Source organism: Diadema antillarum, unplaced genomic scaffold, assembly GCF_040938485.1.
Source record: "Diadema antillarum isolate AM-2024a unplaced genomic scaffold, OU_Dant_1.0 seq00000160_RagTag, whole genome shotgun sequence".
Taxonomy (NCBI): Eukaryota; Metazoa; Echinodermata; class Echinoidea; order Diadematoida; family Diadematidae; genus Diadema; species Diadema antillarum.
In genome coordinates, this window is record NW_027271231.1 from 3,052,243 (window position 1) to 3,117,815 (window position 65,573).

General features: G+C 38.6%; 4 protein-coding genes and 1 long non-coding RNA gene across 5 annotated transcripts; 2 read left to right on the forward strand and 3 right to left on the reverse strand.

Moving 5' to 3' along the window:
* Positions 1 to 6,378: 6,378 nt before the first annotated feature.
* On the reverse strand, positions 6,379 to 18,634 carry LOC139727921 (DNA excision repair protein ERCC-8-like). Its single transcript, XM_071638893.1, has 9 exons — positions 18,284 to 18,634; positions 15,854 to 15,955; positions 15,171 to 15,376; positions 13,968 to 14,103; positions 13,224 to 13,324; positions 11,472 to 11,596; positions 10,759 to 10,956; positions 8,660 to 8,752; positions 6,379 to 6,549 (listed from the first exon to the last, which is right to left on the reverse strand). Exons 1-9 carry the CDS (start codon positions 18,454 to 18,456, stop codon positions 6,460 to 6,462), a joined length of 1,224 nt encoding a protein of 407 aa, XP_071494994.1. The 5' UTR covers positions 18,457 to 18,634; the 3' UTR covers positions 6,379 to 6,459.
* Positions 18,635 to 19,001: 367 nt separating this feature from the next.
* Positions 19,002 to 22,034, forward strand: LOC139727922 (NADH dehydrogenase [ubiquinone] 1 alpha subcomplex assembly factor 2-like). Its single transcript, XM_071638895.1, has 5 exons — positions 19,002 to 19,113; positions 19,838 to 19,924; positions 20,408 to 20,523; positions 21,443 to 21,503; positions 21,916 to 22,034. The coding sequence occupies exons 1-5, from the start codon at positions 19,002 to 19,004 to the stop codon at positions 22,017 to 22,019; spliced, it is 480 nt and encodes a 159-aa protein (XP_071494996.1). The 3' UTR covers positions 22,020 to 22,034.
* Positions 22,035 to 28,652: 6,618 nt separating this feature from the next.
* On the reverse strand, positions 28,653 to 32,186 carry LOC139727923 (small integral membrane protein 15-like). The gene is made up of 2 exons (XM_071638896.1): positions 32,065 to 32,186; positions 28,653 to 29,830 (listed from the first exon to the last, which is right to left on the reverse strand). The coding sequence occupies exon 2, from the start codon at positions 29,824 to 29,826 to the stop codon at positions 29,518 to 29,520; it is 309 nt and encodes a 102-aa protein (XP_071494997.1). The 5' UTR covers positions 29,827 to 29,830; positions 32,065 to 32,186; the 3' UTR covers positions 28,653 to 29,517.
* Positions 32,187 to 38,115: 5,929 nt separating this feature from the next.
* Positions 38,116 to 45,427, forward strand: LOC139727924 (holocytochrome c-type synthase-like). The gene is made up of 5 exons (XM_071638897.1): positions 38,116 to 38,179; positions 39,905 to 40,260; positions 42,227 to 42,501; positions 43,568 to 43,651; positions 44,131 to 45,427. The coding sequence occupies exons 2-5, from the start codon at positions 39,964 to 39,966 to the stop codon at positions 44,339 to 44,341; spliced, it is 867 nt and encodes a 288-aa protein (XP_071494998.1). The 5' UTR covers positions 38,116 to 38,179; positions 39,905 to 39,963; the 3' UTR covers positions 44,342 to 45,427.
* A 9,563-nt stretch (positions 45,428 to 54,990) lies between these two features.
* LOC139727925 (uncharacterized) lies at positions 54,991 to 58,585 on the reverse strand. The gene is made up of 3 exons (XR_011710775.1): positions 58,490 to 58,585; positions 57,628 to 57,734; positions 54,991 to 55,106 (listed from the first exon to the last, which is right to left on the reverse strand). It is a non-coding gene; the product is annotated as an uncharacterized lncRNA (long non-coding RNA).
* Positions 58,586 to 65,573: the final 6,988 nt, after the last annotated feature.

Consider the following 65,573-nt stretch of genomic DNA (forward strand, 5'->3'; position numbering starts at 1 on the left):
TGGCAAGGACATAAGATATCACTCGGTCAAAGAGTTGTAACAATATCTTGTTTTCACAAATAACACATTTGCATTGGGATCTCTAGAAATCTAGTATGGATATGTGATCAAAATATAGGAAGCAGATGGTTGTCACTGTAATTTACTGATCTTTTGGTAGTCACAGCTTGTGATTGGTTTCTACATCTACACATAAATCATTTATTCCTGATTTTTTTTTTCACTACACTGTACAAAGTACTTATCTATCTAGTGTTCTACTGCTTTCATCATGATCAAGTTGATGTAAACTACTAGTATACTGTTTAATCCATTTGGGATAACAGGATTCTAGAGAACACTCCAAGAGACAACAGACTTCTACAAGCTCAGCTCTCTGGCAACATTTCTGGCTTGCATCACAATTGTCACAATAGATCCTACATCAAATGAGTTCAACGTACAACAAACTTCATCATGCTTGCTTTCAAGTAAAATTATGCAGCCTGCCAAGTAATTATGCAAATTCAAGGTGAAATTTGGCAATTTGCAGAATCTATCAAACTGGGCCCATCTCTGAGTCAGCATGCTTGCAGGAAGAATCCATCCCCACAAGGTTGACCTTTGTTTCTGTTGTGGCTCTGAAACAATTTTCAACATCTTCAATGCATCTGATCCCTCTCCCCCCCCCCCCCCCCCCCACTTTCCATCTTGCCCGTTGAAAGTTCAAAATCTAGTCTTCCAAGTGTATTCAATGAACCGATTTCCTTTGTACATATTTGTATTGCCACATTTTAGCTTTATCATTGATTCAATTTGATAATCTTTCTACATGCACCATATCTTTTCTTTAAATTAACATAGATTTATTTCAGTAAAAGTAAAGTAGCAAGCTTCAAAACCAGGATGACTCAACTCTACAAGGCACCTGAGGTACATCAAAATGTAATCATGATTACATGTGATCTTGTATTACATTAACCACTTCTAGGACCACCATCCTAAGATTACTGTGATTCAAAACAAATATTTTGCCCCAAGACTAAAATAGTGAGAGCATTAAACAACCACAAAAGGGCAACAACTATTTTTAATGAATAAAGCAAACAGAGCTTGGTTGCTACCTGTGATGCTAAATCATTATAAGATTTATTATTTTCTTTCAGTTGTTTTGAAGCAAAATTCATCAGACACCTTTTCACTGTAACAGTACTGAATAGAAGCTACACAGAACTTTGTACCATTTTCTGGTCTATCTCCTTCATCTAGATACCTGCTGCTGTGTGATTACCACAAAATATGCATAAAAAGAAGTAGGAACATACATTGTACTTATGAAAGACTCAAAGATGCTATATATGAAATGCATGTGCATTAAAAGGTTTTGACAACTTTAATACTTTATAGCTGTTTTGTGAGGCAAAGTTAGTGGAAACCCTTTATTATGTTAAATTTTCAAGCTAATATAGGACAGCTACAACATTCTTTGGGGTTTTTTCTTGTGTACATGTGTTCTGTGCATCTACCAGATGGCCAATCGTAAAACACACATTGTATGACAATTGGGTTAAAGCTCAGTCGACAAATAGACCCTATGCATTGGTGTCGAACACAGCCTTGGGAACCAAAGCACTCGCTCATTCTGAGGGCAAGCGAGCATTGCTCGAGGATATTCATTCACACGTGATGTGAGGGATGTGCGGATCAAGTGAAGGATGGCCACAGCCAAGTCTACTCGGTTTTCCAATGTGTTGTAACAGTTGAAAAACAACGACCGAGGTCTGAAGGATGTTACCGAGTCATTCAAGAACCTACAGATGATGTCTGCTGATTTGGAGTCAAAGTACGGGAAGTGTACTGCGAGACAATTGTTGATGACGAGGAGTTCTTCAAAGAGGATGCTTGGCTTGCAGAGTGTCTGAAGTCATATTCTGACATCCAGATAACAGCTAATAGTAAAGACTGTGCTATGGCAAAGTTATCTAATGCAGTAATCTCAAGAGCAGGTATCTCAAAGGCCATCTGAGGAGGTGACATCATGCAAGGTACAGATGGACAGGCAGAGACTCCCCGCTTCAGTGGTGATGTTGGGGATTACATCACCTTCTGATCAGATTTCCATCACTTGATAGAAACCCACTACTGTAAGAGGGATGCAATCACCATACTAACATGCTTGCATGGAAAGTCTCTTGACCTCATCAGAGGTATCAGCAGTGATTATGATGGAGCATGGGCATATCTTGACTCCATCTAATGAGACCGATGGTTCATCATGGATGCCATCCTTCGTAATCTCAGCAGGTTTCGCCCACTGAAGAATGGTGAAGATTCCCGGTTTTGCAACCTTGTGTATCTCATTCGCTGCAGTTACAACACGGTGAAGGAACTTGGCACAATCCAGAACAGTGTCTGCCAGATGGACTCAGCAAGCAGGAAGCTGATGAATAAAGGACTATTTGTGATTCATGAGAGAAGGACAGAAGGTGGCTTGTGCCATATCCATGGTGTGAAGACCAAGTTTCAAATTTCAAACACCACAGATCTTTACATAGTCAGTGGAGAAGCATACTGGAAGAGATAAATGTGGCAGATGATCTGACCAGGGGGTTACACACTGACCAGTTTTGAGTGGAAGATGGCGGCACGGACCAGAATTCCTGTACAAATGAGAAGTCGAGTGGCCAGATATTAAGGGGATAATGTACAGGACGAGCTGCCTGAAGTGGAAAAGGAAAGACGACAAAATGAGCTGTACTGATACCTGCTGATCTGACAGGACGCTATCGAATGCCGAAGTTTTCTAGCTGGTAGAGACCCGTCAGAGTGACATCCTATGTACTTACAGTAAGTCTGTGAGGAATCTGAGGTTAAGAAGCAGAAGCAGTGCTTCCAAGAGTAACTTGGAAACCAGTAACACGTCTGTTGCCAATTACAAATGTGTGTTCGTCGACGAGGACCTTATACCTCTACGTAGCCGCATGCATCGGGAGCTGAAGCGCGACACCAGTATCAAGAGCTTCTGGTCAATTGACGGGAAGCTCATGGGTAAGCAGTTAGTTCATGGGAAAGAGATGACAAAGGTGATTGACTCTCCAGACGATCTCTGGAAGGTAGGGTGGGATGAACGCAAAATCACCGATCACAGGTTTTGTTTCGAATAGGACCAGCACAGCCCCTGTCATGTTCTGGAGCAGCACTCAGTCCTTAAATTCCATCAATTATTTAGTAGTAGGAGTACTAAAAAAGTTGAAGAATTTGTTCACATTTTGTATGATAATTATAATAACTGAATTGACGGTCAGCGCATGCGCACACATCACATGCGCACAAATTTCAAATCCATGAACGGATAAGATGTCTGTGTGCGCATGCGCTGGCCGTCAATTCAGTGTAGCTCTCCAAGGTCCTCTCGACCGAGTCACATTCAGTCATCAATTCGAACAGAAAGGGACTATTGGCAGAACCAAACGTTGCCCGTAGCCTGTTTTCAATACTTCAACTTAACTGGTAAGTCTTCAAATTGAAGAAATTTTTGGATTTTAAGTTGATATTTACCCGCGATACTATAGTCTGTCATGATCCTGAATGCTACAATGCGCAGCCCCATTTAGTTATACGTATGGGGCTGCTGGTCGCAGTTTACTATGCGTATGGGGCTGCTGGTCGCAGTTATTATGCATGCAGTAATGGTTTCGTACAATACGTGTACTGTATATTGATTCTTGCGGTACCGCGGTACCGCGACGGCTCTGGTACGAAACCATTATTGCGTGATTACTAAGACATGAGTATTAACTCACAGTGTTAGTTATATGAAAGGTACTTTAACCTGAAACACAAACTAAGACAAGGAAATTCAGGGAAACTTTTGAGGTACCAAAACTTTATATTATCTATAAAGTCCAGACGGTAAAGTACGCAAAGTTAAGCTGACAATGCTGATGACAGAGTACCACCTGCCAGTGACCAAGAAAGCTGTGATTTACCCAGTGGAATGCTATGAGAGATAAGTAGGAGTTTAAAAGAAAAAAGTGTAATGCTTATGCATCTCTTCCAAGTTCGGTGGGGGAAGGATGTTTTACAGAGCAAAGTTAGCGGACACTATTTTTAATGTTCGATTTGAGGCTCTCACAGGAGAGTGATATTCCTTGTTGTTGTTTTATTTTTCAGTTCTTTGCGTCTACCAGGTGGCTAATTGTACACATTGTGTGAAAATTAGGCTAACGGTCAGTTGAGAAGATGTAGGCCCTACATTGGAGAAGTCGGCCACGTTTCTCAATGGAACATGGCTTGGAACGCTAACCAACTTGTTTCATGTGGTTATGTTCATGCAGTTAAGTTTTCCTTGTCCCGCCACAGAAATTGAATATAGTTGCACAAGTCTCATGGCTTACCTTATCTCCATTTAAAGCGGGCCAGAGACTTTGGAGCACCTTTTGTCAACTATTCAGTGGTCGTGTCATTATTTAGTCTTATGTCATTTCTAAAGGCATATCAAAGAGCATCCACAGAGGTATGAAAAGATAGAAGAATAATAAACGACATTGTTCAGTACGATTCAAACCTCACAAATTATTACTGACTGCTTCAAAGATATTGTACCAGTAATTTTCCACAAGATAATCACACATATGGCTCACTCAGTTCCTTGGCACTGTGTTTCTTCTGGGAGACTTACTCCAATTCAGAGACTTAATTCAGTGGAGCGTAATGTATATATGCTGCAATCACGACATCACTGAACGCATGTCTACTTGAAACCCTAAGCATGGAGTCGGATGAACGTTCGCGACACGCTCTTGATACATGTATCTTTACTGGATCAAAAATGTCTTTACTTCTCTTATTTCATAAGGAACAAATGAAAAAAAAAGAAGGGAAATACTACAAACACTTTTACCGCCACCTTGGCCGGAGATGTACGTGCAAAAACTACGCTTCAATTCTGGTGACACGCCGGGGGACCCTAAACATGCCGGCTTTGAACCATGATGAATTCACCGTCAAACTGCACTAAATGCTGAGTGCGTGCCTGATGAAACAATGCAATATACATTCTGTGCTGTGAATAATAACATGTTATCCCTAAGATTGGTAAGCCAGTCCAAATTCAATGAAAAAAAAAAAAAAACTTTAAAAACTTGACACTCACGACATCAATATTACCACTGTTTGTAGTGAGGTGTCAGATATATTGCACTACTTTGTCGAACTTAGAATCATCAGTGTGGCTGACTACAGCTCCGGGATCATGACCATTGAGAATGATGTCATATCAAAGATGAAACGGGATACTGTAAATGTGTAAAAGAATTTAAAGGATTTGACTTTGGGCCTTTAGTTCCATGGCAGGAAAATACACATTTTGATCTACAGCGTACCACAAAAGAAGGACGAACATCCTGTGCATGTGGAGAGAAAGGTAATCAAGGATCTAGGCTTTTCTGAAGAGGAAGCGCCACACATGCCCACTGTGAATACACATCGTCTACCAAGATGTGGTCAACCAAGTGGAGAGGGAGACAGACAGGGCTAAGATCCCATCGTAGTGCGTTTTGGAATGATGCTGGTGAGAGATGCTATTTGACATGCGCATCAACAAGCGCAAATGAAAGCTCCGGACAAGAGAGTAGCTAGATGTCACATTATAACAACTTCCTCAGTCCTAATATACTTGACATTAAGTTGGAACAAAGGGCAATTACCCATGATGAGAAAGTTGGACAATATGATCAACTTTTGACCTGGAATCACATGGCATCTCGTGTAAAGCACCATTTGTCCAGCTCAGCTGAACTGGCCATCACTGCCCTAGTCAACACAAAGGATGGACATTGTCTGCAAGTCTAAGCTAGATAATTTACTTCAATGAGTGAACACTCTCTCCAGTCTTTGAAGATGACCAGGCAAACAAAAACATTGAGACATTGCGACCAGCTTACAATAGCATGATCAGGGTTCTGACAACTCACATTGGTATTTTGCTACTATTTGTTGGGTATCTAAAACCCAAGAGCGTGATTACTTCTCCCAGTCTACAAATCTAGCTCTTTGGCAGTCTGAGGAAGTCTTAACACTACAGACAAAAGAAGTATATCCAGTACAGTACAGAAATATTTAATTCCTGACATTTCCACAGAAAAAAACAAAACAAAACAAAACAAAACACCAACCCCAGCCCCCCCAAAAAACAACAACAATGCACACCCAATACCACTATTGCACTTATAAGCTTGATGCTGGCATCGGGATGTACTCCGTTCACTTCAGATCACAAAAGCCTGTTGTGGGTTTCACATTGTCTGATGCAGATTTCCACCTGATCTTCACGGGGGCTCACATTGATCTCTCCACAAGATCCTGTGAGCGAGTTGCTGACCCTCTGTGAAACGCGACACACCGACCTCATGCGACTTGCGGATTGACCTCCTATGACCTCTGAGGGGTAGATGACCCTCTAATGGGGTCATTGACCTCTCAGTCTCCTTCGTCTTCACTGCTGCTCCACGTGTCCGCCGTGGCGCTGATCTCGTGACCGTAGAATTTCCTCGGCTTGGCCGCTGTGGTCTAGGAATGCAAGCACAAATCGAAGAGCAACACCATCAATGTTGTATTGGGGTATTCCCCACTTAAACCCCTCCCTAAAATGATTCCGAAATCTGACAAAGACGACAGAGCAATACCTACTAGCCCTGCTTTTGATTCTTGAAGTGTGATTTCTTAGCTTTGCAAGTCTCGAGTTTCTTCTCCCAACACGGAATTCAGACAGAAACTGAGAATATAATATTACATGTTGACTTTTTGCAATTTTGCAGTTCGTTGTCTTTACCCCCCCCCCCCCCCCCCCCCCCCAATTACTTAACCCTAACTTACCTGGGCTATTTAGCGAGCTTGAATTCCTGGGGGGGCCATTATGGCTCCCCCTTCAGATCTCGGCCGTTGATTGCGCGATCACCGCAAAATTTTGCATGAACATAAAGCCGGATGTAATCTACAAGACTGTTAAGTTAAATTTTCAAAAAATTTGCATTTTCTATTTCAAATTAATTAATTATTCAAATATATGCAAAAAACCTCATTTTCGCCTGTAATTGGTTTATAAAAGCATATGGAAAGCTGATTTTTGGTGTAAATATTCCTAGTGACATTCCGAATATTTGTGCATAAAAAACTAGATACATCGCTACGGCGACTGATATGCCTCCGCCATAATGCATGGTTCTCCTAGTAGGTCTATAGTACAATGTCTTGACAATGTGTGATGACAGTTTCACACAATTGGCAAAATATTAAAATGACCTTTGACCTCACAGTTCCACAGAGAATCACTGTTAGGTAGAACATGCATAAATAGGTAAGTTTCATGATGATACCTTGAGTTACTTTCGAGATATGGAGGAAAAAGTGCAATTTAGCACTTTCACTTGACCTTTTACCTTTTGACCTTTGACCTTTTGGCAAGAAACTTCCCCAAAAATATATATTGGGTAATACATGCCATACATCAAGTTTTGAAAAAACAAACCTTGAGGCATATTGCATTTTAAGGAAAGTAGTGATATTTTGAGGAGTTGACCTTGACCTTTGACCCCCTGACCTTTGACCCATGACCCCAACTTCCCTAGATAATCACTGCCCATCGGTACAAGCATATATACTAAGTTCCATGAAGATACCTTTAACCATTTGCGAGATATGGAGAAAAACATGAAATTTCAATTTTTTTTTTCACAAAATAACCTGTGACCTTTGACCTTTGACCCTGTGACCTTAAAATCCACACAAAGTATTATCCCCCAAGGATATACCCTCATACCAAGTTTGATGTAAAACCATCACACGGTTCTTGAGATAGCGACAAAAACAAAACGGGACGGACGGACGTACGTACGGACGGACGGAGGGACGGACGACCCGAAAACATAATGCCTCCGGCCACTTCGTAGCGGAGGCATAAAAATTCAGTATCAATATCAATTTCTTATGTTTTTTATTGTTTTATCAATTTTTTATGTATTTCTGTTTTTTTGAACTTTTGTTTTTGTTGTTTTTTTCAGCAGAATTTGTCATGCACATTTTTTGAAGCATAATTACACTAAAATAAATTGACTTCAACTATAAAAATTAAAAATATGAATCTTTATATGAATCAATTGAAAAAACACAATTTGTATTGACTTTGTACACAAAATCACATTTTTGAGCAATTTTGGGGTTGACAAAAATTCCTTGAAGGGGCGTGGCTTCGGAACGGTATGCTCGGGCGTGACAAATTTGGTCTCAAAAGTTGCGCGAGACTTGAAAGTAAAAACTCAGCGAGCATCGCGGTCAAAAAACTTTGCACGCCGCAATGGTCGCGGAATTCGTCGGGGGGGGGGGGGGGGCGCCATTATGCCCCCCCCCCCCCCCCCCAGGTAAGTTACGGTTATGGTTTACTTGAGGTATTGGTGTTACATTTCTTGAATACAGCTGTTTTCCAATAGCAGAGTTGGGTGACATTACACACATGTACTATTGTAAGTAATTTTTTTTACAAAACTCCAAATACCATGTAATCTATTTGCCAGCTCAAAAGGTACACACGATATTGATCAATCCTTTCATTGAGACATAAAAAGTGGTATGAAAGCATCTTGTGGTGCCACACAGACTTCTCAATTTGAGTTTGAATTCTTACCAGCTTCTTGGGTGGGGGCTCCTCAAAGTTTACGTGGCCAAGATCAGGTTCCCAGATGAGAATATTACTGTCATTTCCGCCACTGTACACCTCCTATTACAGATAAAAAGATTAACAGATCGAGTTGTCAACATCAACAACCATAAAGGCATTTACAACTTACTAGAATGACTGCACTTGTTGTGAATGTACTATTGTAACTTGTGTGAATCCTTATCTCACATTACTCTTGAGATTTAACATCTGGAAGAAATGAAAAACACTTAAAGGGATGGTACAGTATTGGTGGAGATGAGAATTGGTTTTTAACTTTTTGCAAGTTACCAAGAAAACACATAGTACGGAGCATACCATTTCAAGAAGAATTCAAAGTTTATTTGATGAAAATCGGGTTTGGAATGACTGAAACATCCAAAATTAGAAAAGCACTCTGAGAGCGCAGACCTCCGCCAAGCGCAAGCAGCTACTTTCCACCGATGATCTTGCAAAAAGATTTTTCTCCTCTCCACCACTGGGGAAGTTCAAAGCTCATTGGGCTCTTCCATAGAGATCAGTGATATCCACTGATAGGTATACATGCTGACAAAATCGCCCGATTTCCCAATATAGAAGCCTTTGTTACGTCATAAACCCTCAGCTGCATGGCGCGCCTCGCCCTAGCAGAAACTAGAGCACGCACTTTAGTGCACGCATGCAAACCTCAAATACGCGCAGCCTGAACTCCCAAGTTCATTGACCCTATCTGTCAAAATATCAAAAATCCTTCATAAATTTCCCCAAAATTCTCGGATCACTACCAAAAGTTAATCGTTTGTTACTTGTGTCATTCTCAATCTTTCCTGCAAGTTTCATCCCAATCCGTTATCTACTTTTTGAGTTATTTTGCACACAGACGAACGAACGAACGAACGAACGAACAAACCAACGGTAATGAAAACATAACCTCCTCCCTTGGCGGAGGTAACAGAGTAAAATAAAGTGATCATAATAAAAGGTGGGTCCCACACTTTATCAGAATCACTCTGTTTTGGATATCTCAGCCATTTAAAAAAAAAAATTATCAAATAGACGTTGAATTTCTCATGGAATTAAATGCTGTTTCATATTTCATAAGAGGTTTCTCATTATCTCACCGAAAAATGTTAGAAACCTGAAATTAGGTCTCAACCAAAACTATACTACCACTTTAATACATCTCACCTTTAGTATAAACAAGTATTGCAATAAAATCCAACTCCAATGAGCTCTTGATATTGACAGGTTTGTTGAATTACTGAAAAATAGATAGTATTCATAAATAGCTATTTGACTAGGCAATGTAAGCACTTACATCAAACCAATTTTTGGGATAACACACAAAAAAAGAGTGTAATGTCACATGTTTTATTTGATTTATTTTCATGTGATTGCTATGGAAGCATTTGTAAATGCTTGTAAACAAACAACCATAGGACAATTGACGTTATGTCCCTCCAAAGGACTAGGCAAAATAAGTCTAGGTCGACTGTCTAAATACCATATTCATCGAGCAACTGGAGTTCTGACCCCCTCTGAGATACATGTTTGGGAATAAATGGAACATATCAAATCAGAGTAGAGCACAAACTTTGGAAATTCATGAATTTAGATTAGTTTCCATTGTTACAGAACACACATTATACCTACTGACATACAAGAAGATGTGAAGATCATCTGTTTTAAAAATTGGTGCACAAACTTCTGCTAAAATAAATTGTTCATTGGTTATTTCTTTTTCAGCAATGAAACATGTCAAATCTACTGGATCCTTCTTGTGCCTGGCTGGCCATCTGCTGCTAAGTGCACAAACTCTAGCTACAATTGTTCAAGTGTGTGATAGCATGTATACAGTGACTATCTTCAGTGATCATTATAATAACTATTTGACATTGAAAGCGTGACCAGTAAAAATTACGCACAGCTCTCGACCAATAAAACTGCAGAATGTTCTTGACCCTTTCTATAATTTTCCCTCGAGCCATTGATCTATCCATGGTCTAATACATTGGCTGTTTGATCCATCCATTGAACTTCATACTATGACCATCTGTCGATACATGCATATCTCGTCTTTCTCTCACCTGGAACAGCGGGTGAAAAGTGGTGCAGTTGACGTTGTTATAGTGACCCTTCATGGTGTTATCCACCTCTCCGCTCAACAGGTCAAACATCAAGATGTCGCTCGAATTGGGCACAAAGGCCACATCCGGCTGGACACCGTGCGACACGCTGATCTTGACACATTTCCGGCTGTCGTTGGTCACCTTACCGTAATTGATCTGATAAGCAGGAGGCAGAGAAATTTATCAAGCTCAAAAACAACACCACTCTGACATGACTAATAGAGTAAACAAATTCTAATTCAAGAAGCTGCCAGAGCATACTTACATATGTGTAGGTGAAACAGTCTCAATTATGTTTGTTGTTGAACAAAACCATTAAAGAATTCTTTAACTGTAAAAAGAAATTACATTTATTGCAAAATTTGATGAACATACATGAACTTCCATGAACTTCCATCATTGCTGAAACACCACAGAATCAGTTACCACAAGTTTTTTTTTTACTAAGTTTCTTGAATGAATAAAGAGAAAAAAAAATGTCCCATTTTAATATAAATCATACTTCAAGTACAAAGAATGTGTATTTCATGGGGGAAAGTGAGAGTGAGCCTTTCTGGGCAATCTACAGATTTTCACTAATCTCTATTTTGTCTAATTCTATAAAAGATGTTGTTGAAATAAATGAAGAATCAGACAGACAGACAAACAGACAGAGAGTTTTGGAAGCTCACCAAAGTATTTTTGCCTGTGGTAGCATCCCATAATCTGACCCTGTTGTCCGTTCCACAGCTGACCAAGTACAGCCCATTCTCGGTAAAGCAGAGTCCGTTGACGTGTCCACTGTGTGCTGTGTTCACTGTTCATGTGGGAAGGTACAAGAGATGCCATGCATTAGTGGCAGTCCTCACTAATCAGTGCGCAAGCAGAAATTGTTCTCGGAGTCAGGGTTCCCAGCATTTGGCAAGAACAAAATTCCCTAATTTTTCCCCGATGAAATCTCAAAATTCCATGACAATTATTTCAAATCATTTCCAGTTTCACGTTTTCTATGTTGCTGCAGTGAACTACAGATATGTCTTTGCAGTATAAAACACTGGTCATCCAATGGGTGTTGTTTTGATATGCACCAAAATATAACAGAGTCTGACTGACTACTTTCCATTCTTGGGCCAATCAATATTTCCTGACTTTTCCCTGATTTGAGACACTTTTATCAAATTCCCTGACTTTTCTCTGACTGGAAAAAAGTAAAACAATTTTCCCTGATTTCCCTGTTGGGCTGGGAACCCTGGGAATGGGACCTATAGTAATTCACCATTTTTGACAGCAGGTAAATAGAATACATGGTACAGTATTCAATACTAACAAATTTGTACTGATGTGGATACAAATCTATGCAGAACTTTGATAATCTTTATCATCTTTCCAGATGAGTGGAGTTTGTGTAACCCGTTGAGGATGGGTTGACTTTGCTACAACACGCATTTCCCATGGACATATGGCCGAGTATACTCGGGATTGTCCTCAACGTGATAAGAAGCATATTCAAAGACTCCATAGTGTAGGGATATCATCGAGTAGGACATCTTTGAGAATCCCTGTCACAAATTGAACAGCTTTATCACTGATCTCTATGCAAGTAATACACACAGCCAAAGAATCTTGACTGAAGTCGACTGTTATCCATGAGTGTATGCTTCAATGCACATATTCACTGACAGCGCTTTTCATGGCCTTTGAATGCACCTCAGTGGGCAGCAAATGACGCTTGATTCAATCTGGCCAGTCATGTCTCCCTGTGCTATCAGATCTGTAATGTACTGTAAAAGTGGAAATTTTCGCGCATTTCGCGCAACCTACGTTCCAGTAGTTGATCTCTTGATTCCATGGAATTAAAAACACTCGAAAATCTTCTTTAGACCAGGCCAAGCGTGTAAAATTAGTCGCGCGAAAATATCCACTTTCACAGTACGTTCTCTATCACTGCTGGATTTGAGACTAAAGCACACTTCACGCAGGTTGTTAGAAGCTTCCTATCGACTTACAAAGTAAAAAGAAACAACAAAACTGTCAGAGATGACAGGTCAAATCCTCCTTGAGATTTTCGTACTAGAGAATGCCAGCTACAATAGCACAATATATGTCACAGCATGAGATGGTACTCTTATCAGGTCGCCATCACACCAATGTCTCCTCGAATGAAGACAGTGATATATCCAGTACAGTGGACTCCCGTAATAGCAAAGTCCTTGGGACCGGCAATTTTCTTTGGTAATATCGAATTTCGTTATTTTAACCGAATTGGTAAACAATAAAAATACATAGAGTTGATAATGTTGCGGCCCTAAATTTCACATCGTTGTAACTGGAATTTCGTTATAACCGTGTTCGTTATAGTGGGAGTGCACTGTATGAGCAAAAACAAAACATCCATGAATAAAACCCACTATTGTGTAACTCTTGCCAGAGAAAGTTATAATTACCAGCTGAGGAACCTTTGATAGCCTCTCCATTGTGTTGGTCCAAAGCCATCAGATTCCCCTTGGCTTGCCGGATGTCCCACAACAAGATTTTGTTGTCTTGGCTTGGAATAAAACAACAAAACAAAATTAGGAAAAATGAGAGACACTAACGCCTTTCAAACATCATAATATTTCAATTTAACTGAAACTACTATTCTTAGTCTTGAAGTGTTTGGTTCTCAGTGCCTTGTCCTTCAAAATTCCACATTCCTTCATTGCCTGGAGTAACAAAATTGTGCCGAAAAAATAAAAATATTGAAAATGTTTACTGATCAGTCCCTAACATGATATAGGCGTGTGGCATAGTATCATAATTCTGTAACTTTAAAGTTGATTTTCCATACCTTAATACCTTAAGACTCTTTGAGCATATTTTGATGGTAATGGGAAATGCATGGCAGCCTACCTTGTGATGAGTGGGTGCGGATTCAGAGGATTAAAGTTGCTCATGTTATCGCCGTTATTACTACATGTATTAACATCAGGACTCTGATTTTCTTCCATTTATTACATTTCAAGGTTTACATGTGTTAACACTCTATCTGTAAGCACCCGAAGTTTGAAGGTTATCTTAAAAATAAATACCTGGTAGGCATTGGCAGGTTAAATAACATGAAATGTACGATGTACCATGTATACTTTTGCTCTTGATACATTTTTTATTGAAAGCTACACCCCTTCTGCAAGTTATGGTTGTCAACGTACCTGCCAGTAGCAAGGAGGAACTCATGTTTTGAGGACCATCGAACACAGAGCACCGAGGCATCATGGCCCTTCAGGATGTGGGTGGCAGACCCCGACTTGAGGTCACACAGGGTGGCTTGGGGGTTACTGGTACCCACTGCACACAGGAAGAGTGGACCACATATTATCCATTCTCGTTATGACTGGAAGGTCTACATGATACCTTTAGGCTACTGATGTCACACCAAAGATTATTATCATCAACATGGTCCACTTTCCATATTCTTGTTGAATTATCTTCTAGTTGCAAGAAGAAGTTATTTCAACAGTAACGTAATAATACGATAGTGGCTGCCATGAAAGCTGCCAATCAGAATTAAAAATTTACATTTGCTTTCAAGGACATTGCAGGCATTAAAAGCCATACTTTAAAAATGTTAATATAGATGTTATGAATTCGACTTATGTCATTCCTACAAAACTTCTTCTGGTTGAATTGCATCATATCATCAAAACAGGGCATGAAACTGGCGACATACTGTCACATTAGCATGACATAAGTTGCAAGATTTCAGCAGCTTCAATGAAGACAATTCATGGGACAGATCGACATCATCCACAAAGAATGTATAATCTTCCTTCAATTGATGAATGCACAATATCATCCGTTCTACAAATTTGTGATATCAGGGTTCCCAGCATTTCACGAAAACAAAATTCCCTGATTTTCCCTGGTTCTTCCCTGATGAAGTATCAAATTTCCATAACTATTTCAATTCATTTCCAGTTTCACATCCAATTTGCATCCAGTTTCATCCAGTGGATATTGCTTTGATATGCAACAAAATATAACAGAGTCTCACTGACTACTTTCGATTTTTGGGCCAAGAAAAATTCCCTGACTTTTCCCTGATTTGAGGTATTTTAATCCAATTCCTTGACTTTTCCCTGACTGGAAAAAAAGTAAAATAATTTTCCCTGATTTCCCTGATGGGCTGGGAACCCTGGATATGTAGGCCTAGTGCAAACATTAATCTAAGTGTTTGACATATCTTAGCAGACTGGACAATCATGAAAAAGAGGGCTCAAAACTCCCTATATTCGATTTTGAAGAGCAGGTTATATAAAAACAGATGAAATATATTCTTTCATATTTTCTATATCTAGTCATCTTTCTGTGTATAATGTGAATACGTAAAATTGCATTAGACAATGACCATTCACCTGCAATGAGGCAGTGTTTGTTGGCAACAGGAGACATGTGGTGGCAATATACGGGCTTTCTCAAGACAAAGCGCTCCGCAGGAACCAGCGCGTTGGTGTCCCACACCTTGAGCGTCATGTCCATAGAGCTTGAGGTGAACATCCCTGTATCTCTGGGATACCACTGCACTGTTTCCACACTGTGCTTGTGGACATGACGATTGCTCCTGCATGGGGATACCAGTGTGCAGGCATAATCACACAATCCAATTTGAACTTCATTTGGCTTTTTTAACATTTTCACTTCAAAAGATAAACGAACATCATAACCATAATACATTCACTTTGATTGCCATTACCATGGTAACAAGTGGCAAGCTTGAAGTTGTTAGTTTTGAGGTCTATAACCAGGCAGATGTCATTATCATAGGTCATGGAATAAGTGATGATAGCTCTCTCGCAATAGCAATAGTCATGGTTTTAATAGTGACTGTTCTGCAACTGTTGTCATATTGTGTTGCATTACACATGTTTGTGATCTGAAATAAAACATAGAACAAAATGCATGGTAGCACTGTGTTTTTACGAAAGATTTGTATCTACCCTCATAGTCCCATATTTGAGTAAATCACGTTTTGGGTGAAAAACACACTTCTCCAAACTTGTTCATTATCAGCATACCACACTGCCGAAACTCAACTCACCTTCCAACAGTGCACACAGTCTCACAGGTGAACTCCCTGACCTCTGGGATGCATTCAGTGTCATAGATAGCGACCACCCCATCAGCTCCACCTGAAAGCATACTGCATGGAAAGGGGAAAATTACCTCACACACATTGATTTCTTCATGCATTTTACATGTACAGTATGTAATGTACTAATGACCAGCAAGAAAATGACATGTAAACCTCTGTAAGACAAAGCTCTTTCATTTTTCTTTTCTTTTCTTTTTAAGAGAGTGTGATTAATCTGGCCTCTTCCAGTAAGACTGCACTAGCGTGTAGGAGAGCCAACATGACATACATGTAGTTATGCTGAGATGCTGGCCGATTTGGGAGAAAAAAAGAGATACAAGTTCAATGCACTTGAGCTGAGCTTCACAAAACACTGTACAAGTGACCCCCATTTAAAAAAAAATAATAATAAATCTTCGGGAACAGCAATTCTCTTCTATTCAGACCAATGTTAATTTTGCACCATAGACTTTATCAATAATAATGTTGGGACTTGAAGGTATACTTTGTTGTAACAAATGTTCTTCTAACCATGTTCGTTTTAATGCAAGTGTCCTGTATTTTGTAATCCCTTTTCACTTTCTCTATCCTAGGAGCATGCAGTTATTCAGTAAATAGCATGCCACTGGATATACACTAGCAGTTTCACCAGATATAGTTGTTTATCTAATACATAATATATGTATAATGTCTATATTAGATAACCTTGTACATGTGGATATTGTTCTGGTGACATTCAACACAAATTAGGCATGAGCTCCAAATTTTCTTCCTCTGCATTAAAATTCTTGCACTCTGTTGCCAGAAGATTCTGCGGCATTTCTGGAAACAAACTTAATGATTTTCAGTTTCACTATGGTACATACCATTAAAAAAAAAGAAGTTTTCAAGGAATGAAAAAAAGAAGAAGAAGGTAGCAAATAGACAACTCTTGGAGTTTATGAGGATTAAAGATTGTGGATTGAACAAATATATGAATATTAATGAAAAAATCCCAACTTTTTAAGTAAAAATTGGTCATAATCAAACAAACTAAATACTGTAAAACATGATATATTCGCGGCATGAATTTTTCGCGAATTGGAGCCGACAGCCTTTTTCGTGGCATGAAATTTTCGCGAAGTGCCATTGGCATTCAATGCATAGTGTAAACAAGGACTTTCGCGTGCATTTTAATTTCGCGAATCTTGGCGCTTGCGAAATTCGCGAAATTAAAGTGCACGCGAAAATTCCTCGTTTTACAGTATTAAAGCTTATTATTATGAATATTATGAATTTATGGAATTTGTTTCATGTCCCTGTAGTTGCCATAGAAAAGATAGAAAATCTGCATCAACCCCTGACATAAAAGTAGAATATCTAGAGAAAATATACATACAAGAAATGTACATGTAGCAGATAGACAACTCTTGGAGATTATGAGGATTAAAGATTCTGGACTGAATAAATGTATGAATATTAATGAAAAAATCCAACTTTGAAGTAAAAGCTGGGCATAATCAAAAAAACTGTTAAAGCTTGTTGAAGTTATAAATATGAATCTATGCAATTTGTTCCATGCCCCTAGTAATAGTTGCCATAGACAGAAAATCTGCATCAACCTGACATAACAAGTACAATATAGACAGTTCTAGGGAAAATCGATACAAGAAATGTCAACAATCTTCATTACCTTTCAAAGACACATTCCTAATATGAATTGTCCATGTTATTGGACTTGAGAAAAGTTTTGCAAATATATTTTCATACACATGTCTCCATGCCCCCAGGAGGAGCATAATTTAGATAAGAAAGTAGAACATATTATTATATCAGTGAATGATCTTCCATGTTCCACTATCCGGGACCTAGGCACAGAATTAGAATTATTCAATTATTCTTAAAATTCCTTTGTCTTGATATTTCATGTGGATCTTCATATTCTAAATAACATCACAACTATTGTTGGTTTTAGTACCTCGTCATCGCAAATGGCCTGGGCCCAGGCCATCTCTAGAGAGGGCATACCAATACCACCCAATAGCAAAGTATGGAATTAGTGTAGAAAAGAGCAATCTATTTTACTTTTATTTAGTTTACTAATACTATGCTAACTCTTCAGGCTCAGGATCGGATGTGTTAAACATTGTTAAATGGCCTATGGCCCTCTACTAATGCTCTAACATTACAAGTCTTTGACGTAACGTTATGCCACCTGTGCTGTGGCTGTAGTGCTGCTACTTACTAGTCTAGTGCCGTGGGCATTATCATCAACCTTATCTGTTCATGTTCATCTTTTTATATGATTTAATGTAATGTCTATACAGAATTTTAATTCAAGTAATAAATTTGGTAAAACATTTCATTACACACATTATCTTCTCACTGCACACATCTCCACAGCAGATTGTTTCTTACTATTTATGCTCTACGGGATCAATATCCAATGAGTTGATTCCACTCGCGTGAATGCGCTGGACATCGCGATGCTTGCTCAGCTGCAGTCGGAACGTTCGTCGGGTAGCTTCGGCACGCTGAATCTGACTTGGCCGCAGATTTCCACGGCTCCTCTCTGTGAGGACATTTAACATGGTGCTTTTTCACGGCGATTGATTTCTCAAAGTTTCCTTTAATTAGTGTAGTCACAAAGAATCTGGTACGGCTCCCATGTCTTTCGTCAGTTCGTCTCTTTCAGATGAGGTACGGTACTAGTAAACTGTATTTAATTCTGCAATTGAAGCAGACGTAGCGCAGACCTCTCACTAGCATTTGCACTCACCTGCCAAAATTTCATGTAAGTCGCCATATTAGTCTGGTCCGTAAGATGTAAAATGCATTCTCGATTTAGATATCGATTTGGTCATTTTCGTTTTATGTCAAGATTATTCAACCTATAAAAAATTTAATAGCAATTTATTTTATTTATCAATCCTTTTAAATATACCAACTAATTGATTAAGAAAGAAAATTTAAAAGTTGTAACATTTAATTGAACGGGCAAGTACCGTGCACAGCCCTTACGCAATCTCCATGCATCAGCTCAGATGTTCAGTTGCTGGATCCTGAACACAAACATAACAGGGGTTGTTATCCTCCATCCCAGTCAGCGGAATTAAGGTCCGAGGGAAAGAAAAACATGAATTTTGTTAGAGCTCTGTTCAGGTCGTCAAAACCGGCGAAGATTCTGGTAGGCGTTGATAAGATGGGAAACAAGTATTATGAAATCCCATGCACGACAAACGCCCTAGGTAAGTGAGCAAAACTGAGGTGAGGACGATGTCAGGGAGGTTGAAAAGTACATTCATTTGGACATTGATGATATTGAGTCTGAGACTGAGCTGTGAACTGTAAATTTAATGTAAATTCAATGTGAGCTGATGAGTGATGTGTATGACCCCATACTAGAAAACTAGAATGGATGAACAAAACTTAGATAACAATCCTTAATGAAATGAAAATACAATCCTTAATGAAATGGATGTCAAAATAAATTAATTTTCTTGTGTACCCGGTACCGTAGATCTATTTTTTTTTTTTTTATTGTTATCACTATTCCAGGCTGAACAATGATGATTCATGTAGTGACACATTAAAATTGTAAATTTTACTGTAGTGTTATAGGGCCTAAACTGCACTGTATACTTTTCATAATATTTGGTATTTCTATTGTTTGAGTCAAAGCAAGCTAGCTATTCAATCAATACCCGTATGGAACCAAAGTGTGACGGCAAGACTTGCCCAACATAATGCAAGCCGCCTCTAATTCGACCATAAGGCCGTTCAAAATTAGACCGCCTGCTAATATCCATATGTTTTTGCGCACAGTTGAACCTTGGCATGGAGGTCAGACCTTGGTGCGGGTGGTGACATGAGCTTTGAAACTGAAAGGGAGCTTTTAAGTAAAGTTGAGATTTAATTGGTACTGCTGTGAAATTGAACATATTCCATTTATTGCACTATGTCCTCTTGTAGGTGAAGAAATGAAGGCAAGACGAAGCGTCGAATCCTCAGTCAGCCACTTTGAGTATGAAGCAGGGATGGTGCCGATTGAGTGGGAAGGTAACAATTCCAGGAGCATTTTCACTGACTGTCTACTTACATTTGATATTAATGCTATTACATTCATATAATCTAGAAAAACTCTGCTGATTTAGTTTGTGCTATCCCTACCGCAAGTTTGTATTCTGTATGGCAGTGATTTGTGTAAGTCCTTCTTGCCTACACAGGAGTTTTTCCCTTTTTTTCCCCTGTTGTTAATCTGAAGTTATGAACTATTGTAGCATCATACATTGAGAATGACAGTGATAGAATTGTGCACTGTGTATCATGTAGTTTGTATTTGTATCATTACTGCATGTACACGTAAGTATTCCCCCTCATCACAGGCCACCAATCACAGCCCTTCTCGGATAAATTTTAGAATTGGTGCAAATCACATGTTGATAAAGAAATCATGGTAGTGAAATAATCTTGTATTCTTCCCCCATTTTTTTTTTAAATTTCATCTCTTGCCTTTCTATCAAAATCTTTTTGTCCCTTCAGCTTGGGTCAGGGGTAAAAGAAAAGAGCCACCAACTGAGGAGGAAATAGCCATGAGAGAGAAAAAGACCAGGATCATCAAGGCTCGGGCTGCAGAGGTGGAGCGCAAAGATAAAGAGGTATTTGGCAGAATTCACAGATGTGTGCACTTTCATCCTCATCATCCAGGGATTAGATTGAAAAAGTCTTTAATACCTGCTGTCTCTCATTAGTTTTGTCAGCATTATTTTGTGTTTCATGTACAGGGCAGTCAAGGAGTTCCCTGTGAATTTCTCTCCCTGTTGTTACACTTCAGTAGCCTCAGTAACTAAGCACCTCCTGCCATAGAATCCCCACAGTGCATATGGCTTATACTGCAGTGTTACTTTAAAAGTTTTTTTTTTTTAATGTTTGGATCAGCATTTTTATGTAAAATGCCATAAGAGTGTTTGGCAGTGGTTTTGTACTTTTCTATGAAATGCTGTCAAGTTGGTCATTGTCCATGACCGTGGCGTATGTACTGATAACAATTTGCTCACTTAATGCTTCAGTTCTTCCCAAATTTTATTACTTTCCTCTTATGTGCCTACACTGTATAACACAAATATGAAATGATGAGAATGGCACTATTAGTGATTTATATTTGACATGATCTGATACGAAATGTTTTGCCCATTATGACCTGAAAGAAAGATGCTCTATCAAAATGTAATGGCAACCATCATCATTGTATCAGGTTTTGTGGTTGTTGTGTCATCTGTCATGCCTCAAGGCTTAACTCTGTGCCACTCGTCTCAAGGTGCAATTCAAACTTCTATTTTGACATACGTAAGTTTTACATCAAGGAGATTCTTCATATTCCTTCCTCGCACACTGGCAAGTGTCAATCACCTAGCCTGGTAGGGATTGATGAGATGTTCAATGTTGCTATATGTGGTTGTCATTACTTTCTGACTTAACACTATATGATAAGGCATGAGTTTCTTGATAATGATTTATCAAGCTTTGTCATTTTTAATTGTTAATGTTTGCTAACATTGTTGATTCTGTCTGATACAGAGACAGGAACTGGAATATCATGAAGGTCTGGTAGCGAAGCCAGTGCAAACAACAACCAAAGGTGAGTGCTTGTGATATTCAATAGTGACATGCATTTTAATCACATACTTTCTTTGCCAAGTTATTATACATCTTTTTGTGATTTCATAGTTTGTACTGTAATTCATTCCAAGAAGTGCTTGTTTACCATAAAAAAGTATACAAATCACAAAATCATGTAGGGCAACATTATTCTGCTGGCTGATTTCGATGTTCTTGTGCTTCACATCATCAGAGTTTGAGCTTTTACTTTTATTACCTGGTATGTAATTTATTTATTTATTTACTTATTCATTTATTTATTAATTTGTTTGTTTGTTTGTTTGTTTGTTTGTTGTTGTTTTTTCATTTTTTTTATTCATTTACACTGTATTTATTATTTTTCGTTATTGCGTATTCTAAATGTGTTCCTGTTTCCCCATCCACACTCACAGGCCACGCTTCATCCCCAACCTATGAGAAGGTGGATTCCACGGACGAGGCTATCAGTACGGGGAAGGAGTTTCAGCCGGCAGCCTGGAAACCCTCCAAGAGTTGATCGTGCTCCTCTGCCCCGGCGTCTTGGCGCATCATCAGCCGTGGCGCTCTCTAAAGCACTTTGTGGCATGTTGCTCACAAAAGCGGAAGCGATGTTGACCTCCCAAGAAAGATTGGCAATTCTGATTCAAGCACATGCCCAGCACAAATCAGGGTAGCTGCAGAATTCTGCTTCCATGGCAGAGCACACCCGACAGGATCGAATGTTCATTTTCATGCTCCTAATGACTTGTGTCTGTAAAAGAAGCATGGTATCAATGAGTGCTTGCAGTGAATTAAGGAATTCCTGTTATATACTGCTGATGACTTAGAACAGGATTGCCAGAAATGCTTTTCATATGAATAATGAGTCTACAAATTATGCTAAACTCTTGTTGCTTGGGCAACCGGTGCATCTATCATGTTTCAAGGACAGCAATAATTGTTATTGAGAAATTTTAGTTCCTATCTTTTTTTTCTAGAAAATGAAGAATGTAATGCAAAATGGTTTGTGGGGTAAGTTTGTAGGTGTATATGAAATGTTATCATATGTGCTATAGCATCTCATCTTCCACAAGTGAAAGACATGCTTTATTTCTGATAACGTGTGGGTAATGTGTTGCGGTTGCTCAATCTTGCTAAACTTCACACTACAATGTACCGGTATTCATGGCTAAATGGGACTGAGAGGCAATGGCATCAACCCCTGTTAATTAAGCAGAGGAGAAGTATATACTCTGGAGTATGTAGCAAACTGTCTGAATAGATATGCAAGTCAGTTTAATAGTGTACAAGGCACGGCAGAAATTTTATGCATCTTGTCCATAAGAAATTGAGCATGATTGGTTGAATAAGATGGCCTGGAAAAGTACTGTCAACATTTTGTTCAATTGATACAATCATAACAAAAGCCAATGTAGTGATCAATAAATGCTGAAATATTCAGTTGTTTACAGTGGTTGTTCCTGCTAAAGATTTCTAGTTTATGCTCAGTAAGTTCGCATTTTTTTAATCAGTCCTTGTAATCCATACATGAATGTCAAGTTGCCATTGAATTGCTACATAGCAGCAGATTTAACCCTAAAAGACTGGGCTTGTGTATTTTATTGTTTTTCAAATTTATGTATTTCATTGTTTTCGACTTTTTGTTTCCTGTTGTTTTTTTTCAATGGAAATCATCGCCGACATTATTCCAATCATAAACAACATGAAATTAACTGATTTTAATCAGCAAAAGTAAAAATAATGATACATTTATGAATTTTAGCTTGAAACAGAATTTGCATTGGATTTGTACATGAATAATCATGTTTTTGAGCAATTTCGGGTCTGACATGCACTTACAAAATATTGCATAACTTCAGAACCACGTACCCGGGTGTCACAAATTTGGTCTCAAAAGTTGCCCAGGACTTTAAAGAAAAAAGTCATGAAACATGCGTGAGATTTTTACGTTACAAATTTATTGTGAAAAATGTCGAGGGGGGGCCAAAAAGCCCCCCCCCCCCCCCCCCCCCCGTTCTTTTTAGGGTTACTGGGTAAACGACTCCTTATGGGCCAGCTTGATATTTTTCTGTGTCCTGAATTCCAAATCATAGTAAAATAAAAAAAGTAAACGATCAAGCACACCACTGAATTCACTCAACAGAGTTGCTCTCTCTGAATTTATTTGGTGCAAAATGTGCCGTGAAAGGTTGTTCATTATATTAGGACGGTTCACCTGTAGTGTATCAACACGCATGTCCAAGTTTCGTAAATTTGTGTACTGGTATCATGCTTATCCACTGCGCCCCATCCCCACCCCAAAAAAATACACATGTATGTATATATATATTATATATATATATATATATATATATATATATATATATATATATATATATATACATATATATGTGTGTGTATATGCAACATACAGTGTATATATATATATATATATATATATATATACATATATATATATATGTATATATATATATATATATATATATGATGTATATGATGTGTAGTGAGGTGCCCGCTCCTCGTCAGGGGCCCGAATACCGTCACCCCGCTTAAAAATTGTTTTAAGCGCACTAAACAAAAATTTATGCCCGGGACTGTGTTCAGTACGTTTGAAACTTGTCAGGGCTACCACAACGAAGCATATTGTGGTGAAAACTGAAAAGTTTTTCGCGAAAATCTGAAATTTTAATCGGAATACGTGTTTTAAGTATTACCACTGTCCCCGCACGCATCTTTTACGTGTATGTCTATGGGAGCATCACTGTCAACCACGCAGGTCTTTTACGTGCTCTGTCTATGGGAGTGCGGGTGTGACGAGTTGCGGGCCCCTACCTTCACGCGCAACTTTTTTGCATCGTTCGCGTTTGACGACGATAGCTGCAAATTTTCAATATCGATCAGTGAACTTGTGATTCCGTTGGAATTTTCAGCATTTTTCCTGTATGTGAGTTGGATTTCAAAGAATTTCAGTGTCGGAATATGATTCAAATATGCGCAAACATTAACTATGACGAGGTGCGGGTCACCCACGTATATATATATATATATATATATATATATATACAGCTGTATACGTTTTTAATTAGTTTTCTAACCACATTGTAATGTGGAGATGGCAATTGTCATATGGCACTTGCCCGTAAAGACAGCAGAGATTCGGTCGTGTAAAGAATTAAGTACATGTATAATATAATGTATATATATATATATATATATATATATATATATACAGTGTATATATATATATATATATATATATGTATGTATATATTAAATATCTCCCTGTTTGTGTCTCTGTAAGAGGTTGAGGGCACCTTAGAACATAGACTATTATTTCGCACATAGATAATGGAAAGGAAATCATTATTTTAAAGGTTGTCAACTGTGAAAGATACAAATAAACATATATATCTTAGATTATGAAAGAGTGATATTGGAGACATAAAATTACAAAAACACAAATTGACATATTATTGCCAGTGTTTAATAATAATAATATCATCCATTACGAATTCACAGCTGGTTTATCAAAAGTTTTCTCATTTACAAAGTAGAAAACTTGGCATGGATATTCAAAACACAAGATTTACAATGTAATGGTTGCACAATGTAAACAACAGTTGTGTGAAGACTTAATTCGTAGAATAACTAAATTTAATAATTGAAGACAAACATTACCCAGTATCTTACTTTTAAAAATAAAACAAAAGCAGCAGCACATACAGTGACACATGGTAAATACAGTGCATGTACAATAAAACATTTATTTCTTGGTATTTGATCTCACTCTAGTAATTGGAAAACATATTTCTTGTCATTTACATCTGTACGTACACACCACTGTACACAATAATATTGAGTAAGTATGCCCTGGGTTGCATACAAAATCACTGTGGCAGACAGGCTCCTTTAATTTGTCACCCTATGTACTGCAGCTGTACACTGATGTTTCCTCCAACCCGTCACTGCAAATACAGTATCAAACAAAGACAAGAAACAGTATCTACCACAAATAATCGAGGTACTACACACATGAATGATGTACGTGTACATTGTACTGAAATATCTATGTATCAAAAGCCATTTCAGGTGCTCCTCGACAGTCGATGTGGGGGAAATGTTTCACACATCCAGCTCCAAAGAGTGACATGTGGATGTAAGGAAAATTTGCAGTATCATTGACAAACCTGATGAATCCATGTCACAACTTCTTACAAAATTTCCATAGGGTCTGTCCGTTACTATTTAATTTTCATTTGAGTTTGGTCTTGGCACAGAACTTGAGCTATCAAGCATACAGTACTTGAGTTGTGTGGCAGCCCCACCAGCTACAATTTGTACATGACTGACACATAAGAGCATATAACACAAGTGACATGAGGTTTATGACTGCCATATAACACAGGGGAAGAAAATTTGAAAAAACATTCTGCTAATGTCATCTCAATGTGCCAAACATGAAGGCAGTTGGGATCTAGAATGTGGCACACATCAAATTAATGGTTATGGAATGGCGTTTTGGGCATATGGGAGCTTGTAATGATGGCAGAAATCTGCATTTAAGCCAAAATCTTCTCGGGAACACCCAAGAGAGAAAGGAGAAGGGTGTCGAAACAAAAGTGGTCATTCTAAAAATGTGCTTGACCAATCTCACCATACTTGGAAAAATACAAAGACACACACAAAAAAAAGTCTTGTAATCTTGGTACACTCTTCACTGTGCATGCAAAACTATTACACACTGAAAACAAGAAAATACATTACCCTATAGAGTCATAGCCATACAAAAACACAGGGCCTCTGACTGATTCTTGGCCCACTGAAGACTAGCTTCCATGTAAACTTGGTGTGACAGTGTTATGGTGATATCTATGATTATATCTATGATTATATATTTTGATTTCTAAATTCAGATACAGTATTAGTAACTTCATAAAAAGAAACTATTTCATAAAGGTTATTTATTCAGGTATAGACTTCCTGACTGCCTTCAGAACATGGTAATTTTTATACAGCTGTATGACCCTACATTAGCTTTGGCCCATGAGTTGTAAGTTTGCATCAACATCCCATCTGGCCTCTGGCATGGCAATGAAATTGAAATTGAAATTGAAATGGAAGTTGAAATTATTTCAAACAATTAATTAGGCATGGATACTGTAGTACAAATGGGCAATCCCACAATAACTATTCCCTTTTCCACTTTTGATATTTGAGCTTTGATGATAAAAGTAATTCAGATTTGCCTCCTTATGTTAATATATTTTCTTGAAAAGAATATGTGTGAGAGATAGTATAGATAACATTGAGTTCATTCAATGGGCGGATTTTTTGTTATATCACATTAAACGTCAACTTAGACAGTAAAACAGGCATAGAAAACGGGACATTTTAAGTATCAGAAATCTAAACAGTAATCTAAAAAAAAATAGCAATGAAACTGAATCCAGAACAGTTCCATTGTACAATCTACATCAGATTTGAAATAAGAAATGTCTCTACCTTTCAGGTTTACTTAATTTATTAAATGAAAATGGATTTCAGTTATAGCCTGTATGATATAGGCATGTCTGTCCATCCCGTTACATACCTTCACCTGTTAATTTCTTTTGTTCCCAGTGGGCAGAAAGAGAGTTTTGGTGATTAAGTAGTTTCATTACGGGATAAGTTGAAATGTTTTAACCAAAACTAGCTTAGCTTGAAAGCAAATTTAATGCAATTGGCAATCAAACTTAAGTGTTGCTTTGTCTGTCCACTTTTTGAAGGTATGTAACAGATTTTAAGGACACTCATTTTTTGAAAAATAAGCCATATCAGTGCAGTTGCTTGGATTCATAAGACATGCCAGGCCAGCATCTACATAATCAGTATACTTCCACTCCCTAGGGAAGTCCCACAAGTTTCTGCCGTGACTTGACAGTAGCCAAAAACTTGTCTGTCCACTTTGTTACATACCTTCACCCATGTTTGTACCTTCATTGAATATAAAATTTAATAAAAAATACAGAAAGATGAGTCATCAAGGTTTATGGCCTCAGAAAGACATCATATACTAACAATGTCTGAAATCACTTTCCTTTGTGGATCATTCAAAAATATGTGTGAATTAATTTTTTCGTGTGTGGACAGACAACCTGTACAGTAAACGCATGTGTCTGTCCATGTTCGTACCTTCCTTGACAGATGATGGTGACATCTTTCTAGTAATAGAATTAAACATGATCTGGATACTTTTATTTCATGTCATACACTATTTTTATTAGCAGATTAGAGAGCTCAGATGGTTTTAATAAGAAATTTTGGATGATTCCACATGTGAAGGTACGAACATGGACAGACGAAGGTATGAACATGGACAGACGTCTGCCCATGTTCGTACCTTCAAGATCAGATTCCCCTCATGATTATTATCCTTCAGGTGATGTAATTTTACATGGTCAAAATAATTTCATTTCATGTAATAATTTTTTTCCATTAGCAGATCAGAGCATACAGATGTCTCTTGTTAGAAATTTTGAACCATTACACAAGTGAAGGTACGAACATGGACAGACGTCTGTCCATGTTTGTACCTTCAATGACACAAGCTCCCTGACCACATGGTTAACATTGTGTTGTAACTTTAAACAATTGTATTTCTATGAAGAGCATTTACTTTAAGTAATTCATACACAGTATAAAAAGTAACAAAAGTTGTTTTGAAAGGCCTTGCTTTCCACATTGGCTTAATAGAGAATTTAAACTAAACATGTAAATAATGTTATGACTAATCAATGTTAACATTTCACAATATTTCATAAAATAATGTACATACCCCGGAAATATTCAACTTTGCTTTCATTGTGCATGGTACCTGAAAATATTAATTACAGCTTCTTTCAAATTCTGAATAAGATATACTGCTGAAGGGGACCAATGTCTGTCCATGTTACATACCTTCACTTTTGTGAACATGATGATCCAAGGTCCAGTAGAAAGAAAAGGTGGTCCTAACATATCTTTTCACATTTTGATTATGGCAGAACACATATTTCGCTACATGAAAATAATAAAATGGCATTTAATTAGCAAAACTTAATTTGCAGCCTAAATGTCCCGTTTATGTGCCCCACTTATTGTGAGATTGCCCAAATGTACATCAAATCTCAAGGATGTTTTGAAGACAGACAAATGCCTATTTTCACTATGCGTATGGTACTATGCAAAGACAAAGAGCGATATTACATGTTAATTGTACATACCGGTACTGTATTTAATAACATTTCTTGGTGCACACTGCATTTCAATATCTCCTAAGTTCAAATTAAGATATAAAAGGGGAACCTTAATGCTTTATACTTCAACAGGAAGTCCAAAACTGTATAAAAATTTCAAAGTTCAGAAAATACCTGATAGACACTAGTTAGTCTTCTTTTGACATGTTTAACCTGATCAAGAGTTGAATATAGTCAAATACATACAGGTTGTTGTGATAGTTTATGGCAGTGCATGTTTGCTGCTGTGGTCGTCAAAATGTACTGAAGATCCTCTAAAAATGTGTGAGAGTTGACTGTGTTTTCAGGTTTTGCAAATTACTGCATGGAGCCACACTACAAATGCATTGTCTTCTTTATGCATCATGCAGTCACCTTCACACACTGTAAACCCTGTGCATTATTACCAAGTCTCAATGAAATATCAAAGATTCAGAAGATCAAACAAAGTACCAATACATGTAATGCCTTGTGGCATTTTCCATGATAAACCATGTCAGGGAAGCAGAAACTGATGAACAAAGAACTTCTGCCTGTTAATTTGGAGTGATATGGCAATGGTTGTACCAACACACACACGAGAAATGTCTGAACGATAGATGCATTGACACATTGCAATTCACATTACACTCATCATAAACTGAAGCCATTTCCATAACAAAAATCAAATTAGGTAATCGAGTCTCTAAACATACAATTACAAAGAGCTTGCCGTCTATGGAGTCCATTCCCAGCAGGGAAAGGCTGTCACTGAAGTCTTCATCAATCAGTCTTTTTTGAGCGGCCACTTCGCCCTCGAGCTTTGGCAATGTTGATGTCCCGCTTCGCTTTCCGCTTCTTCTCCTTCTCCTTCTTCTCAATGTCCTTGTAGAGGATGTAGGACAGGATTCCGCTCAGGATGAACAGGGGTGTGAGGAACATGAATATGGTGGAAATGAAGCCCCATGGATCCTTGGCTGCCCACAGAATGATGTTCTGCTCAATCCAGCGCTTCCAGGAGTTGTCATCGCCATCGCTGCCTCCACCTCCTCCGAGGGAGTCTTCCAAAGGGATGTCTTCTTCACCGGACATTCTCCTTTGGACAGAAAATACACAGAAAAAACTCATCAAGCACGATGTACATGTACTGCCAACAACCTGCCGAGCGGTGGCAGCAGATGGATGAAGGAGGCATACAAATATTTATGCAATTGTTGTGGCTGGCTAGAATGTTAAAAAATGGAAGCTATTGCATAGCAGAATTCCTCACACATTGTGCCATGATCATTCATGGCAATTTTCTGTGATGCAACATTGTCCTTGTAACGTTAAATGTAAAGCTCGATAATTCCGCAGCAGCAGAGAGAGAGCAAAGCAAAGGTACAGTAAGGAATACAGCACTGCGCAGTGCTCGATGTCTCAAAATCGCAGTGCAAGCAAGGTGAGCTTTACCAAATACCAGTACATGTATAGCGAGGTGCCCGCACCTCGTCAGGGGCCCGAATACCGTCACCCCACTAAAAATTGTTTTGAGCGCACTAAACAAAAATGTATGCCCGGGACTGTGTTCTGTACGCTTGAAACTTGGCAGGGCTACCACAATCAAGCAAATTGTGGTGAAAACCGAACAGTTTTTCGCGAAAATCTGAAATTTTCATAGGGCTATAGGAATACGTCTTAAAGTCACCCGCACGCATCTTTTACGTGTATGTCTATGGGAACATCACTGTCACCCGCACAGGTCTTTTACGTGCTAAGTCTATGGGAGAGCGGGTGACGAGTTGCGGGCCCCTTCCTTAGCGCGTAACTTTTTCGCATCGTTCGCGTTCGACGACGATAGCTGCAAATTTTCAATATCGATCAGTGAACTTGTGATTCCATTGGAATTTTCAGCATTTTTCCTGTATGTGAGTTGGATTTCAAAAAATTTCAGTGGCGAAATGTGATTAAAATATGGGCAAACATTAACTATGACGAGGTGCGGGTCACCCAAGTATACCACTTGTCAAACAGCTTTCCATACAACAAGCTCGCCAGCTGCTCAGTGCGTGGTAGTTCATGATGGGATATCATATCAGTTCGGGAAACCCACTCACAAGGGGGGCCCCTCCTTATAAGTAACCCGTCCCCCTTATAAGTAACCCCGTCCCCCTTATAAGTAACCCCCGGGGCACCCCTTATAAGGAGTCTCCACGCTTTTTTGCAATGTAACGCGAAAATGAAAGGACTGCGGCAATTCGCTTGATTATGTCCATAAAGCTTGACAAGTTTCCTAGTTACTCACGAAATTTGAGCAAAATCGGTTTGAGGCATCATATCTAAAATCATGGATTTAAATGCGATGTCAAACGACCCATGCGAATGCTGAAATGCGAGCGATTACTGGCGCGAGTGTCGCCAGGCGCGGCGGCGCGGCAATGCTTGAGTGCAGACGTGGCGACTGAGTACGGTACTCAGTCGCCACGTCTGCACTCAAGCATTGCCGCGCCGCCGCGCCTGGCGACACTCACGCCAGTAATCGCTCGCATTTCAGCATTCGCATGGGTCGTTTGACATCGCATTTAAATCCATGATTTTAGATATGATGCCTCAAACCGATTTTGCTCAAATTTCGTGAGTAACTAGGAAACTTGTCAAGCTTTATGGACATAATCAAGCGAATTGCCGCAGTCCTTTCATTTTCGCGTTGCATTGCAAAAAAGCGTGGAGACTCCTTATAAGGGGTGCCCCGGGGGTTACTTATAAGGGGGACGGGGTTACTTATAAGGGGGACGGGTTACTTATAAGGAGGGGCCCCCCTTGTGAGTGGGTTTCCCGAACTGATATCACCTTGTTGGCATGAATATGGGGAAAGAGGTAGAGATCTTACCAATGACTAGCTAGTACCTAGAGTAGGGCCATTCTTGACATGTTCATGATCATGTATGTATAGACATTTCTACACTCACAGTAAACTAAACTTAATAAATCATGTGTATTTGTGATTGTACAATTTGTACTAACGTTAATTAGAATCTTTAATCATTTCAGAAGATCAACTAAATTTACATTTTCTGGAATCCGATGCGACTAGTACCGAAGTAGAACTCGTTCTACAACTTCTAGACTAGTTGTATTTTATAGTGATGTGTAATAGTTTAAGAATACATGTATCGACATCGGACAATCATCTGCATCTATCGCTGCGTAAAGTCAAAGACAACTACGGCCCACATAGTTTTAGGTAGATGGGACCACACGTAAACACCTCTTACCAACAAATACAAACACATTCTAATAGTTTTATCCATACGGCTAAAATTCACTCTGGAATCAAGATTTACATTTTACCTTTGTAATATCTCACCCTTGTGGCAAGATAAAAACGTCCAAAATTATCCACAGGTGTACTTATTTCCTTTCCGCTCTCGTCCCCGATTGGGTCCACTCTTTTCTTCTCTTCTTTCTGGACGATAATTGCAGCACAAATTTCGCATTGCCAATTTATATGATACTACCGTAACAGGCAAGACAAATGATTTCGGAATGATGATCATTTAGATTGTTATTTTTGAAATATTTCTTTTAATTAATGCATCAGTAAATTATTCTGAAATTTTTAATGAATATTTTAATTCTTTATTGATTTTAAAAGTGTAATTACCGCTCAAATTGAATCGATCATTATCACGTACCGCTGATGAAAAATCTGCTATGTGCGGATCTAGTGTGCGAACCACAGAACTGAAGAGTTCCGTGGTGCGAACCACTCTCTCGATTTTGCACATAGGCAGGACGGGTGTTAGTAGTACCCAATTGAACCAAACAGCGGCCATTTTAGTAAGCAAATTGCGGGATTATCGCACAGAACTCTTACAGTGTAAGAGTTCTGTGGATTATCGCGGGCGTGTGAACCGATTATGAATGCTAATATACTGGCCCCCGTGAATTCTGCCTCCCTTTCATTTCCTCTGTTTTGAAGAAGAAATTCATCTAAAAAATAAATAAACTTTAGGAAAAAAGAAAAAGAAAAATATTCCCCACAGAACAATACAAATATGACAAAAAATGGATAAAAAATAAGGAAGATATACATTTTGAAAATTTTCGCATCTTTTTGAAAGCATTTCTTGACCAGTCGTTATGAATATTGGATGAGCAAGTCGATGATGTCATACCCTCACAATTTTTCATGTATGTTGCATATGAAATTTTGAAAATTTCTATTTTTAGCTAAGGCAAGGAAAGGCATGTTCTCATACCTGTACTGAGACATATCAGAGTTAACATTTGTTCTTTTTTTTTGGTGCATGGTTTTAAGGTAAATTTTGTATTTATAGGCCTACAACTGAAATATGAGATTTTTGTCATTTTTGTCATAGGGTGAACAAGAAATTGTGAGAGCATGACAGTATCAACTTGCTCATTTGAATATTCATAAGGACTGGTCAAGATATACTTTCCGAAAAATGTGAAACTTCAAAATGTCGTATCTTCCTTATTTCTCATTCGATTTTTGTCATATTTGTATCGTTCTGTAGGGAATATTTTTCTCTTTCTGTTGAAGTTTATTCATTTTTGGGGTGGATTTCCTCTTCAAGAGGTTACCGTACAGATGTATGGGTTTCCCCATTCATTTTCAAACATTTTTTTTTTTTCATTCAATTTAATAGATTTGTAGTTCAATTTCGTCCCTGGATGAATCTGGAAGATTTCAACCCTAGTTTCAATTTCGTCTTTTGTCGATCATTTTCGAACAAAGTCTATTCAATTTAGTCATTTTTATTATCGTATCACATTCTTCTTCTTTTCTGTTTGCAATCACTCACCTTTTCCACATTTAGGTATAACATACACACATGTGCCCGCATCCCCGAACACAAAAAACATAGACACACACAGACACGCACACATACACATATCAGTGGCGGATCCAGGCGGGGGGCGCACCGGACGCGCCTCCCTTAATATTTGTTAAAACGAAAGGAAAACAAAAGAAAAAAATGAGGGATACATGCATCAATTTAATTTTGTAAAGCCCCCCCCCCCCCCATTTACGGAATTTCTGGATCCGCCCCTGTATACACACACACACTTGCAAACATACAAACACACCCTATGTATCAGAGTACACACGGAGAGGATACTGTCACACAATGAAAATTAAAAGACGTCTTTTTTTTGGGGGGGGGGGGCGTTTTCCATGTTGTAGGGTTTGTTTCATACATACGATGCATGTTATGTCGATTGACCCCTAAAGTCTGTGCAACCTCAAGATCAGTAATCGAAATCTTCCTAGGAAGACATCTTGATTCTTTATATTCTGTCTTGATTAGAAACGTGATTATATGGTCCACTTCTGCGATTCAGGTTCGCAGCCATCATTTTCTGTATCTTATTGTCAAAGCAAACGGTTTAGGAATAATGTCTACTTATCTGAATATCAGGAGAAAGTAAGATAATGCCGGTTTAGAATTGGTTAACCCTCACAATAAGACAAATATCATCTGACTAATTTGTTTGAAAAAGTTGTGAAATATATTGTGCGAACAAAAAACGAAGTTGATCTTTACATTTAGTCGATGAGCGACGGGGATGAATTTCAATGACAACTGACGATTTTGAATGCAATGTCTTTGAAAATAGTTGACGAAAACGAATTACGATTAGTCCAAGAGCATTAGGTCAAAATAGGCTCAAACCTGGACATTTTTGGTAACAAGCTGATTTTTTCAGGATAGGTCCAGAAATATGTCTAGAATAACATACTAAAAGTCCTCATAAATCCTCCTTGAGCGTTTTCCGCAATCCAAGATAGCATCCAAAATGGCCGCCATTTCCTGAAATTCTTATAACTTTTCAACCACAGAACCCAAATAAAAAATTTAAATGTCTTTATATTTGTTTTGAAGCATGAGGAACTCAATTAAATACATATCAAGAGATATTGATGCACACAAGTACCATAATCCAAGATGGCGTCCAAAATGGCTGCCATTTTCGGAAATGCTTATAACTTTTCGACCAGTTAACCAAAATACAAAATCTAAATGTCTTAATATATGTTTTGAAGCGTGAAGAACTCAATAAGATACATATTAAGAGATGTTGACGCACACAAGTACCGTAATCCAAGATGGCGTCCAAAATGGCCGCCATTTCCTGAAATTCTTATAACTTTTCAAACAGGTAACCCAAATACAAAATTTAAATGCCTAAATATATGTTTTTAAGGAAGAAGAAGTCAATTAAATACATATCAAGATATGTTGACGCACACAAGTGCCGTTATCCAAGATGGCGTCCAAAATGACCACCATTTCCTGAAATTCTTATAACTTCTCAACCAGGGGCCCGTTTCATATAACTTGTCATCAGTGACAAGTTGTCATTTTATAGATGTGACAAGCTACTGAAATCTTTGCATCTGATTGGCTGAGAGCAAAATTGTCATAGAAATGTGGCAGTTGTCACTGATAACAAGTTTTATGAAACGGGCCCCAGGTAACCCAAATACAAAAATCAATATCTAAATAACTGTTTTTGTGGATGAAGAACTCAATAAGATATATTCTAAGAGATGTTGACGCACACAAGTACCGGTTAAACCGCCCGAGCTCTTCCCAAAATACAAAATGGCAAAATACAAAAGAATATAGAAAATGGCGGCCATTTTGGACGCCATCTTGGATTGCGGAAAACGCTCAAGGAGGATTTAAGAGGACTTTTAGTATGTTATTCTAGACATTTTTCTGGACCCATCCTGAAAAAAATCAGCTTGTTACCAAAAATGTCCAGGTTAAAACTAATACTCTTGGACTAGATGACAATTGACTAAATGGAAGTTAGGATTTGCATCCTGTTGTGCTTCTCGGGGCGAACCTGAATAAAAAAAGAATCTTTGAAATCGATTTTTAGAAGTGCGAAAACATATATTAGATTTTTCTCCTATCAAAAAAAGTAAAAAAGGTTCACTGAAATGTGAGGGGGAGAATGTGGAAGGGGGATACCCACACAAGGGAGATTTTTGCATTTTGAGACTTGAAATTCAGAGATCTGGTACACTCCTTTGGTGAAGTATTCGATTTTTGTTTCTATAAAATAGCAAGACAAATATATTCAGAGAAAAGTGCGGGAAGGGGGGGGGGGGAGTGGGAGGGGATGTACCCCCTCCCACACGAGAGAGATTTGGCACTTTCAGACATGAAATTCTGAGATTTATGGTGCACATTGTTAGGAAAATATTCGACTTTTGTTTCAATCAAAACAGCGAGAAAAGACATATTCAGAGAAATGTATACTTTTTTAATGAAATGTTATGATAGAGTTTTGTTTATGTCAAACGGGGTTAAAAGACAAGTCCACCTTCATTATACGTGGATTGAGTGAAAGCAGGATATTAGTAGAATGCATATCAGTGAAAGTTTGGGGATATCGGACAATCCGTTCAAAAGTTAATTTTTAAAGTATCAGCGCTGTCACTGCTGGATGAAAATATTACACAGATGATTTCACATGCGTAGAACGATACAAGGAAAATATCATGAGAGAATTTCACAAAATATCATTTGTTGAAAAAATGTGCACATTTCCTCGACTTGTCACTAGCGTATGTTAAGGGTACTATCCCCCTGCCTTCTGAAAGAGGCAAGTCAAGTGTTCTTTTATCATGCGAGAAAAGTGAAAATGCATTGAATTTTCTTTATATTCTCTTTATATCGTTCTACACATGTGACATCACAAGCTGTACTTGCCTTTTAATTCTCAGATCATCCAGCAGTGACTGAGTAGACACTTCAAAAATTCATAACTTCTGAACGGCTTTGTCCGGTTTTCCTCAAACTCTCACTGATGTGTTCTACTCAATATTTCTGCATTCACTCAATCCACATATACGAAAGTGGACTTGTCCTCTAAAGTCTTTTGTGTTGTTGTTGTTGTTGTTTTCGTACGTGATATAGTGACTTGCGTCATAGCAGGTATACTTGAATATGCATTTTATCTTTTACATCTGACCCATGCTTTGAGTCGATTTCTATTATTATTTAAAGGGCATTCCAGACGATTTTCAAAATTTCACATCATGTAGTACAAATCGACGGCTCCGTGTATAGATTTGTTGAATTTATTGTGGGTCCTTGACCAGCGGAAATCAATACAATGTACTTTGAAAAACCTTAAACACATTACACTGAACAATGGTGAATACAAAGGCGGCTTACATATTTCAGATTAGTGTTCCAGTGTCATTCCATGGAATACCGCTTGCTTAACAAGTTCACCTTGTGTATAATCTATAATGCATGCCTTCTTCTTTTGTTCTGCTTCCTTGAGCCCCAACTCATGCATTCTTATGGTGAGGTTGCCATGCGATGTCATCATCCTTGTTCATTGCAATTTGTTCTAAATTTTGAAAACATTCTTATTCCTCATCCCAATCACCAAATTCTGAAACTCTGTAATGTACCCATTGCGGTATTGTAATTTATAGTTGTTCAAATGTAAAAGTCCGAAAATCATCCAAAGGTCTCCTTTAACATTGTGAGCAAGCGAAGCGAGCGAGCGCTTGAGCTCTCACCAGGCAGGCAAGCAAACGTCATGTATTATGCCCGAATTAATAGGCCTATATCACTTTTCTTCTTTTGGGAGGATATACAGGCCATCCTACCCCCCCCCCCCCCGGATTTACGCCCATGCTCAACGGCCAAAAGAGGAGGACAGTTGGAATCAAAATTCCCTTCACGGCCAAAAGAGCCTGATGGCGAAGAAGAAGAAGAAGAAGAAGGAGAAGAAGAAGAAGAAGAAGAAGAAGAAGAAGAAGAAGAAGAAGAAGAAGAAGAAGAAGAAGAAGAAGAAGAAGAAGAAGAAGAAGAAAAAGAAGAAGAAGAAGAAGTTGAAGAAGAAAGCAGCTTGGGGCTCTGCGGTGAGTAGGTGCCTACTCCCGTTCAGACAACACAAACTGCATCGCACTTGGAAGTTTGAGGGACTACAGATTCTAAAACAAAGAACGCCTCTTCAATTTTATCTCGTGCTTAGCAGGAATGATACTTCTGCTTGACAAAACTAGGTCCGAAATACATTTCTTCCTCTGTTGAAAGGGAGGCAGAAATCCCAACGGTTTGCTTACTAAAATGGCGCCGGCACTTGCCCACCAGCGTATTGCGCAAAATCGCGAGAGTAAGCCCTCTTAGCACACGTATTTAACCAGCATTCGGCTCGTTCGGCTCCTCACACATGTTATATCAGGAGGCGCTCGCTCTGTACCCCCACATGCGCAGGTCTGCGACGCTTTTTCGCCTGCGCCTGCATTGCATGCCAAAGGAACGGAGAAGTTATGCAACACAAACGCGACGTCCGCCACACATTAGCTAACGTTACATGTGTTGCTTAATTCTGCTAATCACTCGTTTTCTGCGCCTAATGTGTATTTTCTGTGTCGAAAAGAGCATAGCCATAGATATTCAGAGTAAGTACCATCCCGCTTGTTGTTTTGCCTGTTTATAATCGTGTTGATGGAAAGTTTGCATTCATGTGTCGTGGAAGTTATCTTTGAATTCACAACTGATCCAAATTGGCTTCTCATAAATCATGTACTAAGAAGTAGATTCTATAAGTTATGCACTCTCTCAATCTTGTTTGGCATCATTGACATTGTTGTCTCTATCAGATTCAAGAATCAAACCTTCTAACGCTAACTTGTTAGTCTAGACTCTATCCCCAAATGTAAGAAAAGAATTAGAAAGTGTAGTGAGGCTAGTAGTACCAGAAAGGTAGTTTAGGGCTGCCAACATTGACTGACACCGGTGAGAGTGAGATAAACTTACTCAGAATTGCGAGGGAGCCAGTCATGAATGGCGGATCCAAGGAAGGGGGGAGGGGGTGCACGGCATCGGACGGTCGCCCCCCCCTTTTAATTTTGTTTTTGGAAAATAAAATAAATATGTATAACTTGTTAGAAAGAAAAAAAAAATGAAATGGGGCACGTGCGCCTCCTTTGTGCACCAGAAACTTGCGCTTAAGCCTTTTCTTTTTCTTTCTTTCTTTTTTTCTCTTTGCTTGTCAGCCGAGGCGATCAAACCTAACGTTAGAAGTGCAGTGGTACTAGAAATATTTTTCTATTGAGCTCCCCCTTTGCGGAATTCCTGGATCTGCCACTGGGCGCGAAGCAATCGAGCCCGAGGGAGTGGAGCGACTGAGCAGGGGGAGGGTGTGGGGGGGGGGGGGGGGGGTGCCCGGGTGTCCCCATTCCGACGGTAGGGAGCTTTTGCATTTTTATATCTTAAATTGGGGCCATTTGGTGCATACTAAAGCGACTTTTTTTCTGTATACTTAAAATGAAAATTTATGTTAAAATTGGTGATAAAATCTGTGTTGGCTACTTACAAGTTCTCCATGGTTAAAATCAGTAAGTTACATAAAATTGCGTGGGATAAAAAAACATTGCTGACTAGCTAGACCTACATGTACACCTTTCCAGAGTACCGTTGTCCCTCTGAAATGCAAATATGCAAAGCTGAACGTGCACACACTTTTTATGTAATATGCATAGGCCAGGCCGTATGTATGGCGTAACGCTTTCACGTGCATAACAGCACTTTTCAGTTTTTGGTCTTTGCCGGCCGGCCGTGCATAGCATGCTTGTATTATGTAAAGTACCAGGTATGTACACAGCACAGCATTCACTGGTTGGGACGATGGTCGGACTTGGAGCGCGAGTGCACGTTTCTCAGGTATGACCATAAATGATCGCCAATCAAATTGTTTGATCTATATGATCAGCGCGGTAAGCCAGCCTAACGATATCAATACGGAGGAAAATGAACTCGACTGCGTTGAAGATCGATGCAGAGGTGGGGTTTTGCACTAGCGGATGTATCAAAACGCCTGTGTTTTTTTTTTTCTGTGCGTGAGATGATGTTAGATCAGCATGAGAGCGTGAGATTTGGTCAAAATGCATGAGTCTCACGGTCAATGCGTGAGAGTTGGCAGCCCTGTGTATAACAGTTCCTGATCGGTGAGGCTGAAAAGATATTAATTTGATAACATTTAAACCGGTATGCATTCCTTGAATCCTGGCCCTGGCCTGGGCCTGGCAGCCTGTACACTATGAAGACACTGACAGCCATTCGATAGTACAATGTACTCGGCTTTTTTAAACATTAATATACCCATTGTTTTAATATCTCTGCAGAGCTTGGCATTCAAGAGGACGCTTTGATCTTGGAGGAACATAAACAGAAGTAGCGAGACATGGGAGGAGTCTGGTCCTCGTCTCAAACGGTCCAAGCCGCCAGCGTCGCGAGTCTGCCATCCACCACGGGTGCATCATCCCCTCCATTGGAGTGCCCCATGCACAAAGGAGGGGCAGAGGCTGCTGCTCCACCGATAACAAAGAAGGCACCCGCAGGATGCCCCATGCACAAGTCCCCTGCCAAAGATGCCACCGCCACCAGCGCAGGCACGATACCATCGGAGTGCCCCATGTCTGGGGGTTCCAATACACTCATGGTGGACAGCAAGACAGATGACATTGACCCCTTGAATAGGGTGAGTTCACTAATGTACCAACTCATGGAAAGTTCGATGACTATCTAGTGATGATGATCAGCTTACACCCTACACTTGTACTCACTCTAAATGGACATGAGAACAGTATTAACACCAAAGGTCCCAAGGTTTTCTCATTGTGAGTTTTGTAATGATTTCATAATGATCATTCATAATGGCCACTTACAAAGTTCACATGTACACAAAATTTACACTGAAAGAGCCGTTCGATCGAATGCCATCACAATGAACATACACGTCTAATTCACAATACTGTAATACAGTGTGCAAAGAAGAAAGTACAAAGACAATTTTGAGAAAAGTTGCCATCAACTTTTCATGACCAACTAGACAAACAAGCAGACAGACAGACGGACCAATAGTGTATCCTAGGTTACTGCAAAATAGAAGACAGGTCCCCACATATATTTGACTGCCATGTGCAGACAGCTCAGTGCTGTAGACATACCCAGGAGAGGGAATGGCAAGTGTGCATCCAGTAGAAAAGCCGAGGCAACAGTAACCCAATGCATTTATAAGTTTCTATTGCTACTCCTCTCTTTTCCAAGACATTTTATGCTTCCTTTTGAAAGTTTGGGCAGACTTTTTGTGTCACAAAATAATCTTACTCGCTGTACCTGTAGATTTCATGAATTATCATTTGATGAAAATGAACAGCTTTATTCCTGAGCTTTTGGTGTCTTTGCATTGAAAAAAAAAATGTTTATCATTTCAAGACAGTATGACTCCAAAGTTTATGACTTACCTGCATTTTCTTAAAAAGGCAGGCCCACCCCTATTTTTTCAGTCCACCTAACAAGATGCTGGTACTCTGTAGGATCGTAGATCTGTGTTTGTTTCAGCCTTTTTCCAATACACAGTGTTTCAAATCAGATAGAGAGTTGTATTTCAAGAATTATGAACATTGCAACAGTCTCCACAAATATATGTGATGGCCTGTAGGTAGGGTTCACTTCAATACTATATTCAAGATCACCGAAATGACTGGTGACAAAAAAAAAAAAAAAAAACACCCCAAAAACCAAACAAACAAACGAGCAAACGAATAGACTGACAGTACTTACAAGTTTCATCAAAATTGGACATGGAATGAGAATACACTGTACCTGATAAAACATGTTTATACTTTCCCTTTTCTTGGCAAAGCAGTGATATTCTTTCAATTTTTTTTTTCCAGCTACGTAGGTGGAATGGAAGAGATAATACCATTGCATGCAAGCTCTTCCACTTTTGACTACGCATAAATGTTAATAAATATTTTATATATTTGTTTTTGGTCAGTAGTCTAGCAATCATCATTCCCACAATATAACAGCATTGCATTGCTTACTTGATAATTTGATGTGAAGGGTACAATTTACCGTATAGCTTTGTGTCATCCTAAAACAGAAGACTAAGTTAAGTGAAGACTTGGAACACGTTAATGAGAGACAAGGTGAGGTCACATCTAATTTTGCATGGGATTCTGACCAATCACTGTTGAATAATCCACATAAAATAACAAATCTCCTAACATTCTTATTTTATCCCAGATTTTGATAACACTTTTACTACCTAGTATCTTTGTACATGTATTACTCTCTGTTTATCATATCATCACAATCAACTTCAATGAAATATCAGTGAAATTGCTGTTTAAAAATCTTGTATGACTACATGTACAAGATAATGAATAATGTTGCAAATTATGACTCAGCTCGAACCCAAAAGAATGTCGATTTGATGCTCATTTCATGCTTGCCCTGTTGATCCAGTGTCAAGTACAAAGTGGCCAGGTTTGAGGTCTGTAGTGATGACTTATGTAGCAAGAATTAATCTGGTTGTCTTGCATTGTATGTCATAACATTTTAGAAAAGCTGCTGTCCATAGTGCCTTAACAGAATCCTGATTTATCAGAATGGGACTGTGTGTGTCTCTTCCTTACCCCCTCTGCCATTCACGATAGATGCCTCCACCAAACCAGAGGCCGGCCCCAGACCAGCCATTCTCCCTCTCCACGGACCGCGTGACATCGAGCATCCCGAAAGCCCATGCCAAGGAGGGCGAGAACTGGGTCTACCCCTCCGCGCAGATGTTCTGGAACGCCATGCTGAGGAAGGGGTGGCGCTGGCAGCCCGACGAAATCGAGCAGGAGGACATGAACAACATCATCCGCATCCACAATGCCAACAACGAGCAGGCGTGGCAGGAGGTGCTGAAGTGGGAGGCGCTCCATGCAAAGTAAGATCCCTTCTCCGTCTCTTGCGTTTCTGTTTATCATGCACAGATAGCAGTTTTCATGAAATACTACTTGCATAATATTGGTAGTCAGCATTGCTCATAAATTACCACTGCGGCTAGTTTTGATGGTCATTTTTGTTTTTGTATCTTTGGGTTTGTGTGTTTGTTTTAAATTGCAACATGAATGGGTGAGATGACAAATGACCTTGGTTCTTTGCTAACATTAAACTTTTATTGTGAAGAATGCTTCTGACCATTAATAAAAACTTATGATGCATCAAAGGAAAATAAGGAAGTGACTTTCATAATGCAAAGCTCACAGCTTTAAAGGTATGGCCGAGGTGATGTGATTATATTGTTCTTTGGATGGTAAGTCAAAGGTACTATCCAGCAGAAACATTAAAAAACAAAATCACTCTTCATTGCCAGACCTCAAAGAGGTTGAAGTTTAATGCTGCAAACATGTCTCAAACATGTCTCAAACATTAGATTTTGTATTCATACACGTAATATCGTTGATCATAGCAATTATGAAAACAGAGAGAAAGCTGAAAAATTATTCCATACAAATGTCCCACAATTCTTTTGCTTCAGTTCTTGTGTATTTTCTACATGTTCATGAGTACGCTAGCTGTGCTGACCCTAATGGAGTATAGAGTTTCCTGCACCTGTAATCTGTCTTAACCCATTGAGGATGGGCTGATTTTGCTGTATAACATACATTTCCCATAGACACCTGCCCAAGTATACTTGGGACTAGTCTTCAATGTGTTAACAGATGAGAGTGACAGATTGATATCAAAGTAACGAGTAGGGTCATGCTCCTAGAAACAATCTACATGTACATTTCTGCTAAATTGGACTGCAATTTCTCTGTGGAACAATGCTAGACTTCCCATAAATGTTAATAGCAAGAAAATGATTATTTGTGTACGACGTGAGAACTGATTTAGGATCCCATATTTGGTTGAGGCCTGCAACTGTTTGAATGTAGTTTGTAGGAATGCCGCAAAGAAAATTGTTCCACCTTGGTAAACTATCTGATGTGTGTCTTTTTTTCTCATAGAGAATGCCCTTGCCCAAAGCTGGAAAGTTTTGGTGGCCGTTACAATGACCTCTCCCCAAGAGCCCGAGTCAGGACGTGGATGGGGTGAGTGAATGATATAAGCAACTGTTCAGAATTCATCAATGATGTTGTAAGAGATCTACAGGGGATTCAACATGCAGGGTGCTATGTAAGCACTTGCCCGAATGCTGGGGGCAAGTGAAGATCAAAGTAAAAGAATATTATTGTTTCTCTAGGTGAAATTGGATATTATAGGTATGAGATTGATATCACATCAACTAGTGTCCCTCAAATGTAGATTGCATGGAGAGTTTACATCATGTTCTTCAAACTTTCACTGTACTATCTCTGTACCCATACTGGGATAATTGAGGATTGTGCATGTGCAATGTGTCGGGGTACGAGAAAGTACAAATGGAGAGGGGAGACATATTGCAGGTGGTACTGCTTCTCCCACTCATTTTTGTAACCATAAGAATGCATGCAGTAGCAGATGTACTCTACCTACATGTATCTACATGTATATCTTAATAAGTGAGACAATTGCTGTCTTTATACACTAGGTATGAGAAGCCATTTGACCGGCATGATTGGATCGTAGACCGATGTGGGAAGAAGGTGCGCTACGTCATCGATTACTACGATGGTGGTCCCGTGAACAGGAAGACTTACGAGTTTGCCATCCTTGACGTGCGGCCGGCCCTGGACTCCCCCGGTGCAATGTGGGACCGAATGAAGGCAGCATACTGGAGGATGATGTACATGAAGGACTAGGAAGAGAACTTGAACCGATCTTGGTAGAGCGTCGGGAGCTGATAAGACACTTGACGAGAATGGATTGAAAATTCACCTCCAGAAGATGTGAGGCTCATCTAGCCTTCATCTGGAATGTACGGTGTATGTTGTTGTCGCAGTGTTGTCGTGAATTTTGGCCACGAGAGAGGGGCGTGCAATGATACGATGCATATCCATGTGGATTTTGGAAACACCCTGAAATGGAAGGGCTGGTTTGTGTAGCAGAAATGAATGCTGCTTGTAAAGTGACAGTGGACGGTAAGATGGTAATGCTTTAAAAGGATATTCAGGATTATTGGAGAGCTGCATTGTATCTGGTACCTTTTGCTTGCATCAGTCATTCATTCATTCATTCATTTGCCTATGGAATCTTTCAGAGTTTAAATGAGTGTACCATACATTTAAATGTTTTTGCCCTTTCTGAAGTCATACCTTTTCTTCTTTTTGTATTTGGAAAAAAGAGGAAACAGAGACAGAAATAGCAGTTGCCTTCAAGGAGAGGAGAGGAAGTGATGTGCCACCACTTGGCATGGTTTTCCATTCCCAACTTAGATTGCATCCCCAAATAAATGCTGGATACCTGCATTTGCCTCTAAATGCATTGCCTTTGAGTTGATGTATTTGTAGGTTGTGGTCATGTCCACAATGGTATACACTCCTGTCCTGCAAAACCATCTGTCATTAAACCAGTGGAGAGTCTTCATACCGAATAACCTACTGTACATGTATGTCGCCGAAGCCTTCACAATTGAATGTATTCTTGCTTGGACTTTGCTGGATGAATGCAGTGATTTTAAACCAATTCAGAATTCTTAATATCATTTCCATATGGAACATGTAGTTGGACAGGTATTTTCTGAGAATTTTTCAAGCTTTACATCTAAAGCTTATACAATACAAGGCGGACAGAGAGGGGATTCAGCATGTCACTTCATAACATTTGCTGAAATGTGCTAAAATTTTTGTCTAACAGCCTGAAAGATATGCAACATTTTACAAGCACTCTGCTTCTAATACATTTTGTGCCGAATGTGAGAAATATGTGCATGAGTCAAATGTGTCTGAAAACTTACACATTGAAAAAGCTGGCTAAAGGTTTTCATCTGTGCGTTACAGCTTATTTCACTGGTCAGATGTGTGGGGGGGAAAAAAGAAGAAGATAAGGCTAAGGCAGCCGCAGTGAGCGTGTAAAACCCCAGGCATCGGCCATATACAGTGCATTCCCGTTATAACAAACATGGTTATAACACAATTCTGGTTACAACGAAGTAAAAATTCAGACCAGACCATTATCCGCCCTATACTTGTTATTGTTTATTTGCTTGGCTACAACAAAATTTCGATATAACGAAAGAAAATTTCTGGTCCCGGGGACTTCGTTATAACAGTAGTCCACTATGGTACTTGTGATGTCATGTGATGTACACATCGCACATGTTTATGTATGCTACCAAGATTATTACCTGCAGCATGCTCAGATTTTGATATGTGAACCACCCTACAAAGTGCACAGCAATGATATGTATATCTCTCGCTCTCCTTCTTTCTATGACATATTCTAAATACATCTCTCCCTGTTTCCCTCCATCTATTTCTCCCCCTCTCGGTGCGGATGCTTACAGGAGCAGTCATCAGAAGTGAAACATACTCTTTACTTTAATAGCTCTATATGCTTTATGCAATGTCTCCACATTTGAAGCAGTGTATGACTTGTGGGGGCATTTGTGATATCATGAATATCCATGTACAAGTATACAGTAAACTTTGTCCTCACTACAATATTGTAGGAACCGTGTGGAGGTGGAGGAATATTTGCACTTCATTTTGGAGTTCATAATCAAATATGATACTTTTTGTACGTTCTAGTGTGGGTACACTCTCAGGTGTTTGCCAATTTGTACAATGTGCAGTTCATGTAGTTTGGATTTAACTCCATAAATTTTGGTCTAACGCTGCATACATGGACTGTGATAAAACGTTCTGAGTGCTTGGCTTGCATCACTGTATGGCAGACTCTGGTCTTTGTGTATGAAATTATATAAATTAAACCAGAAATTTTCATGTGTATATTAATTTTGCACTAGTCAAGGTTAGCAAAATTATCATGCACTCAAGAGATCTTGTTAACCTTAAGATGCATTGGATGCCAGTGGCAATTCGCAAAAATTTAATGCTGTGAATATTTCTTGCTTAACAGTATATTGTATCCATACATGTATGTATCTATTGCTTCATTGAGTCCCACACAAGTTCATATGTAAACTATTGAAGTTCCACTGGCAATTTCTTCTTATGAAAAGCAGAATGCAAAGAACTGCCCCACCTGGTCAGCAATAGTTATTTTTGGGGACATTTATGGAATGCAAGTACTTGTACCAGGTACACTTCATGGTGACACAATCAAAGCTTGTCATGATGGAATTGTCTAAATTGTGATTTTGTTATCGAGTGGTGCTCACGTTTTCTCATTATTGAGTACAAGGTTACCTAATAAAAACCTGATTTGGGGCCCACTTGCTGGATGCAAATTTGTGAAAATGTTCCCCCTTCTTTGCCATGGATGTGAATGCAAAATGACATCTAGCAGGTCATCCTAGTACTGTCAAAATGGAATTTTTCATGCATCTACATGTAGTGCTACATGAAGCAAATTTTTACTTGTAAGTAATACTGATATTTTTCTTTTAGTGATCGTGAATTCTGTTATCTCATTGGTCAATCGCACTCAGACCAACCACTGAATATTTTCTGTATTCCATGACATGACGTCATGATATTATACAGCTAGCTGGGCGTGTATGTATGCGCACATAATCAGCTCGCGAGCCGTAAGTCAACATGGCTGACAGCCGGCGATTTCAACATCAGCATTTTTTTATGAGATAATGAGAAACTTCATGAAATTTGAAAGAGCATGTAATTCCATGAGGAATTCAACATTTATTTGGAGAAAATTGGTTTTGAAATTGCTGAGATATCCAAAACAGAGCGATTCTAATAAAGTGTGGGACCCAACTTTTTTTACGATCGCTTTGTTTTACTTTGTTTTTTGATGTTTCAGCCATTTCAAACCCGATTTTCATCAAATAAACTTTGAATTCCTCTTAAAATGACATGCTTTGTACTATTTCATAAATGTTTTCTTGGTATCTTGCAAAAAAGTTAAAAGCCCAATTCTCATCTCCACCAATACTGTACCATCCCTTTAAAAGTGGTTACTTACTCATGAATAATTTTTCACGCTCGGCTGGGTAAGATGAGGTGTACTTGTTTTTTATTGCACGGAATCAAAATGTTGATCAAACAAACAAAGAAACATATGGCATGCAAAAATATATGCGTGCTTTTATTTTCACGCCAGCTTCTGGTTGCACAAAATGTGAGAAAAAATTTATACTTTTCAGTACTTAGCGTTCCCTTAACATACAGTATCAGTATGTTGGATTCATGTGAAGTATATTGGTGGCGGTTGTCATGGTTACATGAGTGTCTTTGAGGTTACCACAGTTGGATTCTCGGCTTCACACAACTTTCACTCAATCTTGTTTGAGAAGGCGTGATTATGAATGAACAAATGAAAATAGATTCGAAGACTGGAGAATTACATTCTACATTATGTAAGTGTACAACAATTTGTTTATTTTTGCAAAAAGATTAGATTTAAAAAAATCACTCACCATGACAAAAAGAAAATTACATAAGACTAACCAAAACAAAACCCATGGATGATTCTACCTATTATCTATCAGTTCGTGAAAGAGTACAATATACCAAAAGATGTCTTTGTACACAAAAAGGGTACAAATGGCAAGTTTTGATACTGTATTAAGAAATATTGCGTATAGTACCACAGGTATACGTGAAAAACATAAACATTGAATGAAACTACAGTAAAATGCAGAGACACTATAGCTGACCTGTGACAAAATTAACAAAATCGCCAGAAAAGAAACAAACAATGCGAATAAACAAGTAGTTCCAAGATCAGTTGGTCCTGGAGGTTCAATCATTAATTCAAATACTTGTCAGTTTTCTGAGGATGCGCAAAAGAATTCCACAGGTGTCTTCCCCGGATGTTTAGGATTTGATATCGCCACTTTTTTGAGCAATCTAAAGGTTCATCTTGAACTCGAATAATTTCGGGAATATTTTGCTTGTTTCTCATTAAATGAGATGAAATGCACCTAATGATGAAACATAGGCCTATACAAGTAAAGTCAATCTTATGAAGAAATATGTGCAATGAAAGTGTGAATCACAGCGGTATGCTGTGAAAATGTTTGAAACTGTAACCTCTTGGAAAGTCTATTACACATATTCCCCTTTTCCAGTCAATTCAAATAAAACTGATATGGTATAATCTTAAAGTATAGTTCTTTATAAGTTGATATGTCGATCAGATTAGTGCCCAGACATATCCATATACTTTGTTTTTGTCATTAATCTTTGCGTGATGGCTATTCGCCCATTCCTGTGTTTTCACCATTTCGTACCACTCATTTAGGCCTACGATTATCAGTTATAGGGACGGCGAACGGTATGCTATCATGAAGACACTATTTATCTTCATGAGAGAGTGGCTGCTCATTATAAAATGAGATACGAATAACTACTTAAATGAAAGTTAAGTTGTCTTCCTATCTGTAATAGAGGCAGATCCACTTTGGCGTGTGGCCTATTTCAAATATATTTGAGTGGTAGCATCAAACAGGGGTTTAAAGGGATTTTTTTTTTTTTTTTTTTGGTGGGACTCCATCTATTGAACTGCCTTGGTAACACAGATAAAAAAAATGCTGGTCTGGACAAAATGGAACGATAAATCAGCCCTCAAGTGTGTGTAGCCAAACATACTGCTCCTTATAACGATATACTCTGTTATGCCCTCTATGAAATGCGGCTGAACCTCTGATCTCTATCCCGTTACAGGGTAGACCTAGACAAGTAAATGCTATAGATTAGTGGGCTGAACGCCCCGAATGGCATTTTTATCACTATATTCTCTTGCACGTAAACCTAAACATGTATCACATCTATGATGTAAACCAAAAAAAAGATCAGGGACTTTGTCTTCTTTATGTATAGCTGCATCGGAGTCAACTCGAGAGGGTGCCATACAGGTGTTCCGAGGATGCTGCTCCACTCCAAGTAGATGAAGTAGAGTCCAAGGCTAGGCCGAGATTTCCTCGCGCTCCTCACATCGCCTCCCGGTGTAACCACGGAGGCATACGCAATCGTAGTCTCCATCTGTGTTGACGCACTGCGAGCCATTCTGACACTCACTGGTTCGTGTTGCGCACTCGTCGATATCTGAAGGAAGCAGTAAGAAGTAAATTAAGAAGTTTTGGGAGATATGGGAAGATCAGAAAGCAAGGGAAATTTGGACAGGCAGGCTTACAAAATATTTTTGCCTTACGGTAAGAAAAAAAAGAGAAGAGAATCCTACCAAAGGAAGAAGATGGCACAGATGATAAAGAACGTTTATATAATAGGGATGGATAGAAGAACAAAGAGAATGGGAGACAGAATCGGAGATTACCAATTAAGTTTATTTCTATTTATTCCCCACATGAAATAATTGTCGGTACAAAGAAGCAGCAACAACCACAATCAATCAAACAAGAAAATAAACAAACGAACAAACACAATCACAGCGAAAGCGAAAAGACGTGGAATTATGAGTTAGGACAGCTTTAGAATACTATTCCTCCCCCTCCCTCCCCACCCCCCCCCCAAAAAACCCAAATAAAATAAAGGAGAATAATCAGATGTGAAGAAATCTTAAACACAGGCACGTACAAAGGTGCTTTAATTAAGATAGTGAAAACGACCCTAGCACATCAAGGTGCCGTTAATTTCAAGGGAGGACGGGGGTTTGGGTGAAGAAATGTTTATCAATATACTAGTAGACGAGAAATGAAAGAAGAGAGGAGTCAGTGGATGGGACATGAGAAAATTGGCAAAACTTGAATACAGAAATAAAAACAGATTGAAGCAAACGGGACGATGTTCTCTCAGTCATGTCAATTCGAATAGTTTAGCGAAGGCATATAGTGTTAACATTCCGCATTCGAAAATGAATTGCAAACCTATATCATTATTTTGAATGTCTATTACCACCACATGTTAGTGTGAATGTGACTATACCACGACCACCGGAAGACAATTTTCACTTGGCATGTCGGTAACCCTGTATGGCGTTAACTCTCAACGTGACCTGTTAATGACTCATCTTGTTGTGTTCATGTATATAGGCCTATCCGGTTCAAATCTCCTTAAAGAAGAAAAAAAAATCAGTGTCAAATCTGTACTAAAACTAAGGCTATTCACTGTGGAAAATTACTTCCTCATGTATGCAGGTTCAGGAAAAGTCGTTACGTTGTATATCATCGTTGATAAAGGGGAACCTGATCTGCCAAGATAGACAAGGCGGAATATACAAATTCATTTGGGTAACTATTATACCTACGGGTTTGGGGATAATGCATGACTGCATGAGTGGAAATTTGACAGTCATAGTGTATTCCTATAACAACGTGCATATTATGGTTACTCTGACCTGCCAAACATGCTAATTATCGTGTAAATAATATGATTTACAGCTAACTTTCTAGGAAACCAAAGTCAAAATATGAATATGGATTGTGAAAGAGGCAGTAGAACACATCAGCATTGATCAGTGAAAGTTTGAGCAAAATCCGTCTATTGATGCAACCGTTATGATTCTTCAAAACTTCGGTGTCGTCATTGCTACGTAGAATTAGACTACAATGATGTCAGTTCGGGAAATAATATCAGTAAAATTATATGGGGAATTCTACAAAATCTCATTATTCATGAAAAAAAAATCGTTGCCGTCATCACTGGATAAGGAGACTATAACTTCATTTAATGGATAAGATGGATAAATGGATAAGATAAAGTAACAAATAGGAACGCGGTAGGAACGATTATAATTATGAATAATATATATATATATATATATATATATATATATATAACATATTTCACATATATAATCACATATATATGCTATATATATATACAAATTATATATATATGTATATAATATGTATATATATGTATATATATAAATTATATATATATGTATATAATATGTAAATATATGTATATATATATATATATATAATATATATATATATATATATATATATATATTTATGACCCTGCTTCACAAAACCTTAAAAAGGTCGCCAGACATGGATTTTTAGTAAATGGCAGATTCTGAAAGAGCATACTCTAAGCTTTAAAGTGATGTATAGCTCAATTCAAACGGACTCCCCTAACCTATCACCTACATACTGGAAAGAAAGCACACACTCTCTGAACTGAGAAAAGAGGCTCTGAAGTTCAGGGTCTATTCAAGCGCTTTCCAAGCCGTGATAGCTGCGCCATGAAAGGGACAAAACACAGGATGTAAACCACCGGAGCAACAACAATGAAGGGATTGTCAGATTAAGCTGAAATCGAGTATGTTCTATAAACATATTCTGTCCATGATTAATACTCACTTTCAAAGCAGTAGCGTCATCCTTTCAAAAGTTATTAAGACTTGAAAGTGAAGAGTGTGCAAAGGATTTCAAGAAATTAAAAGCGGCCTCTAAGACATATACCTGATCATTCTACTCTCGATAAAAAGGGTTCTAGAAAAACTGCTGAAAACACACTTTCCCATTCCTTTTGTGATCCCAAACTTAGAAATGATATAGAAGAAGGGTAACTCTTTCAGAAAAAATATGAAAAACTCAAAATTGACTCGGTTGAACCAAAAAAGTGATGTTTATATGTTCTTGTCGAAAAATGAAATAAAACATTGAATTGAATTGAATTCCACTTTTTTTTAGTCCTCACGTAAAATCAAGGGTGCGACTTTGTGTTTGTTTTGTGATGCACGGTCATATACATATATATATTATCAGGGAGCATATTGTTCCAGAGCATGTTCTCCCAGGGTTACCGGGGTTGCCCTCGCGATATCCGGTGGGACAGGAACAGTTGAACGAGCCCGGAATGTTGATGCAGGATGCGTTGTTGAAACAATTGTGCTTCGCTAAAGTGCACTCATTTTCGTCTGAAGACAGCCAAAAGAAACAAATGATATTGAAAAAAAGGGGCACCATAAAACCATATGTCCCATCATCGACCGGATTCGTGACGCCCAAAGTCACCGTTTAACTCATAAATCATACTCACAAATGACGTTTGAAAACAAGCAATCTTTAGATAAATAAACGTTTTCGCTTCAATACACCTCATGTCACATTATTATGAAAAACATCAATGCGAGTAGGCATACATGGGTATATACACTGGGGTGATCACGCTGTATGGAAAATGTTCATCAGTTTTGATGTGATATTGCGGCGCGGCTATATAGGTTGATAGGCCTATAACATTTCGTGCAACACTCTCATGAACGAAATTTATTTTGTTTTCGGTAACGAACCTTTGAAATAACACCACAAAGATTCGGAATAATGAACCCTATTTCATTTTCGAACTAACGAATAATTGTATGGTTGTACGGAATTTGTGTGTTTCGGAATAATAAACCTTTGGATTAACCCGTTGAGGACGAGTCCCGAGTATACTCGGGCAGGTGAATTACTAACCTTTGAAATAACGAACCATTGAAAAAACGAACGCCACCCTTTCAAATATCGAGGATACCAGCCACGTGGAGCCGTTGTGGCTCAGTGGGTAAGCCAACGAGCTCTTATTCTCGAGGTCTCAAGTTCAAGTTCGCTAGCAACAGCCTTTTAGTGTTTTTTCCTTTATAAACAATACACTTTATCCTCATTTTATCACTTTATCATTCATTCTCATTATCTCCTTCGGAGGAGCAGCGTGTTCAAAAGTACTTCAGTAGGTGATTCCTTCTCATATAGTGTTATGATTTATAGTGTGTTTGTGTGTGTGTGTGTGTGTGTGTGTCTACATATATATATATATATATATATGCATGTTTGTGTGTAAATCGGTTCATTCTGCATGGAATGATAGACTGATGACACAATCATGGACACACACACGTAATATCAACTTCAGAGAGTCTGAAGAACAGCGTCATAATCAAAAGCAAACACACTTTTAAGACACTTGTGATGAATGACGGACCACAGGATGTGGGACTACCCATCTGCTCATTCAGGTCTACAACCAGAGAACATGAAATAAATTCAAAATAGATAAACAAACCCACCAGAACAGTTTCTTCCAGGGTAAGACGGCTGCTGGTCAGTGTAACCTGGCGGGCAAGAGCAGGTGAAGCTTCCGTCCGAGTTATTGCAATGGGGGCCGTAGAAACAGTCATGGATTCCTGTGGCACACTCATCAACGTCTGCGATATGAACATGATATGATTAAGGAAAGTTATAGTGTATCTCACTGAGGGGCGAATGTTTCCGAGCGCAGCGAATTCTATATAGGGAATTTTAGGTTTCGTCAGGGCTTGTTATCAGTTGTCGTAAACAGTTTTTCTCGTCGCAAAGAAATTTTGAACATGTTCAAAATTTCTTTGCGATAAGAAAAACTGTTTATGACAATGAAAATTCTTTACGAATTTGATTACAACTGTTTACGGATTTGATTGCATCTGTTATCTGATTGTCACGTCAGGGCTATTTAACAGGAAGACATGGTGTCCTCATTACGATTGTTACAGTTCGTAATTCCGAAGATTCATTATCTGAAAATAAAAGAAGGTTCGTTATTATGACAATGACAAAAATGTTCATGATTCCAAAAGTTCGTTCGTACGCGCAGTCTCTACATTTCCGAAACAACGTACCGTATAATTTCATTTTTGGATTAATGCACGTTATCTTATTTTCGTAATTACGAACCTTCGGGAAAACGGACCCCCGGAATAAGGCCACCAAACAGTGAAATGTTCGTATTAACGACACCTCCCCCCCCCCCCCCCCCCCTCCCCACTTTTTTTTTTTTTCGTTTTCGGATTAACTAACCTCTTGGTATACGCAATTTGTGTGTTTTGGAATAACGAACCTTCGGAATAATAACCACCATCATCCCATTATCATTTATCTCTCGCCTTTCCTCTTTGCAACAATTGCCGTCTGCACTCATCAACTCTTGGGTGGCGGCATCTTGTATAGGGCTATAGGCGTACGAAGTACATAGATTGATACAATTACATAGAATGTTATTTCCCGCTAGTGTAATCATAACAATAATAGGACGATCATAAATGAATACAGTAAGAATTATATGATATGGTCAATTCTCTAAGATATGCCAGATTAAAATTTATATATGAAAGGGAGCTGACAGGGCCTATCTAAAACATTTCATTCTGCGGTTGTACATTGTACTATTAGTTCTTTGCATCATTCTCTTATATAAAAAAAGTGGAATATGAGCTACAGTGATATGTTTCCATATTCAAGTGGAATATGATGCATATCTTTTTTTTTTTACAATTGTTTTGTCTGTATTATTTTCTTAACTTTTCTAATTTGATAATTAAAGTGTCGGCCTGTTAAATAGAGAGATTATGGCAGTAAATACTGCACAATGCTGTTGAATGAAATCGATATAAAAAGATCAAACAAGAAAAAATGTGTACCACACAAATAAGTCTTACCAATGTTGCAGTATATTCCCGTATGGGCGGCAGAGCAGACGCACTTGTAACCTCCCATTGTGTTGACGCAAGTGGCTCCATTGAAACAATCATGATCCCCGGTAGTGCACTCGTTAATGTCTGCATGTGGATGATAAAACAAGGTTGAGAAGAGAGTGGAGTGGGGGGGGGGGGGGGGGTTGATACCTTAGTTTGTAATATACGGATGAGAAAGACCAGGATTTGTCAAAGGATAGAAGCAAAAATAACAGGGGGTTAGAAAGGGGGAAAATTAGGAGCAAAGGAATCATGATGTTGCGGCTATAATGTTCAAATTTTTGAAGAGAAATGTTCGAGCTCTACTGCGTATATCATTATCATGATTATGGTATATAGTTCGTTTGAGACTGTTCTGCTCTCCATGAAAATTCGGGGAGGGGGGGGGGGGGGGCAAGGGGGCAAATCATTTTGCCCCCTGTCAACCCTCCCCTCACCCCATCCATAATTCACAAGATGTGACAATTTTCTAGCTTTTTGATAGAAAACTGTCCTAATGTTTCACCCAAAGTGTGTACCAGATTGCTATATTTCAATTTCGAAAAATAAATCAAAATCTCTCTCGCTTGGGAGGGGAATGCCCTCCCACTATGGAAAGGTTTTTGGCAAAAAGTCTACTAAAATCATTCTACAGCTGAGAGTGCACGCTGCCCGCACACACAGAACGCGAAGGTGCACGCTTTGAATTATTCATGAGCCTACATGGTCTGCCGCACACGTCGTGCACACAGCAGTGATACGGACTGGTCCATTGTCGAATATGGGTAAAATGCTGCAGAAACAACATATAGGGGCAGTCATAAACATAGCATTATATGGGTTAAATCTACATTGACAACATTAATTACATGCTTTTCATGAAATTGTTTACATTATCTGCTTTTTAACTGACCACACACTCACACACACACACACACACACACACACATACACACACTCACTGAGGTATCAATCATAATATTGCTGACAGTCGCTTTCTCATACATGTGCAGCAACTTCAGTAAGGGTTCACCGCTGACTTCAGGAAACTTAGAAATGAGAAATACATATCCAATTTACGTTATAACTCACGGTATATGAAATCATAACTCGTCCAAATGCAGCCACGAATAAACAGTGACGTCATGTTTCATATGATAATGAGCTTCTCTGTGTCGCTGATTGTGATTGGATCGAGGACGGGACCTTCTCAGTTTTTTTTTGCCAATTCCGACAAGACCTACTATCCAATCACAATGAGTTTGACATATATGATAGAAAATTGTTTGGCGCGTAATATGGTAGAAGTCCCAGCTTCATGTGCCATTCGGTTGCGGAGATACAGCCTTTCAAATAGGGAGGTATCACTGCATCACACGGCGAATACTTCAGGAAGTGTGCCAATCCTATGGGGCAGTTATTCTGAAGTGAACGCACAAAGCTGTTTTTGAGCAGCCAGTCCGACGTTATTAGAAGTCCATTTATCTTCTAATTTTAGTATTCTATAGAAAAATGTCCTAATACCAGAAAACCGCAGCCCCAAGTCCACGGATGTTACTTACTTTATGATATTTCTCCATTAATGACACTATGTCGGGTTTTGCTTGTGCGTCTCCATAGGTTATAACCAAAACACGGGGTGCGCGCGCGCGCGTGTTCTGTGTGTATTAAAAGAGACAACCTTTCCATATGCGGGCCGGGCCGACGTGAGTGAGTGACCCTTTCCCCGTTTGGTCATTTTCCCGTAGGCTTAGTACACTTTTAGATTGACAGATTTCCGAACGTTTCATCAAAAATGTGCACCAGATTTGTCACTTTATTTTAAGAAAAAATGCAAAAGTTCCGTCGGGTGGGAGGGGATATCTCCTTTCAATTAACCCTTTCCCCACTTGATTTCCCTCTGTAAATTTAGTAATTTAGTTCACATTTGGGCTTGGCAACTTTCCAAATTCCATATAGAAACTGCTTTATGTGTATATATATATATATATATATATATATATAGGCCTATCTCAGAATTTTAAAGAAAGAATTTCATGTATAATTCGTTTACAATGATAAAATCACTGAGATCACTGATATCCAGAGAGCAACATTGTTTGAAAGTATTCTTAAAAATGTACATGGACTTTAAAGTTTGAATTTCAGAAGGAAGAGAGTTTCAAATATCGGGTCCGGTGTGTCTTATAGATTTTAGAACCATCACCATTTTAGGATTATGTAAATGAAATTTATCAAATTGCCTAGTGGAATAAGAATGTTTGTCCTTGTTTAACTGAAATAATGAGAAAAAGAAGATGGCAACTGACCGTTATCATAAGCGAATTACAGTATAAAGAGTGATTTGTGAAGGACAAAAATGATGTGTGAGTGTTTTTAACGCTGTGAATAAAGGATCTGAATGTTCTCGATAAGCAGAGTTGCTGCATATACGTATATATATTTTTCTTTTGTAAAAGCAACTATCAATGTGACCTTTTTGAAGTTGCCCAAACAATATTATACAATATGAGATGTACGATCATATCAATGGTGCTTAATTACATTTTCCTCACGGCGTATACGTATGTACGTCGACATGTGTGAGCGTTTTGTAATGACTGATATCAAACTGGATCGTACGTACCAGTGCATTGCGTTCCGTCTCCAGCAAACCCACGGCAACACTCAAATTCGACAGCTCGATAGGACTGGATCCGACAGTCATTGGTGTAGTTGGTTCTGTACATAATCCTGTGAAAGCAGCATTTTCGCGCACCAGTCACCATTTCAGGTTTCTTATACAACCTATTAAAAACACTTGCAACTTTAACATTGTTTGATTTGCCCGAAACTGTACTTTCTGTACTTCAAAATAACTTACGGTTTGAAACACGATGATGAACACTTATTTGTCAAGTTTTGAGTGAACCATGTATTACAAGCCTAGCTTTTCTAGTGGACCACTTTTTGCCATACCTACTTTATTGTTATCCTTCAAAGCATGCGTAAGTGTTCTTAAGTTATACTAATTATGTCATATCTTATCATATACTGTACGTGCGATTCACTTTTCGTTTTGTATTTCTTTCTTCTTCACTGAAATTAATCAAACAATGTGATTGTTTTACGCATGCTTTACATTACATTATATACTTTGTCTCACTCCTTGTTGGGGGGGGGGGGGGAATAAAAACTTAATTGAATTGAACTGAAAATGTATGCATTGAAATGAATTGCTTTTACGGTTTGATTATCATGTTGTCGAGGGGGTATTTAAAAATCTTAGATCATAAATACATAAACACTCTTTACTGCAGAAGGAAAAGTCATTGCCCCTGTCGGAAACACGAACAAACAAAAGAAAAGAGGTTGGCTGCAGCACGCTCATTACAATAATTACATGAAGTGGGTTGACACAAGCTAGATATTCTCACCAAAAGGCGAACTCCTTTTCGAACACATGGAACATGTTTTATTTGGCAAGAAAATCTGTAGGGCCCCTATACCTGAAGCTGATTTTGTATTTTTGGTTGAACGGACACTTGGCGATGTAGCTCTCCCGGTAGGATTGGCGAAAACTGCGGCACACTTCTCGTTGTTTTCTGGTTTGGAAGACAGACATAATATTAATTCACGTGACTTCCAGCGCTGGAAAAAAAAAAACTGATGAATGGTTGGTATACCTTGTTCAATCTATACTTATTTGTCCATACTTAGGGCCTAATACTGGGGAAAGGTGGGGTTAATAGTTTATAATCAGATACAATGGGGGAAAAGAACCTCAACCGCAATGTCAAACTTGATTGGCTGTAACCATGTTAACAAAATGGTATAGAGTATCAATCAAAATCAGAATCACTTTGTTTTACTTTGTTCTGCAATGTCTAAAGCTTGCCGCACACTATACGACTCAAGACTACACGACTGACAGACTTTGGATCTAAAATAAACAAGCGGTGTTTATTCTGAGGATATTGTGATTTATTTCGGATCCAAAGTCTGTCAGTCGTTAGGTCATAGAGTGGTATAGTGTGCGGCGGGCTTCAGCCATTTCAGAACCGATTTTCATAACTAATTAGATATATAACTACATAACAACATAGATAAACTTTTCATTTCTCTTATAGAATTGTACACCACAAAATCAGAATAATCACGTGCATTTGTTAATAAACAAGGATCCCGATCTGACAAATACAAAACATACTGTTTTTGTTTTGTTTTGTTTTGTTTTGTTTTGTTTTGTGTTTTTTTTTCATTTGTTATCCCCGATACAGGCAGATATCACTAAAATTGAACATAATCATGACGATGTTAATTTGCTTGTAGTATATGACAACAGAGGATAATGCATATACAAACGTGCATATCGCTTACATGCCCTAATTAGGCCTGTGTATCAACATGTGTATCATATAATAAAGCAGCGGCAGCAACAACACAAACTCAAGAGTACACCTACATATACTCATGAAGGTTCAAAAGCACTTCAACGCAAGAATTCACAAATTCTGACGGAAAAAAAATCCTGTCACAGTACGGTACAGTTCAGTTCCCTTAAGACCCTTTATTTGATTTGATTAAATTTTGATAATGATTTATTGAAGCAAACCTGCAAAGTAGTATAACCCAAAGGCTAATTAAAATGCAGCACATCATAGAATATGATATGCAATCAAAGAGCATAATGTATGAACGTTTCAACAATGACAAATAACAATAACATTAACATAACAAATATATAGCATCTCATTGAAAATAGAAGAACATTATACAAAAATATTACACTAAAAAATATAATAATCATAGTTGTCAATACACACTTAGGCACACACTTACACACTCATGCACATCATACCCACATGTCTACAGATAAACAAATGAACTCATTTCATGCACCCATTCAACTCTTGTAAACAGTTACACATTATTTTTTTGTTTGTTTTATTTTGCATCACACTTCATTGTGGAGATACTTTTTTATCAAAACAGAGAGAAAGAGAAAGAGAGAGCTATATATACAATCAAAATTAAGAACATTGCATGGGTGATTTGTATACTACGTTACGTTTAATGATTATAGTAATACATATACAAATTTTTAGCCCAAAATTTCTATAGCGCTATTTTCTATTCTGATTATGTTCAAGGCGCGTTACACAGAAGCAAAAGAGTGAAAGTGGGGGGGGGGGGAGAAAAAGGGGAAGAAAAAGAAGAAGTAAACGTCTGTCATATCTGAGGTGAAATGATGATAAAAAGGTATACTCTCTCGATTCTAATGCTTCCCTAATGGTCCTTGATCTGGTCCTGACAGGCTGTAGGGAGGTGAAACTTACATCTCAGAGCGAGTGCAAAATCCCAGTATGGCAGATGACGTCATAACCATAACGCCAACCACGACCAAGAACACAAGTAGGACGTACAGGTGTAGACGCATCTTGAGATCTAAGTGATTCAACAACAACAACAACAACAACAACAACGACAGAGAAGATTATAGCTGGAGGTCAAATCATTGTAGGTGAACACTCTTAAAACATGCAAGTCAGAACTGACCCGGAACTGGGTCCGTTGGGGTCACAAACCGTTCCGGGTCAAAAATGACTTGGAATTTGGTCGTGAAGACCCCGAGTGGGGTCACCCTGACCCAATTCATGACTCTGAATAGGTCATATCTGACCCCATTCATTGTCATTTCTGACGAAGAACGGTGTGTGACCCCAACGGACTCAGTTCCGGGTCAATTGTGACTCGGATGTTTTAAGAGTGAAGGGTGGTGAATGTTTTGGGTACATTCTTTTCTTTTTTAATGAACCTATACTCTGTTGTTGAAAGACGTATAATCCAGATCATGAAACATGGGTGGATGGACGACTAGGACCAGTTCAATCCGCCCTTGCTCTCGTCATATCGGATAGACTGATTTTTCTCTACCAAGTCATACCCAGCTATGCGGAGATTACTGTAATCACTGCTTCTGAGATGGCTATTATGTCGGCCTGCTTGCAAGCAAAACAGAGGGGTCATCCCACGAGATGACCGACACCCACAAGCCATACAGCCCACGAGTTCGACATTGAAAACAGGTCCAGGAGTCATACAGGTCACCCTTCATACAGCCCGTGAGTTCGACACTATAGGCAAATAAAGCCAATGAGTTCGACATTATTTGCAAATAAAGACCACGAGTTCGACACTTGATAGGTAAAAACAGCCCACAAGTTCGACAGATACAACACGGTGCTTAATGTGTCGGTCTCGTGGAACTTGTCGAACTAACGAGATGTATAACCAGTGGATTGTATGAGTCATGGGCTGTACAGCTCGTGGGCTGTATGACTCGTGGGTGTCGGTCTCGTGACATGCACCGTAACAGACGATGTTGCTTTAACTGTTTTAAGGTGTTGATTTGATGATTTGAATAGGTGTAATGTGAGAGGTAACTTCTATAACTCTTAACAGGGGCGGATCCAGGAATTCTGTAAGGGGGGGGGGTGGGCGTGACTAATATTTCTGGTGCCACTTCCGGGTTTCATTTCCTTTTTTCCTTTTATTTCTTTTGTTTTTAACGAAAAATAAAGGGGGGCGTGCGCCGGTTGCGCCCCCCTCTGGATCCGCCACTGCTTAAATTTAGAGATACTTTTCTTGCAACAGTTGGTCTTAAGTCTAAACACAGTCATTCTTCTGTAGTGAAGAGAATGAAACACAATGTTAACATCACGCTCTCTAAAAGAGCAGGAACTGTATACACGCAGGTCTTGAAGAGACTACAATGTATACCCTGGTGAAATGAAACTGAAATAAAAAAAAATAAATGAAATAAGAATCAGGTTATAGAAAGAATTAGAGTATACATTAAAATGATTGACCTGGAAACAAAGGATGAAACGAGGAGGAAAGACAACTAATTATAAAATCAAGTATAGAACCCCTTCCCTCGATAAAAAGACAATGATATTACGAGACATTCTAAGATTATAATGATCAATACGGGGGAATCTTCTGGCAATATCTGCTCAGGTGACTTAATCATCAAAACAGCTTCTCCCTTTCTCAGGTTTGAACATTCATCAACGTGTCACGGTATAACCCAATTAACTTGTCAGAACAGGTAATTATTAACTCCAAATTGCATAAAGTTTATCATATTTGTGATACACAAAGATAAGGATACACTCATGATGAAAGTATAACCAATACCATGTAATAATTCTATTAGTAAATACTATCAATACAGTTATGCTAAATTCAGCAAGCCTGTTCCCTGAGTATTTCAGAGATATCATCCCATTATATGGGTCTTAAGTCTAAACAGTCAGTAAGCCAATAGGTTTCCAAGATATGTCAGAAAAACAATTTAACCATGTTAACAACAAAACACTTTTTTTTAAACTTACTGGGATGAGGAGATAACTACAAGTTGACTTGGGTATAGATTGTAATCCACCAACAGTGCCAAAGAACTTCTATCGTCGAAAACACAACATTGGATGAAAAACAAGAGCCAGTTGAGTCCGTGCAAAGTGAAGGGCACTGAAAGAAATGGCACAAACATGGATCGAATAATGTCTTCCTCCTACTTCGGGGGGAGGTGGGGTATGCTGAATGTGTATCGAATGCGTTGGCAAATTTGGACGATTTTCGGTTTGCTTGCGGAAGAGCGCAATCTGTGATCATTTTGCGACGTTTATTTTTGAAGAGAAACATCTTTTTTCCCGCAAAACATTACCAAAGTCCGACATCAATAAAGTATCGCATGATAGACGAGCTGCTTATTCCACTTGTCTGCAATGACAGGGACTTTCGTGTAGTCAGCAGGGATCCTATAAGGGGTGTTAAAAAGGTGATCACGCGTTTCAGGGCTGGAGACAAAAGCAATTTTGGGTCATTTTATAACCATGAATCCAACTTACAAAATATTTCCACCGTACACTGTACCTTCTTCTATGACAATTGTAAACAATGACGCGTGAATATAACATATTCATCAGCTTTCTGTTACACAAAAAAGTGTTCAACATGACGAACTTTTTTTCTCCTTCAGGTACAAAGCTCCACAATTGTGATTCAGAAAAAAAAAATCAGCAAAAAGTATTTTCCCTAACTTTCTCTTCAAAGCTAACCCATAATGTAAATAGTCAAATTCATAAAATACTTGCAATTTTTCACTCTGTATAAAGTGAAATGACGTTTATTCTCATAAATCACTGATTACTTTACTTTATTTATCATCAGTTGCAGAAAAAAAATGTTCATTATTGATGTTAATCAAATCGATGTTTCAGGTTATCGCCTTCTGAAAACGTGAACATAAGTCAATTCCCTTGTAAGAGTTGTTGTGTATATGTCAACACAGAAAGAATAATGTTCATTGACTAACAATACGTCCCACTTTATGTGCATATCAACCCAAAAAGGCAGCTCGAAGGTAATAAATGAGCACCGTATAGTACGAATGACCTTTTCTTTTTCTTAATCAACGAGAGGCACTTCACTCGTTTTCAGAACGACGTAATGCATTTCAAGCTTTACGTAAAAACAATTTATAGGATTTATCAGTTCTGTTCAAACAAAGAATGAACTTGCGTAGACGAAATGAATTTTGCATCCATTTCATTATTTTGCATTTCATGTAGAAATCGCATACCGCAAGTGACTTCATTGATTAAGTTCCCTATTTGCTGTCTGTTCCCCTTTCATGTAAGCAAGGAGGTTTAAGAGTTGGAGTTCCCACTGGATTTAATTATTTAAACAGTTGTTAGTTTTCTATTGATGTACAAAAGAATTCTACAGGGACATTTGTGCCTTTGATGATCGATGTTCGACGCCGCTGTCTTGATGAGCAATCTGAACATTCATTTTGAACGTTAACATAATGTTGGCCACATTTTGCTTGGTATGGTATGGTAATTTATTTCCGTAAATATAAAAAAATATTTATTTAATGATATGAAATTTCACTTAATGATAAAGAATGTAAAACAAAAGTCAATCCCGTCCAGAAATTTGTGCAAAAGCGTAAATCAGAGCTGTATCATGTGAAAATGTGTAAAACTGTACAATCTTGGAAAGCCGGTTTTATCACTTGTCCACTTAATTTCTGCAAATAAAACTAATATGGAATAATCTTCAAGTATAATTCTTTATCGATAGATATATCAGATTAGTTCCCCTGTGTGTCTAGTCGAGTAATTTTCATTTTTATTTTAACATTTTTTTTTCTGGGAATTTCTATTCGCTCATCCTCGTCTCTGTAACCAACTTACCTTTTATGAGAAGGAATAGCGAAAAGTAATTGTACACCATCACAAAGACATACATGTATATTCCTTGAATAATGGCTGGTGATTATGCAATGAGACCCGAGTCAATTGTCAAGGTGTTAACCACACACTCCCATACACACCCATTCACCCCGGTGCAAAGTGAAAATTTTGTACAGAGGGTTGAAAATAGAGCGAAATCTGGTACCTAACTGAAATTAATCACGGATTTCATGAAACTGATTTATGCTGTCATATAAACCACCTTCAACAAACTTGTACACGATTCAGCTATCACTCATATCAATGACAGTGTTATCTGATATAAAGTTTTTGAATTATTAAGAATCAAAAGTGGGAAATGTTTTTTGAAACACCTAGTATTTTGTTGCTGTTCTCGTAGTGTTGCCGTGCAATGATACGGTGCATAAACATGTGGATTTTGGGAATACCCCGAAATGGAAGGACTGGCTTGTGAAGCAGAAATAAATGCTACATGTAAAGTGACAGTGGACGGTGAGACAGTAATGCTTTAAAAGGAAATTCAGGATTATTGGAGAGCTCCATTGTGTTTGGTACCTTTTGCTCGCATCATTCATTCATTCATTCATTCATTCATTCATTCATTCATTCATTCACAAGTCGGAGATGCAAAACGTTATTGCCGGCTGCTAATGTTGTTTGTTTGTCTTTTTGTAAAGGCAATAACTGTTATTCGCCACTTGCTCATGACTGTGTTGTGGGTTAGCAACTAGTGTGTGGTATGGTGTATGGCTGCCCACCTCCCCCCCCCCCCCCCATCCTTCCATTATCCTATCTTGCCAGAGGGTGACAATAGCTGCATACTTCACGCTTGACTGGGTAAGACGAGTTTCGCTTACTTTTGATTCGGCCGAATCAACATGTTGACCAAAGAAACATATGACATGCAAAAACATTTGCATCCTTTTAGTTTCGCGCCAGCTTCTGGTTGCGCGAAATGCGCGAAAATTTCCACACCACGAAATTTTCCGCTTTTACAGTACTTAATATTATCTGAACAAATAGTACCAGTATGTTGAGTTATGGGAAGTATATTGGTGGCAGATGTCATGTCAACATGAGTGGCTTGGGGGTCATCACAGTGGATTCTCGGCTTCTTACAACTTTCACTCCGTCTATAGTTTTGAGAAGACATGAATCTGAATAAACAAATGAAAATAGCATTCGCAGGACTGCAGCATGGCATTCTACGTGTACCACAATTTCTTTATTTTTGTAAAAAGATTACATTCAAAGAGACCACTCACCATGATGGAAAGAAAATTACAAAAGACAAACCAAATAA

What these genes read in the sequence shown, in the direction of transcription:
- LOC139727923 (XM_071638896.1), bottom strand. Translation starts at nt 29,826, where the DNA reads ATGTCCGGTGAAGAAGACATCCCTTTGGAAGACTCCCTCGGAGGAGGT.
- LOC139727922 (XM_071638895.1), top strand. Translation starts at nt 19,002, where the DNA reads ATGAATTTTGTTAGAGCTCTGTTCAGGTCGTCAAAACCGGCGAAGATT. An exon ending in ATGCACGACAAACGCCCTAG is followed by an intron (nt 19,114 to 19,837) that starts GTAAGTGAGCAA and finishes GTCCTCTTGTAG; the next exon opens with GTGAAGAAATGAAGGCAAGA. An exon ending in GGTGCCGATTGAGTGGGAAG is followed by an intron (nt 19,925 to 20,407) that starts GTAACAATTCCA and finishes TTGTCCCTTCAG; the next exon opens with CTTGGGTCAGGGGTAAAAGA.
- LOC139727921 (XM_071638893.1), bottom strand. Translation starts at nt 18,456, where the DNA reads ATGTTAAATGTCCTCACAGAGAGGAGCCGTGGAAATCTGCGGCCAAGT. An exon ending in ACTGTGTGCACTGTTGGAAG is followed by an intron (nt 15,377 to 15,853) that starts GTGAGTTGAGTT and finishes ATCCCCATGCAG; the next exon opens with GAGCAATCGTCATGTCCACA. An exon ending in TTCCTCCTTGCTACTGGCAG is followed by an intron (nt 13,325 to 13,967) that starts GTACGTTGACAA and finishes TTTTATTCCAAG; the next exon opens with CCAAGACAACAAAATCTTGT.
- LOC139727924 (XM_071638897.1), top strand. Translation starts at nt 39,964, where the DNA reads ATGGGAGGAGTCTGGTCCTCGTCTCAAACGGTCCAAGCCGCCAGCGTC. An exon ending in ACATTGACCCCTTGAATAGG is followed by an intron (nt 40,261 to 42,226) that starts GTGAGTTCACTA and finishes CATTCACGATAG; the next exon opens with ATGCCTCCACCAAACCAGAG. An exon ending in TGGGAGGCGCTCCATGCAAA is followed by an intron (nt 42,502 to 43,567) that starts GTAAGATCCCTT and finishes TTTTTCTCATAG; the next exon opens with AGAATGCCCTTGCCCAAAGC.